The sequence below is a fragment of the Melanotaenia boesemani genome, chromosome 1, assembly GCF_017639745.1.
Source record: "Melanotaenia boesemani isolate fMelBoe1 chromosome 1, fMelBoe1.pri, whole genome shotgun sequence".
Taxonomy (NCBI): domain Eukaryota; kingdom Metazoa; phylum Chordata; class Actinopteri; order Atheriniformes; family Melanotaeniidae; genus Melanotaenia; species Melanotaenia boesemani.
Genome location: NC_055682.1, coordinates 23588108 through 23660196, shown reverse-complemented (window position 1 = coordinate 23660196; position 72089 = coordinate 23588108). Strand labels below are relative to the sequence as shown.

Below are 72089 nucleotides of genomic sequence, written 5' to 3'. Positions count from 1 at the left end.
TACACAGTCATAACTCTACATGCAGTGTCTCTGTAGTTTATTTCTGAGACTCGGTCTGAGGTGAGTTGAACTCTGTAATGCAGAGTGAATTAGGAGATTAAATCTTCCTATAAGACTGGACAGTTTCTGCTGAGATGGTTCAAGAACATATGGTACACTGACACTTAGCCCCACTTGTTATTGAAACCATTCTGTCTATGTACTACTGATTGATATTAATGTTTTCCACTCTTCATGAAAAAAGAGAGAACAACATTTTATGGATCAGTACCTAACAGAAAAATCATAAGGTCCTCATTAGGTCTTAAAATTAAATAAAAGCAATCTCATTTGAGCTACATGATATACTTAACTGTGTCGTCAATTTAGCAAAAACTAAATCAAAATGTGGAAGCAGTGTATGAAAAACTAAGTACATCCCTTGATCACTTTTACCAGCAATAACTTGAATTGTTTCCTGTATGATACATCAACCTCTCACATTGTTATTGTGAAATTTAGCCTACTCATCTTTAAAATGCTGCCTTAGTTCATTGATTCTTTTATTCACAATAATTTACAGCAAACATTGGCAAAGTACTAACATTTTCTCAAATTCTGTTACATAATTTCAGTCAGGTTGAGGTCCTAAACATTAACTGGATCACTGCAACATATTGGTTTATTCTTTTATATTTTAGCATTCTTCTTTTTTTCTCTTCAGCCATTCTGACTCAGATTTTATAGTATGTGGGATCACTGGACTCTCATATGATGCAATTTCTTCCAACTTTTAGCTGTGGGACAGATGTCCTCACATTTGCTTCTAAAATAGTATGTTATACAGAGGAGTTCATGGCCAGTGTAATGAGTGTAGGGAGTGGCTGCAAAACAAACGCAAATTATCATTCCTCCACCACTGTGTTTGGCAGTTTAGATGAGGCGTTAGTACTGATATACTGTGCATGGTTTGAAACTAAATCAAATAACATTTTATTTATGAAGCACTTTTTATACAACAAGTAACAAATTGTTTTTCACGCCAAAAAATATTTTTGAAAGTTAAAAACATAAGCTACTACACACTTAAGTTTATTACAGAACAATTTAGAAACACACACACACACACCAAGCACACACACAGAGCTCATTTCATACCCTCAACCCCAACCCCATTCTAAACAGACTCTCTCTAACACAATATGTCTATAATTGTATTTCACCAGCTTCATGACTTTTTAAATGAAAGTGGAAATCTTGATAAATTTCAGTCCAGCTTCCGACCTCATCACAGCACTGAAACAGCTCTGGTCAAAGTGTTAAATGACATTAGGTTGAATACCGATTCTGGTCAAGTATCAGTCCTGGTTCTGTTGGATCTCAGTGCTGCGTTTGATACTGTAGATCACAGAATCCTGTTGCATAGGCTGGAAAACTGGGTTGGACTTTCTGGAGCGGTCCTTAACTGGTTCAGGTCCTATTTAGAAGGCCGGAGTTATTTTGTTACGATCAGCAGCTATGAATCCGAGCGAGTGGCCATGACTTGTGGAGTCCCCCAGGGGTCAGTCCTTGGACCTCTTCTGTTCAACTTGTATATGCTCCCTTTGGGTAAAATATTACAGAACTATAGCATTAGTTATCAAAGTTATGCAGATGATACACAACTTTATGTGTCTCTGTCACCAGATGACTGCAGTCCAATAGACTTAATGTGTCAGTGTCTGGAGCAAATAAACACCTGGATGAGGGAGAATTTTCTACAATTAAATGAAGACAAAACTGAGATTATTCTGTTTGGTAGCAAAGAGAAGAGGGACAGCATTGGCAAACACCTGGAGACTCGGGCTTTTAAAATCACCAACCAAGTTCGTAACCTGGGAGTGTTGATAGACTCAGATCTGACTTTCAGCAGCCACATCAAAGCTTCACTAAGACAGCTTTTTACCAGCTCAGAAACATCAACAGAATTAAAAGTTTAGTCTCCCAGAAAGACCAAGAGAAACTCATCCATGCGTTCATCTCCAGTAGACTGGATTACTGTAATGGTCTTTTAACAGGACTTCCTAAAAAGAGCATTAAACATCTGCAGCTCATCCAGAACGCTGCTGCTAGAGTTTTAACCAGGACTAAGAGATCTGAACACATCACACCAGTTTTGAAATCTTTACACTGGCTTCCAGTCAGTCACAGAATAGATTTTAAAACCCTTCTGCTTGTTTACAAATCCCAGAATGGTTTAGGCCCAGAATACATCTGTGATATGTTCAGAGAATATAAACCTAGCAGAGCTCTTAGATCCAAAGACTCTGGTCAACTAGTCCAGGCCAGAGTCCAGACTAAACATGGAGAAGCAGCATTTAGCTGTTATACTGCAAACAAATGGAACAAACTGCCAGTGGAGATTAAACTTTCCCCAAATGTAGACATTTTTAAATCCAGGTTAAAAACATTTCTTTTTTCATGTGCCTATACATGAAATCTGCACGGTAACTTTTTTTTTAACTTATCTTGCTTTTAATCATTTTAATGTAATTTATTATTTTATTGTGATTATGTGTTGATTATGTGTTGATGCCTTTCACTATTCTAAATATCTGTAATATCTTTGTTTAATGTAAAGCACTTTGAATTGTCCTGTACATGAAATGTGCTATATAAATAAACTGCCTTGCCTTGCCTTGCCTATAAAAACAACAACATAAACTGGTATATGTCCTGGCACTGATGAACCGGGTGAAAAAAAACATAGTGATCCTTAGTGATTCATCCACATCAAGAGCTACCCCACCCATGACCACAGTGATCATTGCCACAGAATATGTTTAGATCATAGCAGACAAGGCCCCAAACCACAACCATAAGGCTGTAACGCAGGGCTTCATGCCACCCAAACAAGGATAATAAAGGACCCACATGAGGAAAATAAATAAATAAATAAACATTAACAACTAAAATAACAATGGATAAAATCATATACATTAGAGTTCAGACCATAGTTTAAAAAATAAAAACAATAGAAAAAGCTAAGTAAATATGTAATAATTAAAATAAATAATTAAATAAGAACAAATTAGTTTGGGAAAAATAACTAAATATGAAAAGAAAAAAAACGTCAAAGTTAAGCTAAAAAGTGAGATATTGAGCGTCTAAAACACCAATAGTCTTTATTGCCGTGAGGTCCTGTGGAAGGCTGTTCCACAGGCAGGGCCCACAATGGTAAAAATAAAGTGTCACCATTGGTTTTTGTACAAACTTTTGGGGGGAACTACAAGGCTGGTACCAGAAGACCTCAACATCCACAAGGGCTCATTATTTGAAAGCAGTTCAGATAATTAAGAAGACCCAAGACAATTAAAACATTTATAAACTACTAAAAGAACCTTAAAATCCGTCCTGAAATGAATGTGATGCACTGATTTAAAAACTGGTTCTTGTCAGGACATGTGCCGCTGAGTTCTGGTGTAACTGTAAACTTGAAATACTAATTTTAGGAAGACCAGAGATTAGGGCATCACAGTAATCTATTCCAATGTTTGAAATAAAATCCATCTCAGAGTAAAAAAAAAAAAAAAACACCCAGGCTTTTTACACACACACAGGTGAGGTTTACAGCTCTGCAATTATGGTAAAATGATTAAAACCTCAGTTTTGTCAAAGTAAGACATTCTCTGCATCCATGACTTTATGTCTAAAATACAATATAAAAAAACATGTTCACTTGTCCTACGTCATCAGGAGACATAGTGATGTAAATCTGCATATCATATCCATATTTGCAAAAATTAATTGATCTGTGAGGTAGGAGTAAGACCATTTAAAAACAGTACTTGAGAGGCCCAAAGGGCTGTTTCAGAACTGTGGTTTCTTTTAAAAAACATAATATTTTCCAGGACACTGTTTTTATTCAAAAGCTAATTTAACTGAAAAAAAACAACTTTTCTATAATTTCACTTAAAATGTTAAGTTGGGTAAAGGTCAGTAATTATTAAAAAGGGTAGGGTTTAAATTACTCTTCTTCAGAAAGGTCCCCACCACTGCCGATTTAAAGGCAGTGGGGAAAACACCTGTCTGAAGAGAGTAGTTAACAATATTTAAAAGCTCATACTGAAAGGAACCATATAGATTTTAAGTGATGTGGAAATTGGATCTAAAAGGCAGGTTGTTAGGTTTAATTGGGAGAAAATCTGACCTAGCGTCTTTGCATCAAACAGGACAAAACCTCCAATGTTTCCTTAGGTAGAAACAATCGTTCAAATCTGTTAAATCAACAGTTTGTTGATATAAAAGACTGGATCTAATAGTATTGATTTCATTTCTAAATAGGTTTGCAAAGTCCTCACACGCACTATCTGATGACAGCATGGAGGACTTGTTAAAATCAATATTTATTAAGAAATCACTGGTTATAAAAATGACATTTGAGACATGTTGAAGTTCACAGATTTCTTATCTGTGATGACGTTTAAGAAGTGAAGTGTTCTGACCTGTTTAACTATATTATTGTATTCACAGTTCTTACCGGGGCTTCAACATATGTAAAACATACGGTCTACAAAAAAAAAAGTAACAGAAGTAAAACAGTGAGTTTAGTTGAGCTTTATTCTACTATTTAACAATACACTCACATTTTTTTTTATAAATTTTCCCCTATAAATCCATCAAAGTCCTCATCTTCTGTGTTTGAATTGAACAGCTGGGCAATTTTGATGTGTGAAAAAAAAAAAAAAAACATCCGGTCTCTTTACATACACCTCTCTTAGCCATTCTCTCATTTTCTCCTTGTCTATCCAGCCCTTTTCATTGGCCCATGTCCCATGGTGCGTATTGATACCATACTGGTCCCCTTTTTCTCCACAGTATGGTTCACAGGGATATCAAAAGTAAGGGGGACCTAGTCCATGTTTGGGATGTGGTTGGGCTGGATCATTTTGTCGGTAATCTTCTTACTGCAGTAGGTGTGGAAAATAGCCAGCTTTTCTTAGTAATCCGCTGGCAGTTGCTGCGCCACTGTAGTCCTTGGATGGAGAGATGACGCTGTTGCATAAAACGAAAGCACCAAGACGGACCTCCTTGAAAGTGTTCGATCTTCAATTCTTGTGCTATCTTTGTTGCCTTCAGTCGAATGGTGACTGTAGAGACGCTTCTCCCGGCTGTTCTTTGTTCAATAATCCACTGTTCAAGTCGGTCTTCTAACTGTGGCCACCTCGCTTTGTTACCGCAGAAACTCTGTTTCATCTTCTTAACTTGGCGCAGTTCATTTTCTTGCTTCCTCCATTTCTGAACCATAGATTAATTGATGTTGAATTTTTTTGCAGCTGCTCTATTCCCATGTACAACCACGTAACTGATAGCCTGTAGTTTGAATTGTGCCTCATATCAAATCAAATCAAATCAAACTTTATTTATATAGCCCTTTTCATGCAGGATTGCAGCACAAAGCGCTTCACATAATAAAAATGCAACAGTTTTTGCATCTTAAAAACCTAAGTCACAACAAAGTTTCAATGAAAGCACACACACGAAGATGAAAAAAAAAAAAAAAAAGCACAATTCAATTCATGTATATTAAAACCAAATAAGCCGTTACACATCAAAAAATACATATATATATATATATATATATGTATGTATTAGGGCTGTCGAGGGTTGTCAAGTGATTAAAATTTTTAAGCTGATTAACCGCAGCTTACAAAGTAATTAATCATGATTAATCATCTTTTGCGACTATGCCGGAAAAAAACCCAGCAAATAATAACTTAGGTTTTTCTCAGTTTTTTTTTTTTTTTTTTTAAATTAGAAGGTCACTTTAGTTGTAATAACCAGTTCAATATTACATTAAATCAAGACCTTAAAAAAATTTCAATAATTTTTGCCCCCCTTTTCCCAGTCTGTGCCGCTGCCTGGAACCCATCAAAACTTTTCCAGACACGCGCCTGCATAGGTGAAACACAGACTCGTTCTGCCATCTGTCAACTACTTTGTTGAAGAGGAAAGCTCCCCTAATTTGTATCTCAGAGCCTGTTCATAATTTCCCTCTTAACAATCATGGCCTCTAAATGATCAGACCTGTGTCTCCAACCTCTGCACAGCGCCAGTGGTTTAGAGAAGACATCCTCTTGCTTCATTTTGCTGTTTTACTCTCACTAGGTATCTGAACCTGAGCTTCATAGATGTGTACATGGCTGTCTGAAGAATACTAGATTTTACAGCTTTGTCACTACCAAACCTCATTAATACTGACAAGTTATATAAAATGAAGGCAAACAATATCCGATTAAAATAGGGTGTTATTAACATTTGTAATTCTTCATTTTCACATGACAGTGACATGGGTCTGATTGACATGAAACTGATAAATTTAGCTTACTATTGCTAGCACGTCCACAAACAATACTTTTGAGTCAATCTGTCCCTGTGTGAACCACAAACCGCTACTTTCCTCCTTCTCAGCTGAACGATAAACAAATGCAACAAGAGAGATGGTACTAATGACAGTAAAGATGATCAGCTGATCCCACACAGCCTTCATGACTTACGACAGAAGAGGGAGAGAAGGAGAAGGAGGAGGCTTTCACAATATGCTGCAGCACACAGAAACAACTGAAACAGTGTCGTTTGTGCAACAACACATAAAATGTTTTTTTTTTTTTATAATTTTTTTTTTTATGTGGGAAAAGTGCAGGGGTTAAACCTTCTTCCCACGAAAAGTGTGGGTGTTAAAGGATCCTCATCCCTATGTGTGTATACATACACACATATATATATATATATATATATATATATATATATATATATATGTATATATAAGAGGCCTGGGAGCTTGAGGGTTCTGTGCAGTATCTTTGCTGTTCCTAGGACTGCATTCTTCTGGACCGAGATGTCTGAGATTTGTCCAGGGATCTGCTGTAGCCACTCTTCCAGTTTGGGGGTTACTACCCTGAGTGCTTCGATGACCACGGGCACCACTGTCGCCTTCACTTTCCAGGCCTTCTCAAGTTCTTCTTTCAGGCCTTGGTATTTCTCCAGTTTCTCATGTTCCTTTTTCCTGATGTTGCAATTGCTTGGTATTGCAATATCAACCACAAAGGCTTTCCTCTGCTGTTTGTCCATCACCACAATGTCCAGCTGGTTTGCCATTACCATTTTGTTGGTCTGGATCTGGAAGTCCCACAGGATCTTAGCTGGGTTATTCTCTACCACCTTCGGAGGTGTTTCCCACCTTGACCTTGGGGCATCCAGTCTGTACTCCATACAGATGTTCCTGTACACTATACCAGCCACTTGGTTATGACGCTCCTTGTAAGCTTTCCCTGCCAGCATCTTACACCCTGAAGTTATGCGCTGGATTGTTTCAGGGGCCTCTTTGCACAGCCTACACCTGGGGTCTTGTCTTGTATGGTAGATCTGGGCCTCTATTGCTCTGGTGCTCAAGGCCTGCTCCTGTGCAGCTATGATCAGTGCCTCTGTGCTGTCTTTCAAACCAGCCCTTTCTAGCCATTGGTAGGATTTCTTGATATCAGCCACTTCAGTTATCTGTCGGTGGTACATCCCATGGAGGGGCTTTTCCTTCCATGATGGTTCCTCCATCACCACATGATCTGTTTTCCACTGCCTGAGCCATTCACTGAGCACTTCGTCCGTTGAGGCCATCTTCCTGATGTATTCAAGGATGTTGGATGTTTCATTCTGGATAGTGGTTCTGACATTCACTAGTCCTCTGCCTCCTTCCTTGCACTTAGTGTACAGTCTCAGGGTGCTGAATTCCGATGTCATTGCTGTAGATCCTGGTTGTGTGGATCAGTGAGTCAATATCTCGCTCGCTCTTGGCATACAGCTTGATGTCATCCATGTAGAGGAGGTGACTGATGGCCCATTCCTGAGTCGGTATCCATAGCCAGTCTTGGTGATTATTTGGCTGAGGGGGTTCAGACCTATACAGAACAGCACAGGAAACAGGGCATCTCCTTGGTATATGCCACATTTGATGGACACTTGTGCAATTTGCTTGCAGTTGGCCTCAAGGGTGGTCTTCCATTGCTGCATTGAGTTTGCAATGAAGGCTCTTAGAGTCCTGTTGATGTTATACATATCCAAGCATTCCATGATCCATGTGTGTGGCATTGAGTCATAGGCTTTCTTGTAATCAATCCAGGCAGTGCACAGATTGGTATTCCTGGTTCTGCAGTACAGAGTGACTGTTCTACATACCAGCAGCTGGTATTGTGCTCCTCTGGTATTTTTAACAATGCCTTTCTGTGCTGTGCTCATGTATTGCTCCATATGCCCACTTATCTAAGCCACTATGATGCCTGACATGAGCTTCCTTGTGGTGGGGAGACAGGTTATTGGCCGATAGTTGGATGGAACGGTTCCCTTCAGGGGATCCTTCTGGATCAGGATTGTCCAGCCTTCAGTTAGCCATTCAGGGTGGGTCCCAGCCTTTACCAGCTGGGTCATTTGTGCTGCCAGGCTGATGTTCATTTTTGCCATGATCTTATCCCTAAGGTCAGTCGCTGCCTCGCTCAGCGTGATTGTGCTTATTGGGGCTTCGTACCCAACCTCTGGATGGGGAGTTGATGTTAACTCCCCCCTGACCTGGCGTCCTGGCTCCCCCTTGCCATAGCATTTGTGTTGTACCTTGTAAATCTCAAGCTGTGATAGCTACAGCTATATATATATATCCTGATAAACTGGGCATTATAACTGAAAACAGATGTCTTCTTTTTCACATAACTGTAAAAACAAATATGAGACATCTACACAAAAAATGATTAATCCAAAATAGTCATAACATTCTCTTACAGGTCACCTTGTCATTTTAAAAGTTATAGTATTTGAAATGAAGAATGAGTCATACGACTGTATACATTGTTCTGGTGAACATTTTTTCTCTTCCCTTGGTAATGGGACTGTAGATATCAGACAAAGATGCATTTCAACAAGCCCAATAACTCACATGTATATTACCTTCATCCGCTTTCTCCCAACAGACACCCTGAACAAGGGAAAAAAGAGGGAAACACAAGCGAGCTCAAGACCTGGTATGTCCAGCCCCTGGAGGCCCTGATAATACCCACTCTTAGTCCATGTATTTTACATGAACAATCCTCAGAGGGCACAAAGAATAGGAATCTTACACTATTTAAATACAGGATTTGGGACATCAAAGCCAGGCTGATATTGGAATAACAGAAATAATTAGGAATATGGAAGTTGCAGAAATAGCCACATTTCCATAAGATGATAATTAGTCCCAGGGCTAGCTAGGTCAGGAGAAAGCCTGTTTGTTGAAGCTTTGTATTAAAGTTTGTGCCAGTCCTACGGCTGGCATCCCAGGTAATTACAGAAGACTTGAATGCTTAAGCTGAAACACTGATTGAAAATCAGCCCTCATTTCATTTTATTTTAGTGCCAGTCACCATTAACAGAATTGAAAACAAAGATTGTTTCAATTTAAATAATGTGTTCAGGCTGAATGAGAAGTGGTACACACAAGAAACACAGCCTTCAGTTAAGTAGGTTAACATACTTTCATTATAGGTGGTTTTCAGTTAGTCAAGTGGAAAATATGATAAGGACATTTGAAACACCACTTCACAATAAGAAAGATCACAGACCATTCTTTTCATGATGCTTAGCAACTACAAAGCCCCACAAAACATGCATACTAAATGATTATGTGACTGTGAATCATTTACAAGATGAAAAAACTGAAACCTCAATTAGCCGGAATCGTGAATCGGATGAGATCAGGCCAGGTCTGCAGCTGCACTACACTGTGTGTAGTCATTTGGTTTGTCTTGTTCCATTTCCACTTATGGGTAAACAGGGAGGGAGTAAAATCATTTTATTTTCTCCTGCTGAGAGCGATGTTAAGAGGGGCCAGAGAGTCTGTCTCTTTATCTAATAACCCTGCCACAAGCTTGCCAACACAGGAGAATCCTGGCAATGAGCAGGGAGGGAGTCACAGAGCCATTTAGAATCCAAGCTTGGCTCAGTCAATGAAATCCACACGCACAGCTACTGGAAGAGTGATGCTGTGAGCTACAAGTCTCTCTTCACTTCTTCAATAGAAACAGGTCTGATACATCTGGCAGCGTCTATATGCCTTTGGATATTCAGTTTCTAAGTATAGTTTAAAATCACAGTGCTGTGATTTTATAAACAGATACCATGAAATCTGATTCACTTGCACACATTTGGATGCATCTGCAGGGACATGTTCCTGTCCCAAAGAAAATCAAAATAGATGTTGGGTGAAGGGAGAATAGAAAGGTGACATTTTTCTTCACTGTTGAATTTGGACTTCTTCTTCTGGTTACTCATGTCTTTCTAAATGCTGAAGAAATTTAGAACTAATTGAACAAACAATTTGGTTTTAATTAAACTGATTTTGATGAAAATTATTTCACATAAATACTTGAATTTTATACCTGTAAAAATGTGTTTCAATTTTTTAAATGAGTTTTTTTATTTCCCCTTCCAGTTATTTCATCCAGTATTTTTCTGCAAAACTTTGAGTACTCTATGTAAAACTATGTACAGTAAACTGACATACATTTCCCTGAACTAACACTTTCATATCTAGACTTTAAGGTGTTATGGAGCAACTAAACGTTGTATTTTTTTAGTCTGGTTACCAATTCAAACTCATTGAATACTTCTTTCACCACCGGCAAAATGAGTCTTTAACGTACATATTAGCTGTAGTAAACAGCTGAGCACTCTGTTTGAAAAAGCAAGGACTTTGAGGCAGATCTTCACTTTGGTATTAGGACTGGGCGATACTACAAATTTTGTTATTGATCCAATACCAAGTAAATCCAGGGCAATTATTGCCGATACAGATACAGATACCAATATGTTTTGCTTGAAATTTCACTTTTCTTATTTTGCCTTTAATTATTGATAATTATTATTATCAAACACACAGTCAGTTTTAATGTTTAATGTTTTGAAATCCAAATGTGATTTTCCTGCTTTGGCATGACAAACCAAAATGTTAAGAATGAATTAATTTATTTAATGTTTAATAAAATCTCATATATTTGAATGTCTCATTAATCTTATGAGATATTCTCTCCTATGTCCCACTGTCTCTGACCCTGCAAATGATCTCAGAAACATATGTTGATATATTTCAAGTATAACTGGACTAGGTGAGACTTTCTGGAGAAGCTAAAAGATACATTTTTGTGTATCTTTTGTGAACATCTTTTTTGGCTTCTTCAAGGTGTGAAAGGGGTGTGATGTCAATTTCATATTGTAATTACATTAGAAGTAAATGTTTTTTCACAAACACCTTTAGACCTCATTTGAGGAAAAAAAATATGTATAAAGTACTGTTGTAGGCTGCAACAAAATAATCATGAGATTATACAGCTGTGTCACACGTCATATTTAATTGAGGATGGTTTAAAATGGCAGCTTTAAAGCGAATGCGTCTCACAACTGTTGCTTCACTTTCTCGCTACTTGTCTCCTCTGCATCTTTGGCTGAAAGGCATATGATGAAAAGAGATTAAATGAGTATAGAAATCAATGATTTAGAAACTGGGAAATAAGATAACAGAATGGAGCAACATCTGCTTGTTAGTAAAACAAAACTATAAAAGACCAAAGAAACAAAGTGCAATGTGGTAGGGCTACTTTGTCATAATAATGGAAGGTGGAAGACTAAAGTCATATATTGATGATGATTCAACCACTCGAGTCCACAGTGATCCATTTATGCTAAGCTGATTCTATGTGTCATTTCAGCCACTTTTTTAGCAAAAATATTATATACAAGTGACATGAAAGTATGACAAAAACTGACATTTGAATTTGCCTAGTGAGAAATGCTGAGACCATTAAGATGTAATCATTAGGCCATTAGCCTGGATGACCAAATATTTATTTTTTTATTTTTTTTAAATCTTGTACATACTACATACAATTTTGTTGCAATTCCTGTATAATGAAGAGATTCTTTTTCCGATTCTGGTAAGTAAAACATAATTTCATGGGATCATTTTGCATATGCAGTATAATTGTCCATTTGTTATATTCTCCTAAATAAATTTGATATTCATAAAGATTACCCACACACATTTCATCTTAATATCAAAAGAAGAGAGCAGCTGACAGAGTGAATGAGAGACACTTATGATACCGTCAGCTCTGAGGATGGCCCCAGCAACCTGGGAGACAGTGTCCCCTGGTGTCAATAATGTCTCATCTGTATTAGAGCTTCCAAGTAGTTTAAAACCCAAATAGTTTGCTTCCTCAAACCAAACTAATAAACATATGATTTAAGGATCATTTTTATTCCAGTGGCTGCCAGTCATTTGTGGATAACTGTTTTATAAAAGCCTCATGTCGTAATGTTCAACAAGTTTGTTAAAGGATGTCTTTGTTTTCAGTCCAAATATCGTGAAGAAATTAGATTCTCTGGTCAAAATTAAGTTGGACCAGAAAATTTGGACCTACTTGTTGGCAAGGGAGAACACTTTCAGCACCATAAACCATTGTGGTAGTGAAGAGAGGTAATAAAGATCCATCTTAAATCAAAGGATAAGAGAAAAAAATGGAAAGAAAAAAAGAAAGAAAATTGCTCCTCTTATCGCCAATCTGAATGCCTTACACCAGTTTCACTTTAAAAGATGAGCTATAGGAACATTTTTAAGCTTGGATAAAAGAAAATATATTTCCAGAACTGATTTGGAACTAACTAAACTAATTTAAGTGAAGTGTGCATTTATCTTAATGGAGATTTTCCAGCTAATTTTTCCAGAGGTCTACATTTGCATTCCTGTGTTTCCTTACAGAAGGCTGAGGCAAAGATCTGCAGCAGGCCACTGGGCATTTGGGCCATTTGTGGATGGAGGAGCAGGGCAAGCCCTGAGCATAACAATCTGCTGACTTAACACAACCTTTGTTACAGTGTGGGTGCATGTGACATCACGTTATCCCCTGGGCCTGTCTGGGATCTAGGGCAGGCTCAAACTCTTTGTGTGTCCAGAGCCAGAGTACCCTGTACACGCGCTTTGGATCATCCTGCCATGTCACCTCTATTGTCCACTGGTCTGGACATTCTGGCATTCTCACACTATGAGGTAGTGTGAAAGAAACATTCTCCACGTCATGGTGCACAGGTTTACTTAAAGCGGACACTTGGCCTGAGTCACAACAGAAACTTGCAGATTTTTTTGCTCTTTTTTAAAACTGACTGACAGATAAAATGTTTATTACATGTATTAATGACATTTGCAGAGTATCAAATATATTAAAGTTCTATATGCAGATGACAAATATTTTTGTTCAGGTGTGGAACTGCAGCAGCCTTTGAAGGTTATCACAGAAGAACTTAATAGACTGAAAAAGTGGTTTAATATAATTTCCCTTTAAATTTGAATAAAACAATTTTTATGTTGTTTGGGAGTCATAAGAGAAATGTAAAAGTAAAATGAATCATTGAAATTATAAATACAGAAAGAATAAATTTAAATTAATTCCTCGGTGTGATCTTGGACCACAAAATCTGTAGGAAACCACACATTAATTATATTCGGTGAAAGATGACACCAAGCATTGCCTTCCTGGGGAAAACATGGCACACACTAAACCAGAAATTATATTTCACATTCATTTTACCATACATGAGTTACTGTGTAAAAGAACAGGGAAATGCTTATGAAAGTCATATGCAAACAATACAATGGAGAAAAGAGCCAGTAAATTCAATATAGATTCAATATAGATTTGATTCAGTTTAAAATATTCAGAGCAAGAGATAATTTTGTTCCAGATTTGTTTTCAGAAAAGAAGGGGTGGTATGATTTAAGAGGCAACTTTAAAATGCAGCATGTCAGAACAACTTTAAAAAGTATGTGTGTTTCTACATACTGGGTTAAATGTTCCATAAAATTATGGAACATTTTAACAGATAAACTGAAATAAAAAAAAAAAAAAAAAAATTAAATTAAAGAAAGTACAACCTGCATTATGCCTGTTTGTTTTTTTTTTTGTTTGTTTTTTTTTTTGTTTTTTTTTTTTTTTCAACTTGCTCGTCTCTTTTAGGTGCTCATGATCATTGTCAGTTTTTTTGTAAAAGCCGTAGGAAATTCTCTGTTGTGTTTCTGTACAAGTTTAGCAGCTGATTGGTGTTTGTTTGGATTGAAGGGCCATTGTCTTCTATCTGGTGTATCTCTGTCTCCTCTGTCTTTTCTATACTCTCCTTTTCTTTTCTGCTTCTCCTTCTTCCTGTCCCCTCTGGGCAGGTCCAGCAATCCATCCATCCATTCTCTTCCGCTTATCCGGAGTCGGGTCGCGGGGGCAGCTGCCTAAGCAGGGAAACCCAGACTTCCCTCTCCCCGGCCACATTCACCAGCTCATCCGAAGGGATCCCGAGGCGTTCCCAGGCCAGCCGAGAGATGTAGTCTGTCCAGCGTGTCCTGGGTCTGCCCCGGGGCCTCCTTCCGGTGGGACGTGCCCGGAACACCTCACCAGGGAGGCGTCCAGGAGGCATCCTAACCAGATGCCCGAGCCACCTCATCTGGCTCCTCTCGATGTGGAGGAGAAGCGGCTCTACTCTGAGCCCCTCCCGGATCACCGAGCTTCTCACCCTATCTCTAAGGGAGAGCCCGGCCACCCTGCGGAGGAAACTCATTTCGGCCGCTTGTATTCAAGATCTCGTTCTTTCGGTCATTACCCACAGCTCATGACCATAGGTGAGGGTAGGAACGTAGATCGACCGGTAAATCGAGAGCTTTGCCTTTCGGCTCAGCTCTCTCTTCACCACGACAGACCGATGCAGAGCCCGCATCACTGCGGACGCCGCACCGATCCGCCTGTCGATCTCTCGCTCCATCCTTCCCTCACTCGTGAACAAGACCCCGAGATATGTAAACTCCTCCACTTGGGGCAGGACCCCATCGCAGACCCGGAGAGAGCACTCCACCCTTTTCCGGCTGAGGACCATGGTCTCGGATTTGGAGGTGCTGATTCTCATCCCAGCCGCTTCACACTCGGCTCCGAATCGCTCCAGTGCGAGCTGAAGATCACGTTCCGATGAAGCCAACAGAACCACGTCATCTGCAAAGAGCAGAGACCCAATCCTGAGGCCACCGAACCGGATCCCCTCGACACCTCGGCTGCGCCTAGAAATTCTATCCATAAAAGTTATGAACAGAATCGGTGACAAAGGACAGCCTTGGCGGAGTCCAACCCGCACTGGAAACGATTCTGATTTACTGCCGGCAATGCGGACCAAGCTCTGACACCGGTCGTACAGGGACCGGACAGCTCTTACAAGCGAGTCCGGCACTCCATACTCCCGGAGTACCACGACCGGGACGAAAACCACACTGCTCCTCCTCAATTCGAGGTTCGACTATCCGACGGACCCTCCTCTGCAGCACCCCTGAATAGACCTTACCGGGGAGGCTGAGGAGTGTGATCCCCCTGTAGTTGGAGCACACCCTCCGGTCCCCCTTTTTGAAGAGGGGTACCACCACCCCAGTCTGCCAGTCCAGGGGGACTGCCCCCGATGTCCACGCGATGCCGCAAAGGCTTGTCAACCAAGACAGCCCTACGGAATCCAGAGCCTTAAGGAACTCTGGGCGGACCTCATCCACCCCCGGGGCCTTGCCACCAAGGAGATTTTTAACCACCTCAGCGACCTCAGCCCCAGAGATAGGCGAGCCAGCACCAGCTACCCCAGACTCTGCTTCCTCATCAGAAGACGTGTTGGTGGGATTGAGGAGGTCTTCGAAGTATTCCCTCCACCGCCTCACAACGTCTCGAGTCGAGGTCAGCAGCCCCCCATCCCCACTGTACACAGTGTTGACGGAGCACTGCTTTCCCCTCCTGAGCCGCCGGATGGTGGACCAGAATCTCCTCGAAGCCGTCCGGAAGTCATTCTCCATGGCCTCTCCAAACTCCTCCCACGCCCGAGCTTTTGCCTTAGCGACCGCCGAAGCCGCGCTCCGCTTAGCCCGCCGATACCCATCAGCTGCCTCTGGAGTCCCACAGGCCAAAAAGGCCCGATAGGACTCCTTCTTCAGCTTGACGGCATCCCTTACTGTCGGTGTCCACCAACGAGTTCGGGGGTTACCGCCACGACAGGCACCGACGACCTTACGGCCACAGCTGCGGCTGGCCGCCTCGACAATAGAGGCACGGAACACAGCCCATTCAGACTCAATGTCCCCCGCCTCACCCGGGACTTGGTTGAAGCTCTGCCGGAGATGGGAGTTGAAACTCCTTCTGACAGGGGACTCTGCCAGACGTTCCCAGCAGACCCTCACAACACGCTTGGGCCTGCCAGGCCTGACCGGCATCCTCCCCCACCATCTGAGCCAACTCACCACCAGGTGGTGATCAGTTGACAGCTCCGCCCCTCTCTTCACCCGAGTGTCCAGGACATGCGGCCGCAAGTCCGACGACACGACTACAAAGTCGATCATCGAACTGCGGCCTAGAGTGTCCTGGTGCCAAGTGCACATGTGGACACTCTTATGTCTGAACAAGGTGTTCGTTATGGACAATCCATGACGAGCACAGAAGTCCAACAACAAAACACCACTCGGATTCAGATCAGGGGGGCCGTTCCTCCCAATCACGCCCCTCCAGGTCTCGCTGTCATTGCCCACGTGAGCATTGAAGTCCCCCAGCAGAACGAGGGAGTCCCCAGAAGGAGTGCTCTCCAACACCCCCCCCAAGGACTCCAAAAAGGGTGGGTACTCTGAACTGCTATTTGGTGCATAGGCACAAACAACAGTCAGGACCCGTCCCCCCACCCGAAGGCGGAGGGAGGCTACCCTTTCGTCCACCGGGGTAAACCCCAACGTACAGGCGCCAAGTTGGGGGGCAATGAGCAGGCCTACACCTGCTCGGCGCCTCTCACCGGGAGCAACTCCAGAATGGAAGAGGGTCCAGCCCCTCTCGAGGGCAGTTGTTCCAGAGCCCAAGCTATGCGTCGAGGTGAGTCCAACTATATCTAGCCGGAACCGCTCAACCTCGCGCACCAGCTCAGGCTCCTTACCCGCCAGAGAGGTGACATTCCACGTCCCTAGAGCTAGCTTTTGCAGCCGAGGATCAGACCGCCAGGGTCCCCGCCTCTGGCAGCCGCCCAGCTCACAATGCACCCGACCCCTATGGCCCCTCCCGTAGGTGGTGAGCCCACGGGAGGAGAGGCCCATGTCTCCCTTTCGGGCTGAGCCCGATCGGGCCCCATGGGCAAAGGCCCGGCCACCAGGCGCTCGCCTTCGTGCCCCACCTCCAGGCCTGGCTCCAGAGGGGGGCCCCGGTGACCCACGTCCGGGCAAGGGAAACCTTGGTCCTTGTTTTTTCATCATCATAAGGGTTTTGTGAGCCACACTTAGTCTGGTCCCTCCCCTAGACACCTGTTTGCCATGGGTGACCCTACCAGGGGCATACGCCCCCGACAACATAGCTGCTAGGATCGTCAGGACACACAAACTCCTCCACCACGATAAGGTGGTGGCTCATGGAGGAGAGGTCCAGCAATATAATGGAAATTCTGTAATTCAAAATAAATAAATAAATAAGAATTTAAATAGAAATCTGATTATCAAGAGGAACCTTATACCCATAAAGCTCTCCTTGGCAAAACAAAGTTTTTTGGCACAACACAGCAGCCAGACAATTCTTCTGCTAGCTATGATGCTGGACAGGAAAGTTAAAAAAAAAAAAAAAAAAGGCACAAAATGCAAATATTAATAAATATGAGGTTGAGGAACAACAGTCTATTACAGGTTGGTAATGATGGTGTGACAGTGTTTAAAGCTGTGAAGTAGAAGATTTGATGTGTGATGTATGAAGTATCATAGTGTATTGCAGACATGAGGTAGGACCATATAGGTTTAAACTTCTACCTCACTTTTCAGACATGGAATGTGAGCATATAAATATTGTAAATATTGTTAATGGCAGAAAATGTTTGAAATAAACTATCTAAACCTGGTAATTTGATAGAAATCAGTGCTACTTTTAAAAAATTTATTAAATTATTTAAAATCCAGTAGAATCTATCTCATCTTCTGAGGTTTTGTGAAACTGGTTAATCTGGTGAAATAGGACAGTAATCAAAATTTGTGGCTGAGGACTGATTACTGCCCATAAACTCACTTCTGCTATGTTCTTCCACACTGTCTCATGTCTGCCGAAGTTTTTGACTGTTGGAAAAAAAAAAAAAAAAAAACAAGTCATGCTGAACCTTTCTGAATAACATTGACTTCATTCAGTGACGCATAACGTGCAGACCACAGTCAGCGTACTCTATTAGTGGTGGGTAGGAATGCAATAAGTGGGACCATAACATCTGGCACGGGTCCCCCCTGATGCAACCCACAGTTCTACCAGTGCAACAGCACCTTGATGAATCTTCAGAGAAATAAAAAATCACCACATCCCGTCATATGCCATCACAAGCATTTGTGACACTCTCCTGACACCAATCATTTCCACATGGATGGCCTATCAGTGTCCAATTTTCCCAAAACTGTTATTTCCATAATCCGGCGGGTGCCATCGCCTTGGATTAATAGATGAGTCTGAGTGTGCGAGATGGCAGAGCATTGTAGCCCCCAATGAACAGTGTGCGGTCTGATGAATGACATTTGGGCTGCAACCACGTCACTTCTTCCATTAGCAAATCCTGTCCCAACTCTGCTGTATTGAACCATGGCTTTCAGCTATTAGCCTGATGCATGACACAGTCAATTCCAGTTACGCTTTAATAAGTGAATATTTATCTTACCCACACTCAAAGGGAAAAAAAGAAACAGGTAAAGGAAAAATGAGGGCAGAAATACCAGAATTGTTCTTATCCCTCATGTGTGCATGCATCTGTGTGGGTGTGTGTACACGTGTGTTCTAGTGCAGTTTACTTGTTCATTTTCATCTTTAGTACTAAGGGGTCTACATTGAGGTTTATTACTACCAAGAAAGCTGGTGTGTTCATGCAAGGAGCTTCCATTGAAGTCTTAAACTAATATGCAACAAAATGCCTTCCATTTATGTCACATTTGCAAAAATTTGATTAGTTTAATTTAAGTGATCTCACTGTCTATAATGGGACTGTCTATTTTAAACCTTTTTGTGTCTTATTTCTTGACCTTAATGACTGTTAAAATGGTTAGAGTAAGTTCATGGTAAGAAGACATTCAATGACAGCTATTTTATATTGGGAGTTCAATGTGCATATAATAAACAGAACTCACTATTTAAAAAAAACTTAACTCCAGAATTTAAAAGATCCGGGGTTCAGTTGCATTTTAGTAAAAATTGTTTCAGAGTCATGACAGAGGCTTAAAAAATGTCTGCCTTAATTTTACTATTAATTAGATCCTGCAGCATTCCCTAAAGCAAAGTCATCTTTCACACATCTGTAGACCTTTTTGTTGTCTTTTCTCTGGAATATAGACACTTTCATATATTGTGAGAATCTGTGTGCATGTGTGTTTCAGAAAAAGGAAAAAATAGGTTCATCTGTGTGACCAAGTAGAGCTGAGTGCCACCCTGACAGGCTATTAGTCATAAGGCTTTAGCCACTCAACCCCAATCACTATAGTAATCCATACCTCTGACAACAACCCCACGCATCTCAATACATTTATAGTATGGACACACATTAACTCATATGCACATCATACTCAGAGGAAAATATCACTCTCGATGATATGACACAGGACTTACAACAAGGTCGATTGAAGCTGACAGGTAAAAATATAAGTGAATGTTTGAATTGATCATTGAAGATATCAATCATGGTGAGCCCGTCAGACCACTCCTGTGTCCTCTCAGCTGTCACCTCTTTAGCTGGAAGACACTCACCCCTAGTTCACCTCAGCTTCACAGAACCAAGATATTTGATTTGATGTGTTTGTGTTGCTGGTCTATGTCACTCAACATGTCAGGCAGCATTTCTTCCAAGAAACACATATTCACAAAAAAGAGGGAACACTATTTAAAAAAAGATTATCACAGGATGTTGCAGAGCTCTCAGAGTTGCTTAGAAACTGAGAGCCTATCAGTTTCTCTCTCTCTCTCTCTCTCTCTCTTTCTCTTTCAGCCACAGGGGACTAGTTTGGAGTTAATTGCAGTGAATCCAATTTTTTAATTAAAATGAACATCATGACGATCTGACTGGATTGGGATTTGTTATTGCTATTTCTTTCTCTCAACCCGTCTCATTTTCTCTACCCTGCAGGACAGCATGAAAGAGTCCTGTTGTTTTATTTTAATTGGGACAGTGATGTAATTGGCCTACTCCATGCTGGTCTCTTCAATTTAGATCCTGGTATGTCCATGTATGTGTATGTGTGGAGGTTTTGTGTGTGCACATGACTAAATGTGCAGAGAGGAAGTGTGTTTGAAGACTTCAAAAGTAATAAATGTACCAGTGTCATAAAAATGATAGTTAAACAAATGCACCAGACTATCGCACTACTATGGCTCAATACTTTTAGATAGATCAAAAAGTGGAAATATAAGTACAATGAAATGTTCACTTGCAGCGAGTTTGCCACTTAGATTGTTCAGCTTTTGGCTCATATGAGGTTGCTTTGTGGTTTCTCAACTTTGATATAGGCTAAATGACATGTACACAAAACGCAACAAAACTAAATGAAGAACATCCAAAAAGAGAAAAAACATTAATTAAAGAGACATGATAGAACAAGAAAAATAAATAAGGAAGAAATTGTTTCTAGGTATCTCACATCCTCTGTGTTGTTAGTTGTATAGTCCCACTCCGCTAACTTCTGAGCACCCTGTGAACATGTATAAGCCACAAATTATTTCTATGCAAATTTACTGATGGAGAAAACAAAGCAAAGGGATGGTGTTACAGTGAAAGAGATGAAGCATACTTGGAGAACAGAAAACTGCAACCTGCAAATGAAATCTAAAATACTCTTTGAAAATCAATTGTTCATGCGTTGGCTCACTGTGCGTACCTCGCAGAGTTGGCACGATGATAAATTTTAACATATATTTTTCCCCTAAAATGACTTTTTAAAAAGCACAGGCCAGGAGACGTGATGGCAGGGAGACAGGATCCCAATCATTTCATAACTGTTTTATTTAGTTTGATCTTTTCTCTCTTTCTCTCTCTCTCTTTAAACAGTATAGAATGTGGAAGACACATAATAGAGACAGGTGACATTTATCAGCCCACCTTCCCAGTGGTCATCTGCCTGATTTGTGAATTCTATGCAGGCAGAGATGCCATGGCTTTGGGCTCAGACTCCCACTAATCCATTAAAATCACTCTAATTAGCATATGCTTTGATTATAAAGGTCACAAACTCGGCCTAACAGAGCATCATATGAAGTGTACCATGGGAGGTGTGTTTGATGGCCAACTTCTGTCATTTCAGTTTGAACTGAACTTGGTAATAGATAGATAGCTAAGCTATATTCATCCCATAAAGTGAAATTTTTTTTGCCACCAAACATCTCATACATACAGAATCATGTATTATGTCAGAGATTGTATTGTAAAAAAAATCGTTGTATTGCACTTTCTGGGTCATGTTTGATCAAATATGTTTCATAGCAATGCTACAGCTACACTTATCAATGACTATCTAGTCATCAGATCATGGGTGAAACTGAAATTAAAGAAAAAGTAACTTGTTTTTATCTGTTTTAAATAAACTGTAAATAAATAAATAAATAAATGTTTTTGTCTTTTTTTCCCAAGGTATCAATGGGACTAACTTGTGATTAAACTAATGCATGCAAATGTTTAGGTCTTGATGTTATATTGAAACCCATCTAAATATTATTTTTGTGTTTTGTAAAAGGCTGGTGTGTTTTGTTTAGCTTTGTGTGTGTGTGTGTGTGTGCTTGTCTAAAATATAGTTGCATTTCATGAAGAAGACCCCGAGGTACTTGAGCTGCTCCACTTGGGGTAGGATCTAATTTCCAACACGGAGAGGACATGCACCTTTTTCTGGCTGAGGACAATGGTCTCGGATTTGGAGGCCCTGATTCTCATTCCAATCGCTGCACATCCAGCTACGAATCCCTTCAGCGAGAGCTGGAGATCACGGCTTAATGAAGCCAACAGAACCATATCATCCACAAAAAGCAGATATCCACTGGTCCACTGTTCCATAATCAGAATCAAAACCACAATCCCACTATCCGACAGACCCTCTGCCCAATAATGCTAAAAAGGGAGAGTACTCTAAGCTGCTGTTTGGTGCATAGATAGAAACAACAGTCAAGACCACTTCTGCCATCTAAAGGCAGAGTGAGGCTATTCTCTCATCCTCTGTGGTAAACCCAAATATCCCAATCTACAGGCACCAAGTTGGGGGAAAATGAGTATGCCCACATTTACTCAACACTTTTCACTGGGAGCAACTTCAGAATGGAAGCGGTTCCAGCCCTTCTCCTGGACACTGGTTCCAGAGACAAAGCCATGCATCAAGATGAGTTCAACTGTATCTAGCCAGAACCACTCAACCTCATGCACCAGGTCAGGTACTAGAGAGGAGATGTTCCACAGCCTTAGAGTTGGCTTCTGCAGCTGGGAATTGTACTGCCAGGGTCCCACCATGGTCCCCACATTTGGTCAGCACCCAGCTCACACTACACCTGACCCATACAGCCCCTCCCACAGGTGGTGAATCCATAGAAGGGGGACCCCTGATACCCTTTTGGGCAAAGACCCAGCCACCAGGCGCTCAGCTCCGTGCCCCAACCACAGGCCTGGCTCCAGAGGGAGGCCTCATTCACCAGCGTCAAGGAATACCTTGAACCAAAGTTGTTCTGCACTGTAGGGGTTGCAAAGCCGTGTTTGGTCTGGTCCCTCCCCTAGAGACCTGTTTACCATGGGTGACCCTTCCAGGGGCATAAAGCCTAACAACATAGCTCCTAGGATCTTCAGGATGTGCATAACCCTCCACTGCAAAAAGGTGGTACCTCAGAGAGGGTTTTGTTTTTTTTTTTTGTTTTGTTTTGTTTTTTGTAAAATGTAATGTTTTACTTTTCCATCTCCAATTAAATGTTCTTTGATTTTTTTTTTTTTTTTTTTTTTTTTGCTTTGATTATTTATTGTTGTCTGCTTGGTTTCATTGTTAACTTTTTCCATCATTGTTAATTTTTGCACCTCCGGATCAATGTCTGATTCAGAAAAGAAGCACAACAGATTGATTTAAATGGTGACTGACACTTCTTCACTGGGAGTGACTATTCATGTTCCAGTAAATCCAGTAAATGCACACGTGCATGTCTGTACAGGAGGACATTTAATGTTATATCAAAGCTGATGCAACAGATTCAACACATAAGAATGAAATGCTCTGAATAAAGCTTTTGCTGTTTACTGACAAATAAAGTACTGTTGGCTGCTGTAAATGCCATGCACAGTCTGCCTATAGATGGTGCTCTGATTGAGCTTGTGGGCTATTTTAAGTCTCCTCTTGCAAATATACAAATAGAGAGGGGAGGTCCCACAGGAATACACTGTAAACAAGTGGGTACGATGCACCAAGTCCAATCCCACTTTTTGTTTCACAAAAGACAAAAAAAAAAAAAAACTCCTTTCATCTGAGACAAACAAGTAGATAAACCACTGCCTACACTCGCTCTCACACACACCACTTAATTACCACATTCATTTACAATGTTTAATCTGTGTGCAATCTGAAAATATAACAAACAAACAAAAGAAAACACAACAAACAAAAGGCAGACGAGGATTTTTTTGTTTGTTTATACGGTGCAACATTTAGTAGTGAATTCTTGTCTGCAGAAAATTGGTCTGCACAACAATGTCCTGGTTTTGTCTCCCTCCATCAGTTCCACATAAGATATTTCTGGCTTAATGATCTAGGTTACATACAATAAAAAGAATTTATTAAACTATCTAGGTTAGACACATATATATAATTACAACACTGAAGAAAAGCTTTGTTTCCTTTAGTCATTTTCTGATTTTAGATCAATAAAGATTAAAGATAAGATAAACAGAGCCCTGTTACTGATCAAAAATGTAAAAGTCTATCAGGGTCAGCAGACTGAAGATATGTAGCAGTAAATTATTCATTTAATTTAGATAAAGGTCATCATTGGACCACATTATTTTCAGTCAATAAGCTGATATACACTGCAGAGATCCAAACTTGGAACAAAATCCAAGAATTGCTGATTTTATTTTGGGGACTTTATGGAGGGGACTCTACAAACTTGTAAGCCTGGTCAACTGAGTGCTAACCATTTATTATCAAAGCACACAGCACATTTGAACCTAAGGGAAATATGATGCCTGACAGCTCCCGTGTCCAGCCAGAAAAGAAAATAGCTGAAGTTTCAAAATTACTGGTGACCAGGCAAAATTAAATAAATAAAAATTAAATAATTAAATAAGCAACCTTACTCCTGCTAGACACTATAGATTGCTTTGCGGTTACAGTCAGCAAAGTAGTTCAAGGCATGGGATGGTCTGACTAAATGAAACCTATTTGATATTCTAAAGGACTTAAGTGAATGAGGGAAAGCTGTATAAGAATATGTGTGTATTTTGCTTATTTTTAAGAACTGTCTTAGTACTATCTAAAATAAAGTTTTAAAGGTTTTAACCTATAATCCTATACAACACAACAACTAGTGGGAATATGTAGGGAAAAATTTATGCTTCAGTGGAAATGATACTTTATCAAAGTTCCCTTTTTTCTTAAGCCAACTTAAAAACATGTGACTGAGTATTTTTATTACTCCTCTGACAGGGTCATGGACATACAAGTTTGTGATCTATATTCTCAAGCTTTGATTAAACTGCTGGTCCAGAGGATTTAAGAGGTTCAAAAAGAAGAGCTCAACATCTGGAGGGAAGTCCTTTTTAGCCAGCACAAAGACACAGGAAGCAGGAAACGTACAGCCGGGGGCGAGGGGGTCACAGACACAAATGACAAAACATTTCAAAGAAAGTTATATAAGTTTACCTCTTTCTTGTTTAGAAAACGACCAGAGTGGGACTGAAATAACCCATTAAGTGCTATTTTGTCTGAGTGACAATGTACAACAATGTTGCGATTAGGATATTTGCAGGGTTGCTGAACTGAACTTCAATAACCCACTTCAGTGTTTATTCCCACAGGTTGTCACTCAGAAGGAATAGAAGTGAAACTTTGTGCCACATCCACATTTTGTCCATCTAATAGAATTTAATTCAATCTATTTCAATAGCAGAACTTTTTTTTTTAGGGGTGGGGTGGGGGAGGGGGGGGGGGGGTATAGTGTCACAATATGTAAAACCTCATCAGGTGTCCAGCAATAGAAATATACAGTTTCCACAAACAAGCTGTATTAGTGCTTCTAATTTAACACCAGCATCTCTGACGCATCTTGCACACTGCAGCACAAGCATTAACAGGTATTTACATTTTAGTTAAAATATGAACATTTCCATTAACCCAGTACAATGCAATGTGATATCTGTGCACGAAGACTTGACAGCAATGCCTTTGTACAGCAAACCCAAAACATGAGAAAGTGTGCTCACACATGCTTGTGAACAGACATACACACAAACAGGGCTTCATTATCATAACTAACCCCCTCTTGTGATAGTTTAGACAGCGAGAGAGGAGTCTCTGATACATCTGACAACTACACTCTAAATTTAACAGATATTAGAGATGACCCCTGGCCTGTCTTTCTCAATTCACAGTACTTTTTTGCTGATTTTAAAGGAAGAACCTTTCTTTTGTAGTCTTGAAGAAAAAAGGAAACATGCTCCACCCAAATATGTGCAGTTCTCCCCTTTGTTCACCCACACTTGAATAGCAATTAAATTAATTCCCCCTCTTTTCGTTACTGGGTTTTGTGAGGACTTTTGTATTACAGTGGATGGGGGAGGAGTGACACATCTAATCTAGCGCAGGTTCGTATCTAGTGGGAGACTTATGAAATGAGAGGAAAAGGGATCTTTATCAGTATGGAATTAGTGCATCTCTGTGCTCCGTCCAGGAAGTGTATGGAGTGATTCCATTATAGTAGAGGAGCCTTCAAAGAGGCCAGCGCAGCCAGAGGACACCTTGGGAGGAAAGACAGGACCATGTTGAGGAACGGTATGGAACCTTGCTGAACCAGCACTCTGCAAAGCAAGATCACAATCAGGCATTTGCAAAGGGTCTGCACAATTACCTTCCAAATAAAGGTCATTTTAACATCACTTCAACACTGGTATGGGAGAGAAAATTGTAGTTATTATAAAAGTAAATTGAAAGTGGAGTGTTTTTTTTAGATCTGCTTATGAATTTATGAGCAGAAATTGCATTATATCACATGGTGCAGTGAACTATGCATTCAGGTGAGAGGTGGTGCTTGTTCGAGAATACAACTCAGGCCTGTATGGCACTGTTCCTAAACATACTATTAGTTCTCATCAATAAAAAATGCATATTCCTGTATACAAATAGTAAATAGCACATTTTCGTGCTTAGAAGAATAACAAAGAGGGGGTTATGAAAAGTAAAAAAAAAAATTCAAATGCATGTGCTTTATTTTGTTTACTAGTAATTCCAGTGTTGAGGGGCAGCAACTGGAAGTGAATGGCTCTGGGGAGGCCGTTCAGTGAACTGTTCCAGAGGCTCAGCCTATACTTGGGGACTACCAAGAGGCTTTGGCCAGACGATCTCGGGGATCTATTTGTAGTTTAATGACATAAAAGATCTGCTAGGTAAGAAGGGGGCTAAACCAAGAAGTGATATAAAAATTAACAATAAAATCCAATCCTCAGCTTGATGGGGAGCCAGTGTAGAGAAGTAAGGATTGGGGTGATGTGCTTAATTTTACATGCCTGTTAAAAGAAGTGTGGCCACATTTTGGACCCACTGGAGGTGGTTAGGATAAGCTTACTGCACCCTTCTGTAGTGCTCCAATGTTTTATGTAAAGTACTTTGAACTGTCTTGTACATGAAATATGCTATACAAAAAGAAATTTGCCTTGCCTTGCCAAGTAATATCTAATTGAAATAGGCTGTTTTTATCAATATCTTTAATTCTTCAGCTTTACGTGATAGTAACACGGGTCTGCTTGACATTAGACTGCTAAATTTATGTTTACTATTGCTAGCGCATCCAAAAACAATACTTTGGGTTAAATATGTGCTGGTGTGAACCATGAACTATTAGTTTCCTCCATCGCAGCTGAACGATAAACAAACGCAACACAACAAGAGAGACAATAATTGCGACATACTAGCCAATCAGCTGATCACCGACAGGTGGTGTGCATAGACTGTATATAAAAGATGGACGGAGCCTCTGTGATGTCACCCGTAGGTTTCTGAAGAGCAAAAGTGAAACCATGTTTGTGCCACACTCTCCCTTCTTACCGCAGATATTGGATACATGTCAATCAAAAGGACACGCTCCTAGTTATATCGAATTTCAAGATTAAATAACGCCCAAATGGATGAGTTAGAAAAAAATTCACCCCCCTCACAGTTATCATGAAGGTAAACTTGACCTACTAATCCTAAAATGGATTTTTGTGCTGTGAAGTTGGCCTTTTTAACATGGGAGTCTATGGGGATTTGGTCCGTTTTGGAGCCAGCCCCTAGTGGATGAGGGGTGAACTGCAGTTTTATGCACTTCCGCATAGGCTTCACATTTCGCCACCGGAGGTTGCCACTTGGTGGTGTGATGATTCACTTAACAACAGCAGAGGAGAAAAAGAGGAAGAGACAGAACAGACGTAGAGATGACTAGAGTGGCGACGCTTGTATGAAACGGCAGGAAAAGTTTTTTTTTTTTTTTTTCTCTTTTTTTAATGCCAAAAGTGCAAGTGTATGTGTTGAATTCTCTCACTGTGAAAGTGCAGAAATGATGTGTTTGCATTAAAAATATTAATGCAATTAATAACAGATAAGTTACCACTGTTACTGCATTCTAACTGACAGATCAATTTATATAATAAATATATAATAGATGTTATAATCCCAAATATTACAGAATCATTGTTCCTTTCCACGACAACAGCAACTACCACAGATATCGCAGTGGAGTCAGGTAATGTTTCCAAGACAGGGATCCAGGAATCCAAACAGAAAAATATTCATATGGTGCACCAAGCAGTAGCATTTCTTTTGTTTATTTTTTTTATTTGGATCCCCATAAGCTGCATCCAACAACTGCTGCTTTTCTTCCTGGAGTCCATTAAATTTAAAATGATTTGATCCATAATTATCAAAAATTGTCTCCAAATTGTAATGGGTTCAGTATTGGTTAACAACAAAGAATCAAAAGGACAGACGGTGCTGCTTTCAGTGAATATATAATGTAATGAGTGTCGCTGGAGGTAGAGAGGGCAATGCATGTGTACATTCATCTGTGGATGAAGAGGGAGGGAGTGGGTGTGGCACCCTGTCTTGCTTACCTCAGTAGAATCACCTGTTAACAGAGATGAGCCAGGGTTCCGCGGGTTCCTGCGGAGTGGAGCTCGGCAAACATCAAAGGCCTGAAACCATTAGCGCTTGGGGGAATCAGTATTTTCAGGAAGGTGCAGATTGCAGCTGGGTGGGGCTGCTGGCGGCGAAAATAGCCAGCAGGGCTGGAGGGTTAGATTTGGTGGACAAGCATGCAAAGTGTGGGTTAGCTACACATCAGAGACATCAGACCATGAAAGTTTTAGGCCTATTTTGGGGGGCTGGAGCTACCCTAAAATGTCCTTAAGCCACCCCAAAATAATAAAAGATTTATTGATTTCATTATTGTCTTTGATAATTATGGTGTTGTCTATCGATTGATGTATAAAATGAAATCATAGCTAACTATAATAAAAAGCCAAAATTTGTTAATATCATTGAGACACTCCCTGTTTTGACAAATTAAACACTTGCTAGCCCTATTAAATTTTTATTATTAAGTGAAGTTTTGTAAAATTTTGGACAGAGCAGAAAAGTAGTTTGAGCAGAAAATGAAAAAGGCCATTTATGTCAAAGCAGAAAAACCTTGACTAAAGGACTGTGTCATTACTTCTTTCCCACCTACAGCAGCAATTTAGCTATCCCAAGAAGACTGACAGCACCTATTCACACTTAGCTTTAAGTGAAATGATGGACAACGGTCACTTTGAGGCCTCAGAGAATCATGTCTTTCAAGAGCAGTTATAGACTCTAGAATATTAGTTCTACAGGCTACTTAACTGAAATCTCCTACTATCTCCCAGAGGACTAAAGCTCTTATTAATGAGAACGAAACGTCTTTAGGAAAATAAACCTAGTCCAAATGATTTGACTTAACTGACGTTAAGCACTTTGTGAGGCTGTGAACCACTGTTGTTATTTATCTTAATTTGTCTAATATTTAACCAGAATAGCTTCTGGTGATCCATGGTATTCTGCTGCCATAGCTACATATGCATCCTCAACCTCTGGCAAAGTAAGGAATATAGACTAATCCTGGCAAACACCAGAAGTAGACATTCTATCACTGCTATGGGGGGCATTCTGTGCATGTCAGAGCAGAACAGATAAGAATTATACTATTTTCTTAGCAATGTCTAGGAAATCTGGAAGGACTTGCACATTTCTTAGCAGTTCAAACAGCAGTGGAAAACTTTAATGTGAAGAACACAAAGCTTTACTCCATGAAGATGGCCACTGTCTGTGTCTGTCTGTGTGATATTGAGGGGGAAAGTGGTTGACGATGTTTGTCCGCTAATGGTGGTGTGTTTACATCAGGGAGAAACATCAGACAAATGAAGAGTAAAGGAGAAATGACATGCCGCCATGGCAGAGGAAACAAAGACATGAAAACAGGTCAGGGGTAAAAAACTTGAAAAGAATACAAACCCTCTAGGGGCGTTTAGGGCAAAAAATTTTGGACATTTTATATTTAAAAGCATCAATCTGGTACACTTTGAGAATAAAATCAAGCAGAGTTACAGGCCAGTATGAATGTATAATAAAGTATCTAACACGTCTGACAGATGAATTGACAGTTCTTGTCCTTTCTCTGTGACTTAGATTAGTTCCAGAGGCACCACAGCAGTTTTCACAGGTCTGCCATCAATGATTATATTCACGATTTGGTTTCCTTATTTGTTAAATAGGATGAACCCAGGGTTGTCTTTTTCTTTTGTACAATAGAGTCAACAGCAAGATTTCTATCAATTCAAGCAAAAACATCTGACTCTTCATCCGTCATGCTTTTTCTGTCATGGACTGCTTTGAAAATGTCAAAATTCCCTCCAATATCATAACCAATCAAATTTCTTGGAAAAAAAGCAATCGCAGCATGCTATGCATGGCACTGTCTCCGGCATTTTGTTGTGCGCTGTCATTGTTCACCTCCCGTGTGTCGAGCCCATTAGGTTTAACTTAGAGATTGATAGAACAGTGGTTAACATTTAGTTCAGACATTTATGTTATAAGATATCCGTTCACTTGAAAAATCTGACTTCAAAAAACACATTCATGCCAAGTATTTAACAAGTTCAGAGAAATAAAGCACAGGCCTACCCTAACCCATAGAGAAAAACTGTAAATGGTTTTACCCATAACATTATTCCTACATACATAGTTGGATTTCAGCTTGAAAGGCAAATGTATTTACAGTTACAATATGGTAGGTGAATAAATATAAAAAAAGTACCATAATAATTTGAATGCCCAGCATGCACACCGATTTTGTACCTTCCACTGGCTAACATTACTTATTTGATATAAATAGCATGTCCTGTGACACATGACAGCGAAATTACAAAAGTTCTCTAACATAACATAACGTTAAATTGTTGACTTAGATCCTACAATGTAGCTAGCTAGTGTAGTAACGGAAAGCTAATGTTAGCTTGCTTCAGTCAACATTACCTTTTGCATCTCAAGCAAGTGTAGGTACTAGATGTGCTCGGGCCCAGGCACCTGCTGATGACGTCACATTAGGACAGTGGCTCCTAAACGTTTTCTGCAGGGTTACCTTTTCATCGACAAAAATAATGTCAAGCCACCATGATCCCACTATCACACGACTGAAGAAATGTGCCACAAAATAATCTTTAGGTTGTTGTTATTTCAAGCGTAATCAACAGGCTTTTTGTGTTCTGTATGAGTATTTAATTATTGTAACTTGTTTGGCTCCATACTGTCAGATGCTGATATTTTGACACTGTGGTCTCTTCATTTAGTCAGGTCTTTCAAAATTGATTAGTCATGATATCATCATGACATCATCAATAATGAAAAAAAAAAAAAAATACTATCTCCAAAAGGAAATTATAAAACATGTGTGAGATGCCATTTGTATAATCTGTGTGGTCCATACATGCGTGTTCTTCTGCTTTGTTATATTTTTAACATTCCGTGGGCTCTAGTGTCCCTTACCCCTGTTTCACACCGGGTGCGTGTGCAGCATGTTATGGCTGCAATGCGGCCTCCGCTGCTATTCACAGCCGTTTTAGTCAATGGTTCGTTTTACACTGGGTGTGACACAGCACGTATTAGAAGCGTCCCAGAGGCGCATTGTCGGGGCGGCCCACAAAATTTATGTGCCGAGTCTATTTTTGACGCTTCACACACTCAGAATGCGTCAATTTCCGCAGTTCAGATAGGGGCAGACAGGAAATCAGACACAGGAGCAGTGTAAAAGCTTCCAGTATTCTTCAAAATAAAAGCCCCCATGCAGATTTGCACTGCTGAACCATGAAAATATTACGTGTTTAACTGGTCAAGTGATCTCACGGTTTTGTTTTTTTTTATTTTGTTTTTTTTTTTTTGTCATCATTGACAATGAGATGTTTATCTTGGAAGTGGATAATCACAATAAAAACCCCTTGTAATATGCATCAATCCATTCACGAACGTGAAGCATGGCAGATTTACTTACAAAGCATCTTGAAGGCTCACAACAGGCAGATGACACAGATTTAGCAGAGGCCCAGCTGAAGCCTCTTGCTGTGCCAGACATTGGTTCAATATGGCAGGTGTGTGATCTAAGCTAAGCAATAGGGAAAATGAGAACAATTTAAATAAGCTGTCTGCTTTCTCCACACAGTCAGTGGGTGGTGCTAAAACAGTCTACACAAACATGAAACCTGTAACATCACACAACCTTCAGGTGAAATCTATAAAAACTAAAGAGTGCTGCATGCTCACTGAGCTGTTTTACAAAGCTTTGTCTTTATTGTTTGATTCCATTTATCAAAATCGCATTTACCTTCACCTCCAGAAACATCATGCCATTTGTGAGTGTTTGGATGCACTGTCATTTCAAGAAATGGTTTTACATTCCTTTTATAGGGGCATCATTTGCTACACATCACCGTTAGTGGTGCATTATCTTGAGAATTTCACAGTCACCAAAGTCATAGTGTGCTTCTGAAGAAGTTACCAGGTTCACACCAGAGACTGGTGGGTCTACTGAAGTGGGCCTACTGGGGCTCTAAAGTTACTGAGGACTGGCATTGCGGTTTAACTGATCTGGCCCTGCGGAAATGTAGAATTTTACTCATGGCAGTAATTGTACCTCACAGCTGGAATGAGGGCAGAGGTAGAAGAGTGCATTAAAGGGAAGAACATTAATCACTTATCATTTAACTAACTGCTTTATGAATGGATCAGTATGTAGGCAATAAAAATGCTTTATTGTTTCCTTAAGTAACAACAAATATTCTTTATTTTGCACAACAAATTAAAACAAAGCTATATGTACAGAAATACCCTATGTTATATATCAATTTAATGTGATCAAAATACATTGTTAGTCACAATTAGTAGCAGTCTTTAATTTTAAATTAGGTTATTTCTTCCTAACTCCACTTTTGGGTAGTTGAAAGTATACCTAAAGTTGGGGAATATGCTGGAAGACCCAAAATGTTTGCTTCAATCCTTGTGTTATTGCACCGGGAGAAACATTTTACTTTAAACAGCTCTTACAATCTTCAGAGTTATTTATTTTTGGCATGTAGGGCCTCCAAGACAATACACAGTAAAGCAGCTTCACAGCATGATAGAACCCTCACCATGTTTTAGTGTAAGAAGGGTCAAACAAAGCGATGGAACACATTCATACAGAACTTTGCTTTGGTTTCCCCAAATCCATTTAAGCTATATCCCAGAGTGAGCATAGTTTATCTATAAAAAACTTTAGCAAACATTAGTTTTTTCTTCCAATAATGACATCTTTCATGGTTCTAATTTATGGAGGACTGTTTGGCTACATATGTGAACATTTTTTTTTTATTATTTTTAGCTTTGACTTTTAGGTTCAATCACTAACACTGACCACTACTGACACAAGACAAGTTATTGAGATATTGACATTTTTACGTTTTACATGTATACCCACCACAGTTGTTAGCTTTTGTTTCATTAAATTGTTTGAAATGAAGGAATTAAGAATAATATTGGTGTAGCATAATCTTAAGTAATTTCATTTTTTTTAATCTTCCTTTTAAGACATAGGGACTAAAGACCTGAATAACACTCTGGACAACTTTGGGCTGACTCAGCATGTTAACAGAGCCCACACACAATAAAGGAAACACTAGATTTACTGATTCTGAAGGGTTTGGACATTTCTAGGGTTACTGTGTGTGACGTGGGCCTGTCTGATCATTACTGTGTTTTCTTTGAGAGCATGATTACTGTTCACACAAATGTCTCAATGGAGGTGATCACAAAAGTGTATAACTGAAAACACGAGTGGGATGTTTAAGCAGGTCTTCTCTTTAACACCTGACCTGTCAGGGGGTTCAGTCAGTGAGCTTGTCACTATAATGTTAAAATGTCAAATGTTCTCGATGCTATTGCTCCCATTAAGATGAAGATTGTCTCTGGAAGGAAAAAGTGTCCGTGGAGAAACTCCACACTGTGTTTATAGCTGAGCACAAATGGAGAAAAACAAATCTACAGGTTCATTATGACATGTATAAAGAGAAACTTCACTCTTATAATTTACAAGCAAGGAATGCAAGGAAGCTCTATTTCTCTGTTTCTCTGTTCTCAGTTGGTTTATCAACAGACGGCTCAAGAGACATACTGTGTCCATGACACAAGACACACATGAACAACTACAGGCCGATCTCAAATCTTCCGTTTTATAAATAAAATAATTGAAAAAGCCATCTTTCATCAACTAAATGACTTTTTAACTAAAAACAACTTTAAACAAGAATATAAGGAGTTCCAGCATGATCAAAACCAAACCAACACAGAAAAATGCAACCAAATCCAAGCAAAAATTATCAGGCCATGACAAGACAGGAAAATGTTTCTTTTTGTTTATATATATATATATTTATATATATAAATTTTTATTTCTTTTTTTATTATTATTATTGTTCCTGAAGACTTTTTTCCCCCCAACAGCTTTCTGTCTTCATAGCGAACTTTTTGTACATGCTTAATTTGCTAATCATAATAAAAATTTCCTGAAAAATCTGACAAGAACTTGGTGTAACTAAAAAAAAATCATAGCATGTAGTTAGTTCAGACAATCCAATCTCCCATTACATTACATCTAAAGTGGTGAGTCATTAAGATGAACACATTCAAATAAAAAAAAAAGTCAGCAAAGGAAGTCATGAAATCTGTCAAAGACATATACTTCAGAGACTGAGCCAAATATGAAACATTTTAAAAATCAATACAAGAGATTTCAGTAAAAACTCTCATGTAACACATTCACGATATTATTACAGTTTTACTGTAAGAAAGATCTTTGATACCATTTTCTTTTTTTATTATTTGTGATGAACTATCATTATTATGCTCTGACAAGATTTCTTTGAATCTATTCAGTGGATGGAGAGCAATATCAGACGCTGTTTCAGCACCAATATCCATTTAGAGTGGAAATGGAGACATAGACAAATTGAAGTGATTATGAAAACCAATAATTATGAAAGTAGTAATTCTATATCTATAATCTGAACATTTAAGAATGAAATATATTCTCTCTCTGTGGTTCTCTCTTTAAACTTAAACTATCATGATTGTGATAATAATCTGGAGGATGTACAGCTTTTTCTATTTCAAAGTATAATGGAAAGTCACTGTAACAGCATCAATAAAAACTAAGGCTGTTTCGTTTGAGCAAGTGCACAAAGGCAGATGACTGACTGTTGATTCTGGATGAAACAGACTGCTTATTGATGGAAGAAGGAAAAGTTTTCCTTACAGAAACCACACGACCCTCTTTCAACGAAGGCATCAGCACAAGAGCACAGCACAAGTTTGAATTCAATTCAGTAACAGACAGACATTAAAAGATGTGTACACAAAAGACACGTGTATAGATATGCATGCTTACGTATGTGAATACACACAAACTGCCAAACATAATTTCCATATTTACTGTTGGGTGAGAAAAGGAAAAGGAGGGGAGGGCACAGAAACTCATAAATAAATGACAATGTACAGCTTGCCCTGGAAATAGAAGCATAATTTTGTGTTTGTATTATATTCAGGCAGCTAAAATTTAATCTCCCTTTTAATACCCTCCATTGTATAAACAGGAGAGAGGTTGCTGAAATATAAATATAAGGAATGTAACCTTATGAAAATCGATTTGGCATTGAAAAATATTATCTTTGCCTGTTTGTTTATTAATGCAACTCCAGGCATGTAGCCACTATCAATGAGAAAATCCCACTATTTTATTTTCACACTGTATAGTGGAAAATCTATAAAAAATAAAATAAAAAAGTGGTAAAATGTATTACAAAGTTACTTTAGATAAATCTAGCAAAAACAGCTTCAACACTCCTGCCAAATAGATTGTAATCAAATTGCATAAATAAAAACTCCTTATCACAATATATAGAAATAATGCAAACATTTGCAGAAAAAAAAAATATATATGAATGTTCAGTACTTCTTATTGCTGGAAATTGGGAAGTCTAGTGGAATGAATAGTTTGTATTATGTTTTGTTATCTTTGACCTTTGATTAATATATATATTAGCTTTTGTGTGTGACAGAATAGCCTGGAATACAATTTAAAGAATCATGCATTATGCTTCAAATCTGAAGTAGCAGTTGGGAAACACTGAGCAGATTTTGATTTATTTATTTTTCTTTTAACATTTGGTTGGATTTCAGTAGCTCTATAGAGGGGTCTGCTATAAAACTACATCTGATCTGCTGTTATGTCATTCTGTAAATGGTTGAGCCACAGAAACCAAACAATTCTGCCAGCAGACTAATCACTTGGGCTGGTAAACCAATCCTCTACGGACATGCACCGCAAGTATGAAAGTGTGTCTGCAGCCCCGATTATTTATTCATTTTGTTTGATTCAGGATGATGTTCCTCCCTTGGATTGCCGTTTTTCCTATCTGGCGGGAGCGCTGGCACTTTGCCCTCTGTTTAAGATATCAAAGATTTGCGGCATCTCGTTGCCTCGTGTTGGCTCGCCAAGGGAGTTTCACTAAACATGAAATGGATAAAGCCACAGTGATGTACTGTTGGGGGAAAAAAAAGAAGGGGAAAGAAACAGAGATGAAGGCAAGGGGGGAGGAGGGATTGAAAAATGAAAAGATGTAATGGGGTTCTTCTGTTTCAGGGAGAGAAGAGCTGTTGCTGCCTCCGGAAGCGGCTGCCTTTCCTGGGCTGCAAGAGCGCTCTGGTCTCAGGAGAGCAAGCCTGTGGGAACGATGACTTTAAATATCACTGGAGAGGACTGGCTGGGCCTGCATGTTTCTGTAGTCTATGTACATTAGATACTGGAGATTAATTGATTTTCCTCTCAACATTATGAAGGGTAACACAAACAGAGCTGCTAAATTTCAGAAAATACATGTCATTAATTATGGATAGGTTTTTTTGGACTTTGTTCTCTTTTTATTCACTCTGTCTGTCTAAGGAAGGTGTAAGCATGCAGTAAAGATATCTTAGCAGGTAGATAACAGTCTGTGAACAATTGCCCTGTTTGTGACAGCCATATTTTCAGATTTGCAATCTCTTAACTAAATCTAGTGAAGTTTTAAGTTAAGAGTAGCCACTGATTATTGAAAAGCTATGTGGCATCACTGAGACTGTGTAAAGACCCTTTTTTAATATCAAGATATGAGCAGCTCTTAAAGACATGAAGACCATATCCACACAAATGGAATTTCCACTGCATAGACTTGAAGTAGCCAGACAGTCTGCCTGACCGGCTTTTAAGACAACTAATTCCAGAAAAAGGCCTCAGTAAAAAAGAGAAATAACAATATAGATCAATTACTTTTTAAATATAACTTTACTATTTCCCAGTATTTACTTAGACAATAAAACATTTTTTAAATGGTGTGAAAGCTCATTAGTACTTTGCTGGGCAGGTGATGACGTCTTCAAGTGGTTTACATTTTATAAAATGATGTAGGAATTTCCAGAAAAAAGGGCACAAAAAATTGCTTTAATACTAAACAGATGACTAGATGAAGCAATCACAGATGAATTTCAATTCTGTTTTTTCAGAATTATTAGCTATACAATTTATGATAATTTCCCAGTCCTATAATCACTTCCGCTCAAAACTAAAAGAATTAGAAAAAAGAGTCAGAGTAAAATGTAGTGATGTAATCTGAGCCATTCTTTACAAACCGTATTACATTAATAGAACATTGCATTGAACTAATAATGCAACTTGTTGCTTTTTTCTGCCATGTACTGTCTGTAATATAATAAAATGTTTCAAATGATTAACCTGAAAGTGTGTGAGTAAAATTTTGTTTGACTGCCACTAATAAGCACTTTAATTTCAGAGATGAGGATCGTTTCCGTCATAAGATAGGGTGTTATTTAAAGTTTCTTTTTCAACACTCGATTGGAAATAGATCCATGTATCTGATGTTTATTCTTAGTGGAACATGTGAATCAAGGTGCTCTTCACTGAGAAAGCCACTGATTATCCCAAGAGCCAGAGCTGTTTCCTCCAACATAAAATCACCTCTGCATAATGGGCTAGGATAACAGGAGGAGACATGAGGGCTAACAACCACGCTCGGTTTCTGATTTCCTGTCTAAATCAGCATAAAGCATCTTGCCTTCAGATGGATTACCTGTCGGTGCATTAAGTACAATTTAGACCACATCTGAAGCCACAAGAGACGCCAGCATGCTCTTCCTGGGGCGCTTTAACCATGGCCTCTTTAAAACCACAGAGCTTTTACATCTGCCTGTTAAAAGCTTTGAGGGAGAGGGCCAGTCAAAGTCAGAGCTTAGTGGGAGCTTGTACCAAGGTGACTAAACGCATCCCTTTTTGTCCAGGTCAAAATAATTCCTGATAAAACTAAGTAACTCCCTTTGCCTTTGAACTGCATACTCAGCTGCATAACTTTCCCTTCTATCCTTGTAGTTTCATTGACTGAAAGACAACAGGAAAACACAAATATGCTGTAGAGAAAGTTTAAAACCATAGCACCAGGCAACAAAATCAAACATGCAGCAGGCGCTTTTGATCAATGGTCTCAATTGAGAAGCAATGGATTTCGAATTATAACCACCCTGTTCATTATTGGCTGAGTTAGCGTCTACTCGCTGACGCCCCCTCCGTCCTTTCCTGTTGAGAAGTAGTGATCAATTTGATGTGCTCCTCATCATGCACACACATCTACTTAATAAGACACACATAACATTGTAGCCCATCTCTCCAGAAGCATAAGGCAGTGCAGGCTGCAGAGATCAGGGCCAACAGAAAATAACACTGCTTACATGAACAATGGTTCAATTAGAGAGGGTTGTTCATGTTATGAGATTGCTTTTCTTATGCTAATCTGTATACTTAACTAAATGCTCTGCAGTAAGGCGTTTGTGCTCTCCCAGGTTGGCTCTCCATTTCATTATGTGGTCATGTGTAAGCAGCGCTATGCACTGACTGCCTTTGTAAATCACGCTTAAAGAGGAAAAGCGAGGAAATATAAAAGTGCCTCGCTGATATTTAGGTGAATTTTGGAGATCCTTCCTTACCTTCATGCCAATAAAAGCATGATTAATCATTCATGCATTTCTTGCCATCATTGTTAATTTACTGTGATTTAATATTTTCACAAAAAAACAGTCAATTATTATTAACAATCTGGTTTTAGAATTATTTGTATTTCTGAGAACATATAATTAAAAATCAGATTTTCACAAAACTTAAATAACTATTAGTTTTCTATCAAGAATAATTGTGTATAGCTGATTTGATCTTCTGTGCCTACTTTTTATGTTGACTTAATCTACATTTAACACTTAAATCAGGAGTGAAAGAAAACTAACAGACTTATAGACACAGATTAAACTCAGCAGCAATAAACCTGTGATATTTGTTTAATCTTTTTTTATGAATATTTACATTCTTTCTCACAATGTGCAAAAAATTAACAATGTTTAAGCCAATCATGACTGAATTTTACACTTCATACCAAATATTCAAGATCCTATATTATTTTTTATATTTAGAGATTATGTTCCAGTGTTATTTTTAAGGTTAGGATGTCTTAATTAAACAACATGAGTATTTAATTATAATTTCATCCCCTCTTACAATAAGACAAAGAGGGATTATCTTATATCATTGGATCTGTCTGGAGTTAAACTTCCATTCTATGAATTTTTTTTGAGAACTTTTTTTTTGTTTTATTTATTTATTTGTGTGTGTGTGTGTGTGATGAACTTATGAGACGAGCTTATTTCTCAATCTAGCAATTCAATAATAAACTGAGGCTGTCAGGATTATTCTGACAGCTGGCTTTCACAAATACATACTGTGGATGAACAAAAAAAACAACTCAGCTGTAGTTTTACTTCCTCTACCTTTATGAATAACTTCTGAACTTTTTTTTTTTAAAGTCCCCCCACTACATTAAGTTCTTCATTATGTTAACATGTCTGAGATATTTCTTTGTGTGGTACAGCTATATATTTCTCAAACAACTTCACTGGCTCCCAATAAAATTCAGAATCAACTACAAGATCCTGCTTTTCACCTTCAAATGTCTCCATAATCTGGCCCCTCCATATCTGTCTGACCTACTCCATATAGCTACTCCCTCCCGCACTCTCAGATCATCTTCCTCCATTCACCTTTCTGTGCCCCGTGCCCGTCTCACCACCACAGCTCTGGAACACACTCCCACCTGAACTCCGTAACATCGACTCACTTCCATCATTCAAATCACAACTTAAAACTCATCTGTTTAAACTGGCCTTCTCACCTTAATATTTTTAACTGTCTGCTGCATGATGTTTGTTTTGATGTTTTGTCTTATGTTTTAACTGATTTTAATTGTCTTTTGTGAGGTGACCTTGGGTCTTGAAAGGCGCCTTGAAATAAAATTTATTATTATTATTATTATTATTACTGAGGATTTCCACTCTGAATCTGCAATGCACCACCTTCAGCTTCAGACAAGTGAGGTCAAAAAGTCCATTGCATCAATTTAGTAATGCTTTGCACCTGTTGCAGCAGAAATTTAGCAGTTTTGTATGTCTAGGCTCACAGCTTAATTTGATCAACTAAGCGCCCATTTATGCTCGACACAGAAGACGGATACGCAGACGTCTAAGCTATTCGTTGTTTGACTCTATACTGGAGCAATACCACTGGAAATATTTGACACATTTTTTTTTTTTTTTTTGAGAGTTATTATTTGCATATTAAAGTCATAGGTATGGTATTCTTTCATATTTTTATTGGCATTGTCAGAATACAGTATGCCACCAAATGCTGAGGCTTCTGTTTTTTGTAATCATTTGCCTGTTGATGACTGCAGATGTGAGCTATTAGCTCAAAAGCATGATCAACCTACAACCTCATGACTTACCAAGTGTTGGCCCAAGTTTATTTAAAACAGGATGAACAATATTTATTCATTCATTCAGTCATTCATTCATTCATTCATTCTCATGCATGAGAGTTGGCAGCCCTGTAAACAAATGCAGCATACCGGCTCACACAGGTGGTCCAACCACGGTCTCGTGCTGCAACATGCTGATGTCAAATATGACAAAAATTACACGAGAGAGATCACTCCGCAAGAGCGTTCAGTCGAGATACTCCATAGTGAAACATGTTGTCAAACAATGAAAAATGGGATTGGGCCAAAGTCTATAGTAAAGTATGACAGAAAAAAAAAAAAAAAAAAACTAATAAAAACTATCGCGACCGGCAATTTTTTTCCTTACCGTGCAATTATTTGATTTATTACTTATCGCCACAGGCCTATATAGGACGTCATGTAGAACTTTTGCGTGCAATTAAAATTCATTGTGTTTACGGGCATTATCTCTTTTTCTCTGTGGCTTTTTTGTGAGTGTGTGTTGCCCTGAACCTCAAGAAAGCGTGATGTGCGTAGAAACACTTGCTTTCTCATATAGGATGGAATATTTTTCATATAAAAGAAATTGGGACACCCCTACACGTGAACGCGCAAAAAGGAGGGGTAGGGCTAAGTGGTAGGGCCAAGGTTTGAAATGGGATTTAGCCTTACTGCCATCTAAGGGAATCATGTATCACATTGTAACATAGAGTGCATTCTAGCGTGTCTCAAAGACATATTGCAGTGACGGTAGCGACTTCTCAAAAACCTTGACAACACCAGTGAAGGCATGTCATTCAATAGTTTAGACAGTGTTAACTCAGGTGAAGAAGTTCCCTGTGGATCATAATTGGCCAGATGGAAAACATCTGGTGGATGGAAATTCAGTGTCAGGTATTGTTCCTCTGTGTTTAGAAGGAAGATTGGGTCTCACAGAGGGAATAGATCTTAACAGGGAAACTAGCCTCAACACAAAACCAGCTTTTTGTCACAGTAAAAGCCAGCATACAGCCTTCTAGGTTTTAGTCCGGATTTACCGCGACTGAAAGCCGGCATTTATTGTGATTATGAAAGCAACTGAAACCATGTAAACATACACTTTACCAACAAGGCTGGTGTATTTTAGCAGGAACTGCTGTTATGCTGCCCATTTTCACGAACAACACTGTCTATAAAAGCCAAACAAAAAAAATTAATTTTAGGCTCATTTAGGCAGTACTGTAGACTTACATGTTAAGGAGAAAAACGAAAACTTTAGCATCCCTCTTAAAATCTTTCTTCTTCTTGAATTCGTTTCACCTGAGAAAGGCTATCTAGCGCAATGTTGATCATTCTTTGTGTATCGTCTGGTTACGCTCGTTTCTTTTCACTTTCTTGTCGAAGGTAAAATGTCTCCTGGGCTGCTGCTGCATATGCATGGTCCTGCATTTTTGTGAATAATAATTTAAGAGATTTTCCAACTTGACAGGGTAGTCAGACACTCTTTTATCTTCTCCTTCCAAGTTTAAATCACTGTGCGCTGGCTCCCAGGGCAAAGGAGTAGTTGGAGCTATTTGTCCCTTGCCAGCGGCTGTAGTTTGAAGATGACAGACCATCATGGCACTGCCCTCCCGGCTTACTCATCATATATATGAACAAATCTAAAATTCTTTGCTCACGAGAATATGCCAGATCATTAGCGGAGGTCATAATACACCAATGAAAACATATATACATGCAGACATCGATTTTGGCCAGTTAACATCAGAAAATGTTACACAATGTCCCTTTAAGGTACACTGGAAAGACCTAGATATGGAACACGTTAAGTTTTACACTACCTCAAGGTAGTCTTCATCTTCAGATATATCCTCATCCATTTCACTGTCATGATCAAAGATGAGTACCAGATCCTCCAGGGCTGTCATCTGTTTACTTCTGCTGCTCATTTTGAAAATCTCGGGAAGAGAGTATATCATATTATGTAGTTGCAGAATGTGAAGTTGGTAGGACTCCCTTTGCAGAGAATCTTTACATGTTTAGCCCCTCCCCTGATGATTGTCCACTCAATGAGGGAGAAGCTTATGCAAGGGAACATAAAAGGTTCCCATCAAAAGTCATAACAACACCTGCATTCTCACACCTCACAGATGAGCTGAAGACAATTAGAAGAGTCTGGAGTTGCTTCCACACTCTTTTCCCAAAAAAATCTGGAAGATATTTGCAGTAAAAGTTTCCCATTACCTTCTGCAAATGGCCAATGCTAAGAAAACAGATTAACTGAGCATGCATTTAAGGCTATAGAAAATGGACATGTCCACAGATTTATTGGCATTTATTATGGTTGTTCTTGTTTTAAGTGTAAAACACCCTCTTAACTGCATCACTGAATAGGCTGTTGCTTTACTGTGCACAAACCATTAGTAGGAGAATTTATGCATTTAATATATTAGAATAGAAAATGAATCCAAAAGGAAAATGCCAAGAGAGAACACATTATCTTTCCTGCTGGCAGTTTTCTGGTTCAACATTTGGCAGCCTCGTCAGTAAATGAAAGAATTATTTCAATTATTGTAGAGCATTAAATTACAGTTTGTGGAAAAAGTGGTGACAGGTCTGCAGAGCTATAACACTTCCCCTGCCTCTGGCTTCTCTGTCAGTTTTAATGAAGAAACCTCTCTACACCACACAAAAGTGAGACAGACAGAGAATGAAGACATTTTGCTCACTGATTCTTGATTTTGTTGTATTGTATGTGAAACCTTTTTACAATAAATAAATAAAATACTATTGAAGGTCAGCTGGAACTGCAAGGACAATAAACTGTTCCAAAATCCTGATAATTAAATTAGAAAACAGTACAAAAATACTGTCTGAGCAGCTATAATTGAACCATTTCCTAAACTTACAGCATGTCATTCCAATAATATCGCCAATATCCTACTGTGCATTGGCTTGCCACAGGTTTTGAAGCTCAAACCCAACTTGCTCTTGCGGAAATTCTCTAAATAAACATTAAAGAATGTCATGTGAGGAAATATATTGCTGTTATACCTTCAGGGCAGGTGTATCCTCCTTATGCTTATATTAGCTCCCTGCTAGCAGCTTTGTCCTTCTGCACATAATGCTTCCTATAAATAGCCAGTAAAGAACGGGCCTTTCTAAGCCAGTGGTTCACATCCTCCACTGTAATGTCATCCCATCCATACAGATATCAAATGCCTGATCCCTCCAGCATTTAACCAAATTAAACACCTCCTTCATTAGCAAGCCAGCACCTAGTGAAGGCATACAAAATACCCCCAGCCCCAAGGACACTTCCACTGAATGAGCTGGCAGAGCTTAAAATAAGTCCATGCACTGCAAAGACTAGCCTTCATTTGTATGTTTCTAATGTGCCAGCTTCACTCACTGTACATGGCCTGCTGCTCCAAACACATGGTGAGTAATTGCCAACAGTCGACCTCCATGCTGCACTTCATCAACACAGCAACACCATGGGGATAAATTCACAAACAATACAGCTAGAATAATTCACATATTGGCCAACAGTAAATGTGTAAAATGTTATATGATGTCAAGGTGTCACATGGTTTAGTATCAAGGTTACGGCATGTTATCTGGAAGAAATACCAATGATGTCAATAGCAGAAAAGAAAATTCATAAAATTCAATGTTTAATTAATCAGCTAATCTTTTCTTTTGAGCAAATCTCAACCCAAACTTTTAGCATTGTGTTAAGATTTCTTTCTTTATCTCTATTCAAGCATCTACGTTATATGCAAAGCTGTTAAATGTATAATAGTATGTGTATGTATTTTTAGAGCTTTTTAAAATGAATTTAAATACATTGATTGGCATTAGCTATACAACCTTGCAATATCTATTTATCCTCTTGAAAAGGCTTTCGGGATTGTCTCCGGTGACAGAAAAATGGATTGTTGGTATCAGTGAACTGAATGTATGTTTCTTGGTTTAAACACACAGTTCATCATAGTACAGTTGGCCCATTTGTCTCCATTGTCACCTTTGACCTGCAGGCAAATGGTGATAAAAGCACCCTTCATTGCATTCAACAATAAAAGCAATAGGCAGTTCTTGAGTCAAGCAGCACTGTAAACAAACATAAATAAAAGAGAGTGGGAATCAATGAAAGAGGAAGCATTGTAAAGCTGCACACAAACCTAGAAGCTCATACCACTGTTACAACAGAGAATAAGCAACACAGTATATCTATGCAGGTATAACACTGTACACAATCTGCAATCTGATCCATCTATTAATAAGATATATAGCTTCCCATATATGTATCACTTAACAGCAACTATGTTGTCTTTCAAAGAGTACATATTTTTGTTGTTGTTTTGTGCACATGTTATGTAGCTTTTTGTGCAAATAAAGGAAAATGCAAAGTTACAGCTACTGGAGTTTACGTCAGAGGGAATTCTTCTTCATTATGCACTCCCATGTTTTAGCTAATCAGCTGGCAAATCAGAGCAGTGCGCATCTTGGATGTAAGGGGTCTTAAAAAGTGAAGGAATAAAAACAGTGAAGGTGACAAGAGGTGCCATGAAAATGTTTAGTAAGATGCATGTAAACTTCTTGTAAACATTAAATGGGCTCTGTTGTTTTGTTTTTGCTTTTTTTTATTATTTTTTTAAGTGAGACTTAAAGTGATAAGTAGTTGATATCTTACCTGCAGTAGACAGTGTTTAGAGAATCTTAAGGTTTCCTGACTGATGATGTAAAGCTAATAGCTACTCAGTGTTGAATGAGCAAATTTTTGACCATCTTAAAAAAAGATGAATGCTCACAAATTCCATAGAAATACAAGCAAACTGCATTTTGTGAAACTGTGTAGCTGCAAGGACATTCTGTAGTTTGTGAAATCGTGGTGACAAAATAAAATGCTTTTGCTTGAAAAGCTTTGATATTTTAGATGGTGACATTAACTTCTGGTGGTTCCCTTCTGAGTAACTTCGAGCTTTAACACCCCCATCAGGAAATTATATGATTCTCCAAACTGAAACAGCTCTGACCCTAGACAAGAACTTTTAACTTAAATATCTATTTAAGCAAATTTTATGGTGCTGCATCTTCAACAAAATAATCTGATCCAAAACAATCTTTCTGTACTGGAGTACCCAAACTGAAGCAGAAAGTTAAATTTCCTAATAAAAATTATCAGGAAATTTGTCAGTTAGACAAAGGATGGGTAAGCACTGCAAGTTCCAGCACAACCGTCCTGCCTAGATGTGCCTTTTGTCTACACCTTGTCAGGTGTGGACAACATGGCAATAGCCTTGTTGCTTGTGTCTTGTTTTGCTCCTCAGTCTTTTCCTGAGAGTTTAACAAAGCAAATATAGCCTTGGCCCCACTGAAGGGTCACCCATTTCCATGGCCTTCTGCTGGTGAGAAATAACAATTAATCTGGCAGAGTTCTACAACATGTCATTTACCCACAGTTTTCATTGGTCCTTTGTTTAGCATCCTGTGGCTTTCCAGGAGAGCCAATAAACTACTGAGTGACAGTATAGAATATGTTTTTAATCAAAAGACTTGAAGATAACTGCAGGTACCAGGCCTGTGTTGAAGTATGTGGTTGTTGTAGACACATTTTTTATTAAAATTGGATTCTGGCATTTGATGTTTGCTAACAGAAACGGCAGCAAAACTGGTCTCAAGTGGTCACTGGAGATAAATGTAAGACATGGGCTTTGTAATATCTCATATCATTACAGCTGTCTACTCGTGATCAGATCACCCAAGATGCAGGTTCATGTTTAAGGAACGGTGGATGACAACCTATACTGCACTTAGACAGCAGTGGAGCAGCTGAACTAAAAACATGTGCAGGAAATGTCTCTCCCTAATGATATAACTCCCATAAAGGATACTAGAAAATGTTTGGCATTTCTACAATCAAAGGTTGAATCTGCAACTAATATATGTGTAAACATAATCTGACATATTAGAAGCCTAACAAACTAAGTTTTTGATGACATACTGAAGGGAAAAAACTGACTATGCCTTATTTCAGTTGGGTTTGGGGACTTGTTGTGGTGTTTCAAACACTTTTCTTTACATAATTTGGGGACTTTGAAACTTAATCTGCATTGTAAATAGTTAGCTTCGGCATCTCCCCTGAACTTTGCAGTGAAACATCATTTATATTTTAGAAGAATTTGCTTTGCCCTGGATGTCTTTACAATTTCTGAAATACAAAAAAAAAAAAAAGCCATTGAGCTTGACCTTCCTCTTCTATCATTTTCCCTTTCCTTTGCTCCAATCACCCACTCCATAACGGATTAGCTCAGAGGAAGACCCATTTCCTCCCTGAGGCTGCTAAAATATTAATCAAAACACATAGGAGTGTGCAGCAGCTCCCAAGATGCATGTCTTCTAATGGTAATACATGGGGAAGGTAAAGAGGGAGGAGTGCTGCCTGTAATAGCCTCACGGAGGGGGAGGAGAGGAGGAGGGCCAGAGGTGACAGGGGGCTTTCTCAAGGGACAAAGAAAATGAGAGAGGGACAGATAAGCAGGAAGAGAGGTAGAGGGAAGACATGAGGTGTGTGGAGAATCGGCTGACAAAACGAAGTGTTATGGAGCACTTCAGAGAGATTGGGAAGATCAAAGAAATATCATTGCATCTTTTAACTCACTTTATACCCTTTCAAGAGTTGAATATAGCCTTATATGAAACTTCAGGGCCCATATTTGTTTTGGTTCTGGTGCCTGTGGTTGTGTTAGTGCAATAGATGTAGTAAGGATAAAAATGTTGTATTTTCAATAGCAAATTTGCTTTGAAAAAGACAAAGTATATGATGCCAGGTGTTCTGTAGATGGAGTATAGGGCATTTCTCTCATGAGCCAAATCTAAACCTGTCTTTGGCACTGAGCCACTGCCAGTAGGGAAAGAGATTAGAGTATACATGCTGGCGACACGGTACTCATGTAACTAAGCTTTGTTGCAGTGGGGGGAGACTAAATGGGTTATTTTGGCTCATTTTACACACTTGTCTGCTTCTCTTTATTTTCTGCAGATGATTTGAGCTCACTGACAGTTGTCATGTTTTATGGAACATTCGGGAAGCATGTTAAATAGATGAAAACTGTGAAATTAAGGTATACACATGGCAGACAACATTCTGTTAGTACTCAAGAAACAGTGACAGTTTAAAGCTGACAACTACTTAGAAAGCCTGATCTGTAAAGAACAACAAGCTGGTGTTTTTGAGGAATGCAACACACTATATCATCTTAGGTCATCTTCATGCTCATCTTCCTGATAATTAAGTAAACATAAAGCCACCATGGATTACACACAGCAAGCAAGCTACCACACTCATCTTCCTTCATGCAACAATCTCCCAGGAGGTATGGTCGTTTTCTGAAAGGTGACACAAAGTAGTAGTCGCTCCCTGCCTGACCGTGTCAATAATGAGATGCAACTGGATCCTTGCTGTATTCAAATAAGGGTGTATGTGACAATAATGTTGACAAGAATCCAGTCAAGCCTAAAGAACATCAACTTCTATGACAATAATAAATGAAAAAGCAAAGAGAGGGTGTATGCTTGAGAAAAGAGAAAGCGATTACTTACCCACACTGGCCAATCCATGGTCTTTTTTTCTCATAAGGATGCATGGGTAGGGGTTACAACTGGCCTGTCCCAGTAATGGGCCTTTTGTCTCTTGTGTTGCTTTGTTTAATGTAAACCGATAAAGCTGGCTAACCTTGTGGGCCTAATCAATACTTATTTAGAATACCATTGATTAACAGTTCTGATTATTGATTATGTCATCCCACTCAAGATTTGCCAGTGGCTCTGATAAGGGCTTGTCCTGGAGTAGATATGCTTGTTCACCAGGCCAGTGGACACGTACAATATATATATATATATATTCTCTACTTGAGAGAATATATTTGGGTATTTAATGTGATGCCAACTTCAATTTCACACTGTCACAGGGTCACAGCTACAAACAACCACAACAATAGAACTTAGCGTTACACAAAAAAATAAATAACACTTGAAAATGCTGCCTTCATAAAAATTAGTTCTTAATGTTAGTGTGGTGGGAAAGGCTTTCACCATTGTCCTCCTACTCCTCAGTTTGCACTCATCAGGTGTGACCCATCAGTGGTAATTGCAGGGCAGAGCAAACAACCTTGTATTTGGGCAGGTGTCTGCTCCTCAGCGTGCGGCCTTGATCCAGTCTGCTGCACATAGGCAGTTAGCTTGGCTGGTTCTGCCCAGTAACTCTGATCATCTGATTGTGGGGGTGTGCTGGCCATGGCCTGCATTGTACGACTTCCCTTAGTGAAACGGTTCCCCTGATCCAAGTAGGGGTAACCTGGCATCACACCAAATGTATCCTTCCTGTTAATGTAGTATCTGACTGTGGCTCTTTACCCTCCATCTATGCGGGAGAGGCTGTGTTTCGCTTGCCGGCAACCAGATTGGCTGTGCACCGCGGTGTGTTCTGTTTCAGTGCCCCTGGATATGCTGCTATCTTGTCTTGCTTACTTTGTATATGTAGAACCCAGTCTTTCTGGGGGATGATCACTCCTCGCTTCATCCCACTCGGTCAGGTAATCACAGCAGCCGCTGCTGTTCCACTCAGGGTGGCTGACATCTTACCTGACACCAACTCTGGCTCCATTGTGGCCTGGTGCATGGCTGGGCTCATGTCAGTGGTCCCACAGATGCAGTCTGTGTTTTAACAGACTTGTATGGTTTGCTTTATTTATTTATTTTTTATTTACTATGCATCTGTGTGGCTCTTTTGTTGTGCTTTGTTTTTGGGTTTCCATTTATTTATTTATTTATTTATTTGGACTGTCAGAAATTGCACTTTAATGAGGGTAATTAATTAATGTAATTCATTTCATTAAAATTATTACCGTATGCTCGGCATGCCAAAGCCATACATCCGTCATTTCTCTGTTAAGATGGCAGGAAATGGAAAAGCACAATGGAAAAGATCAGTCAGTTGGTTCTATGGATGGACTTGAGACTAAACACAACATTAATGTAGCAACCCATGGATGTCGCCTGTTTTTGGCAGGACCTTCTCTAACACAGTGGCTGATGAAAGGATGTAGCTAAACAAAGGATTTATATTTCAACTGTAGGGGCGGGTCTAGAAAAGTTCTGATGGGTGCCAGGTAGAATCACTGACCAGGAAAAACGTGTACAAAAGTGAAAAAAAAATCTTTAAAACAAACAGCCAATGATCTATTTTATCAACAGGTGTATACTTTGGGTGATGCTGCTGTAGGACTTTTATCACTGCTGCGCAAACACTCACACTTTAATGATAAAAAGAAAAATGTGGGTTTAGCCAGAACATTATTTTTATCAGTTTCTTCATTAATGTTGGCTGTTTAACTTCAGTCATCACATCTGCTGGTTTTATGACAGAAGTTATCACCATAGAGACGGTTGGTGAGATGATATATGGATTCTGAATTATGATCTAGATCATGGTAGAGATGATTTAGAACAACATATAGAAGTACATTACATGCTGCATTTTCTGACGCTTGTACATCTGACGTTTACTCAAGGGAAGGTCAGTTAACAATATTTGTAGCATTGGCTCTTTTGGTTGATACAATACAGTAAAAACGGGCAAATTTCAGGCATATGAAAACTCATGAATGGTGATTATTCATTTTTAAATTATTTGAAATTTGAGAGTAATTTGAAAGCTTTGATTAATCATAATTAATCAATTTGAAAGCTGGGATAATATAATATTTCATATATATATATATATATATATATATAGGATGTATTAACCTACCTTTTTCTTAGAGTTGGCAGGTTGTTCTGTTTCAGTTGACTTGTTACCTTCTACAAAAAAAAGTTATCTGTTGACAGAGGTAATATCTACAAATCTGAGACCTAAACATAGAAAACTAACTCCTGTTGTGTTCTTGCAGTATGTGCAGTGGTCTTATTTATATATATATATATATATATATATATATATATATATATATATATATATATATATATATATTTATATATATATATTTTGCGGTCAGTTGTCTTGGTGTTAGTTCTCAGATTTTAGAACTTGTGTATGTTTCACATATCCAGACTGTTTTAACATTTCATCCTTTCATCCTGGTAGGCTCGTATTTGGTTTGGTCACTTAAGCTGTAAATGTAAAAACAAATCAAACAGGGCTGTATCTATGGCAAAGTTTTGGGAAAACCCCAACTGCCTATAGAGAATATTTATACTAAAAGGACAAAAAGGAAAGCTGAGAGAATCCTGGCAGATAGCCATCACCCTCTGTCCTGTCAGTTTGAGCTTCTGAGGTCAAGAAGGCAACTAGAGTACTTCTGGCTAAAGGTCCCTTCCAAATGTCATTCTGAACCCAACAACGTGACCAATCTACAGAGATTGATTTTAGGGGCAAAAAATCCCATTTCATATTTGTGGGGACAATTAACAGTACATTTCAGAGAGTAATTCACAGGCAGGGAGACATGAAAAATTGCTCTTCCTCTCTCTCACCTGCTCATTTGCAACTTGCCTTGTAGGATTGAGCCCCCAGCATGTTAATGATGTTATTAAAACTAGTAATAGCAGGTTTAGCATTGTTCGGTATTTGTCCATATTTTATTATATTCTGTATACAGCTTTTTTTGTGTTCAACCAGTAGTATCAACAATGTATTAGGTGGAAGGTGGCATCTAAAGACATGTATGTTAGGTTTGTGAACAAGTCTCTTATATAAATTAGACTGCATGTCTAAATGGGACTGCCTGTATAAATAAAGCTTAATAATAAATAATGATGATACACCTTATGTCATGCTCCGTGGTATGATGCTCAGATTTTCCAGCTGATGCGCTCCACCTGTTCTGAGCGCTTTATATACCGGTCTGTGACAATTCTTCTCTGCCAGATCGTCTTGGTTCTTCCCTGCACATATCCAGCCTTTATTATCCTGCCTGTCTGCCCACCTGCCTTCGACCTTGTATTTTGGACCTGGATTCCGTCTCTGCCCCTCGTCTGGTACTCTGCTTTGGTTGTGTTTGGATTACCTGGCTCTTTGACCTCTGGATTTGTTAACAGGATTGGAAATTGGATCACAGACTAAACCTTTCCTACCTGTAATGGAAAATTTTATACACATGTCTGCACTTTGTATTGTTACAAAACCTTGTCTTGTGTTTTACTGAGGAAGGAGAATGACTTGTACCCAGATAAGAATTGAGTGAGCTTCATTTACCTCCCCTTCCAATCTTCTTGTAACATTCCTTTAAAACAGAGTACTAATGATTTACCTTGATGTGATCAGCTCATGCTGGCCTTTATAAACCAAACCCAAATGCATCTTTTCAGACTTGTGCAGCCAAAACTTCTTGACTGTGGGACTCTCATTGCTGATCAGCTCTTATTAAAAATACTTTGTTTGATTCTCACTTAGTGTGTGATCTTTGATAAATAAAATTCCACTACATACCCCATCGGGAACCCATGGATACCCCACTGCTGTCAACCCCATATGGTACCCCCACCTGCAGTCTGTACTCCTCTACTAACATCTTCTTTGTTCAGCAGTTTTCTCCCGCACCCCAGCGGTCTCCCTCCCGGCTGCCTCTCCCCAGTCTCCGGATACCTCACTCAGTCACACGTTGGAATTACCTCCGCTGGTATGTGAATCTTTACACCCACTCATTACCATCTTCTTCTACCTGCTTCCTAACCCCTGTCTCATGTGTCCACAGACATCTGATCGGAGAGAGACCGGATTGCACATTCATAATATTCGCTGTGTACAATAAAGATCTTATACCTATCCCTGGGATTCTGAGTTTTACTGAGTCCAATCACCTGAATCACCAGAATGATCTGGCCAAACAATGGAGTCCTCAGACCCCAGGGATTGGCGAATCAGGGTAGAAAGTGCTATCTGTCAACAGGAAGCAGGTTTGAACGAACTCATCATGCAGGTAAAAACTAAAGGGATCTCCATTCTGACGACGTCTGACGCCACGGAAACTAATACACCTGTTAATTCCCCAACAGTTAACACAGGCTTCGAGCCTCGTATGGCACCCCTGGAAAGGTACGCTGGAGACCCAGGTCAGTGCCGGGCTTTTCTGACGCAATGTTCCCTACATTTTGAGTTGCAACCATCTTCATTCCCCACTGAAAAAGCCAAGGTGGCTTTTGTTTTGTCCCTGTTATCAGGATGGGCCAAGTTATGGGGAACCGCTTAATGGGAAAGAAATTCGTCTGTCATTAGGTCTTTTCAGAGTTTCTCAGAGGAACTGTGCCGGGTTTTTGACCTAATTCGCCCTGAACGAGAAGCGTCGAGGAATTTGTTTTCCATCTGCCAGGCTAACAGAGCTGTGACTGACTTACGCCATCGATTTCTGTACTTTGGCGGCTGATAGTACCTGGAACACTTCAGTTTTATTTGATGCGTCTATATTGGCCGAGGAATTTGTTTTCCATCTGCCAGGCTAACAGAGCTGTGACTGACTACGCCATCGATTTCTGTACTTTGGCGGCTGATAGTACCTGGAACACTTCAGTTTTATTTGATGCGTCTATATTGGCCTGTCCGATCAGATCAAAGACGAGCTAGCTGCCAGGGATCCACCAAAGGATCTAAACGCCCTCATAGACATCTTAGTCTGCATCGACCAGCGGCTCCGGGAAAGAAGGAGAGAAAGAGGAAGGATTCAAAACCCGATCAACCATCGTGCTCTCCCTGGACCTGCTCCACCATCACCCTCTGAGAGGTCCGCCTCCACTTCTTCACCTGACCCTTAACCCATGCAAATTGGTCAATTTAAGTTATCAAGCAGAGAGAGACTGGGGAATTACAAATAGACTTTGTTTATACTGCGGCTAGTCTGGCTCATTGTCTGCTCCTGTCCAGTAAAAGGAAGGGCTCAGCAGGGGTCGGGAGGACCCTGCTGAGCCGAACTCTTTCAGATCCATCTGTCTCCCATCCCGTTTTCCACATACAGGTCACTGCAGCAGGTCACGAACATGAACTCTCCGTATTTATGGAGTTCATGGATAAGAAACTGGCTGAACAGCTGGGCCTCCACTTCTCCCCCCTGCCTAAACCAGTACAGGTCCGAGCTTTAGATGATCATCTTTTACATAAAGTGACTTTAAGAACTGAACCTGTCCCGGTGCTAATTGACAGTTGTCATCACGAGACCATCCGATTCCTCGTCATTGACTCACCACAGGTCCCGGTCATATTCGGCATCACCTGGCTGCAACTACATAATCCTCAGATCGATTGGCGGGATGGCAGGATAATTGATTGGGGCACCAACTGTTTAACCACTTGTCTCCGTTCTTTTCCCCCTTCAGTTAACACGCCAGCTGAAACCACGGAGGCCAGTTACCCCTGTCTCTCGCAGGTACCAGACCAGTATCAAGACCTCAAAGAGGTATTCAGTAAGAGCAGAGCAACCTCCTTACCACCACACCGTCCCTATGATTGTGCCATAGAGATCTCCTGCTTGGCACCACCTGTTCTCCCTGTCTGCCCCAGAGAAAAAAGCTATGAAACAGTACATCTCGGAATCACTCACTGCCAAACTCATCCGTCCATCCTCTTCTCCAGCTGGGGCAGGATTCTTCTTTGTGGAGAAAAAGGACGGCTCGCTTCGGCCGTGTGTTGATTACCAGGGACTTAATGACATAACTATAAGAACCGTTATCCACTACCTCTCATGTCCACTGCTCTAGATCTCTTACAGCAGGCAACCATATTTACCAAACTGGATCTACGCAACGCCTATCACCTGGTTCACATCCGCGAAGGCGACGAATGAAAGACAGTTTTCAACACACCTAACGGGCATTACGAGTATTTGGTAATGCCTTTTGGTCTGACCAATGCTCTTGCTGTATTCCAGGCCCTTGTCAGCGATGTCCTACGAGATATGTTGAACAAATTTGTTTTTGTTTACTTAGATGACATCCTCATCTTCTCCCGCAACCCCGAAGAACACACATTCCACGTCCGAACTGTCTTGAAATGCCTCCTGCAGCACCATCTGTTTGTTAAGGCAGAGAAGTGTGAGTTTCACCGCCCATCCGTCTTGTTCCTGGGAAGTATCATCTCGGCGGGCGGCGTGAAAATGGATCCTGCCAAGGTCTCCGCTGTGCATGAGTGGCTGACACCTGTCAACCGTAAGCAACTCCAGAGGTTTCTGGGGTTCGCTAATTTCTACCGCAAGTTTATTTAAAATTACAGTGTCATAACCTCCCCTCTTCACCAGTTGACTTCAGTTAAAAAGCCCTACACCTGGACTGATGATGCTGAGTCCGCCTTCCTCCAGCTTAAGCAGAAATTTACCACGGCTCCCATTCTGCTCACTCCTGATCCCTCTTGGCAGTTCATCATGGAGGTTGACGCCTCCGATTCTGGTGTAGGAGTTGTTCTCTCCCAGCGGAGCGCTGATGACTCGAAAGTGCACCCCTGCGCTTATTTCTCAAAGACCCTGACACCTTCTGAGCGGAACTACGACTTAGGTAATCGGGAACTGCTGGCGGTCAAGTTGGCACTGCAGGAGTGGCGTCACGGGCTGGAGGGCGCTGCTGAACCATTCCTCGTCTGGACTGATCATAAAAATCTGGAGTATCTGCAGACAGCCAAGAGACTCACACCCCGCCAGGCCAGCTGGGCTTTGTTCTTCAACAGGTTCGATTTCTCTCTAGCTTACCGTCCTGGATCCAAAAATGTTAAACCTGATGCTCTCTCCCGTCAGGCCGTTTCTCCCGAGGAAGAGGCAGAGGAGGTTGGGGACTTCATCCTCCCTGCTCGCATCCGTCTGGGCATCAACCGTGTGCAGCTGGAGGAGGAGATCAGCCGGGTCCAAGCAGGTGCAGTCATACCTGGCGGATGTCCCGCTGGACGTTTGTTTGTGCCTCTCTGCCTGTGTTCCAAGGCCCTATTACTCTGTCATTCTTCCCGCCTGGCCTGTCATCCTGGAGCTACGCACGCGTATCATCTATTGTCTCAGAGGTTTTGGTGGCCCTCCTGACGTCGGGATGTATGAGACTTCGTTGCTGGTTGTCTTGTCTGTGCCCGTTCCAAGTCTTCCCGACTGTGCCCGGCAGGTCTTCTGCATCCTCTATCTATTCCACATCGACCCTGGTCTCACATCGCCATGGATTTTGTGATGGGTCTTCCTCCCTCCAATGGCATGACCGTTATCCTGACCATCATAGACAGGTTTTCCAAAATGGCCCACTTCATTGCCCTCCCCAAGTTGCCCACAGCCAAGCAAACTGCTGACCTCCTCACTACCCATGTGTTCCGCTTACATGGCATTCTGGTGGACGTGGTTTTGGATCGGGGTCCCCAGTTCATTTCTAAATTCTGGGCCGAGTTCTGCCGTCTGCTGGGGATACAAGTCAGTCTGTCCTCTGGGTTCTATCCCCAGTCCGAGAGTCAGTCTGAGAGGGCCAATCAGATGCTAGAAACCTGTCTCTGGTGTTTGTGCTCTGAGAACCCCTCTGCCTGGTCCCACAACCTGTCCTGGGAGGAATACGCGCACAATTCATTACCCTCCTCTGCCACGGGATTTTCCCCTTTTCAGGTGGTTAATGGTTTCCAACCTCCGTTGTTCTCTCAACAGGAGGAAGAGGTGAGGGTCCCATCTTCACAAGCGGCGGTCCGCCGCTGTCACCAGATCTGGAGGCGTGCGCGAGCTGCGCTCCTGCTGGCTTCCCAGCATTACCAGACGGCGGCCAACCGCCATCGTTGGGCAGCTCCTCCTTACCGGGTGGGTCAACGGGTTTGGCTGGCCACCAAGGACCTGCCGTTACATTTGGAGTGTCGGAAGTTGGCTCCTAGATTCGTGGGACCGTTTCCCATTGTAGCGTTAAGCGTCATTAAACATTAAAGATGTTTAATAAAATTATTAATTTTCATAATTTCTTGGAATTACTTTTAATTTCCTCGTGGGGCACCACCACACAGATAGCTTGATTCTAATCTAATGGCTGTGTGGACACCATTAGAGAACTAAATTAATTAATTTAATAAATTAATTAATTCAAGCTAGAAATCAATCAGTTATCAATCAATCAGTCTCGGGACGCTAATAACGTGAATTCTTACGTCGAAGGGACCCATAACATGGTTCAAAGGAGAAGTTCACAATAACCAGACCAGTTTAGGATAAATATGGAATATTTATTACTAAACTAATAATGCATAAATGAAAAGGAAATATGTACAAAGGACTTCGCATGGGAAAATGAATCAAACATTGTAAAATGCAGCATATGGAGTTCAAACTAGAATCTTATTTCAATGTGTCAGAATGAATGAAATGTATGCAAGAAATGAACAAAAGTTAATTAACCTGTGGTGTTAATTAAACTAAGGTTCAGGACTGAAAAATATCTCTAAATCCTAAAGGGAAAAAGGGAAACCTGAATCTCATCTGTTAAACTGGAAGTTTAACTAGGATGTAGAACTACTAGATCACTGTCAGACAACCAACCATTCTTGAGCAGAAAAGCAGACAATTGATCCGAGCAGGACTCGTTCGGTTCTGTTTGGATCGAGCCGACTTACGACCATTGTGGTGACTCTGATGGCAAGTGAGGAAGTTGGCGCAGGTGGTTTGGATCCCGAGCGACTTCCAGAAGGCCAGAAGATGCGTCACGTGGTGGTCCAAAGGTTTGGATCAGGCAGCTCTGCAGATGCGGACTCTCCCGCGGCTCGGCTGGTGGTATCGATGATGGACAGTGAATGACTTGTGGTGATATGGCAAAAGATGAAAATTGTCCAGCTTTAGGTCAGTCCAAAAAGATTCTGTAGCACTGGTTCTGGAGCTTTGATCAGCTTGCGTTAACCAGTTATCCAAGGTAAAGATCAAAATTTAGGATCAATATTAAAAGTCCAAAAGATTAAAAAACATAGCTAAAGAAAAGAGAAGTATTAGCTGGAAAAAAGGAATGAACTACGGAGTCCAAAAAGAGCCAAAAATTGTCAATCATGCATCTGGTATGCAGGCACAAACTTTAGTAACGGTAGTGATGTTCTTCACATAACTGCAAACTTAATTCTCTGGCAGCATCTCTCTCTGTCTTGCGTTCAGACGAAGTCCTAACTCTGAAAGAGAGCCATGTCTGGAGAGAAGGGAACTTGAAGTCCACTTGAAGCGGCGAGGGCCACGGAGGAGGAGAGGAGCCAAAAGGAAGGGAGAAGAGGCACTAAACTCTTTGTTCTGAGTTTAAAAGTGTTAGTTTTGAAGACCCACCCCGTGGAGGGATGTGTGACCATTATCTTGACCAATAACAGTCTTGTGGGCTGGTTTTGGGTCAGATAGCAGATACAGAGGGGCTGGTCTGATCATGTTGTAAAGAGTTATCAAATTAAACATTTTGTGAATATATCCATATATCCAAGTTATTAAAGCCTTAAATGAGACATCATTTAACCCTCAGTGAATCATTGCAAAGACAAGAAAAATAGTAAAAAGGTTATATCTCACACAAACACAGTAATAAAGTTTCAGGTCACCAATTAATCAAGCTTGTTGATTAAACCTTGTACAAAATGATAATGATCATATGCATGTGCATGGTATCAAGATAAAACACACATATATATATATATGTATCTATTTAAATGAACATTGTTGACTAGTAAAAGTATGATCTTTTACTCTTCACACAAAGTCTTTGTCTCCTCTTGCTGGGACACAAAAACATTAAAACACTTTATTACCCTCTGGAATGTTAAGATAAACGTTTCTTGGTGTGTCCAGGTGTTCTGTTAAAGGGGGTTTCCGCTTATCAGTTGAAGAAAAACACAAGTTTAGTAAGAAACAGTTTCAAAGTGGACATTGGGATGAAAAGTTGCATCTGGGATCCTTTGGTTGTTAACCAAAAAGCAAATTTATGTTGCAGAAGATTAAAGTTCAGAAATTTCCCAGGTCTCGTAAATAACCTAATGAAGTCCTTTCAGTCCATGTTGGGGAGAGTTGACCTTTGTTGACCTGTGGAGCTGGAAACCAAGTCATAAATTTGAGTCAGACCCCCACTTTGGGAGTGAGACCGTTAGTCTGTAAGGAGAGAAAATCCTCAAAGATTGTTTAGTTCAGTCACAATTAAACAAAGGTTCCAATCTTTATTTTGAAGACGCTGGAATCTGCTACACCATTTCCAACATTATCAATCTGGCGGCTGTGCGTCTTCGCCTCCCTAGGGCCATGAGGGTCCACCCTACTTTCCACGTGTCTCGGATCAAGCCCGTCTTCTCCTGTCCATTGGTGCCCGCCTCCAGACCCCCTCCGCCCGCCCGGGTTGTGGGTGGTGGGCCGGTTTATACTGTGCACCGCCTCCTGCGCTCCCGTCGTTCTGGTCGCTCCCTCCAGTGCCTGGTGGATTGGGCGGGTTATGGTGTTGGGGAGCGCTCTTGGATTCCGGCTCGTTTTGTGGTGGATCCTGCGCTTCGGGCCCGCTTCCATCGGCGCTTTCTTGCTCAGCCTGGTGGGTCGTCGTGAGCTGACCCTTGTGTGGGGGGTACTGTCATGGTGCTCAGATTTTCCAGCTGCCCTGAATGCCTCATCTCCTCCCATTCATCATTGTGGCTGATGTGCTCCACCTGTTCTGCGCACTTTATATACCGGGTTGTGACAATTCTTCTCTGCCAGATCGTCTTGGTTCTTCTCTGCACGTATCCAGCCTTTATTATCCTGCCTGTCTGCCTTCGACCTTGTATTTTGGACCTGGATTCCGTCTCTGCTTGCCCCTCGTCTGGTACCCTGCTTTGGTTGTGTTTGGATTACCTGGCTCTTTGACCTCTGGATTTGTTAACAGGATTGGAAATTGGATCACGGACTAAACCTTTCCTTCCCCATTGGGAACCCATGGATACCCCACTGCTGTCAACCCCATATGGTACCCCCACCTGCAGTCTGTACTCCTCTACTAACATCTTCTTTGTTCAGCAGTTTTCTCCCGCACCCCAGCGGTCTCCCTCCCGGCTGCCTCTCCCCAGTCTCCGGATACCTCACTCAGTCACACGTTGGAATTACCTCAGCTGGTACGTGAATCTTTACACCCACTCATTACCATCTTCCTCTACCTGCTTCCTAACCCCTGTCTCGTGTGTCCACAGACATCTGATCGGAGAGAGACCGGATTGCACATTCATAATATTTGCTGTGTACAATAAAGATCTTATACCTATCCCTGGGATTCTGAGTTTCACTGAGTCCAATCACCTTAGTTATGACACCTTAATGACCATATCTAACAGAATTTCTTTGCACCCTGCTCAAATATTCACCTTAATCCATCAAAGCAACTTTACATGAAAGTAAAACTCAAGTTAAAAATAGATAGAATAATCCAAAAACATAAAAAAAAAATACATTTATTGTAGTACTGAGTCAACAAACAAAAATACAATATGTTACAACTATGCCACAATATAGGGTAACTTAAAAATGCACATGTATAAATTGTAACAGTAGACCTTTAAATTAAATGCTTTGACCATCCATTTATCAACTTTTCCACTGTATCCTAACTTATCCATCTGTCTATCTATGAAAAACTGACAAGCTGACTTGACTTTGCTTAATGAAACCATTATAAAACAATTTCATAAGCGTTTCTTATCTTTCTTATGGACATCTCTATCACAATGCTTTGATTTTACTGGCAGTTTTCTCCTTACTTGATGTTTTGGGGCACTAAAAAAGGAAAAATCTTTGACTTTAAATGGATTCTAAAATCTGCGTAGCTTTGCGCTGATATATGGTACATTACATACCATAATGTGCCACTAGTATACAACCATTTAACCGGCATCTTGATTTAAAAACATTAAGAAGCTTATTTTGGACAAAGCAGGAGAAATGTCACTTTTCATGTTACAACCTTGTGATTGTGTTTGTGGTATGATAAATGATGTCCTGGCTTTTATACATTGCTGTGGTTTCCCCCCTCATCCTGTGAGACTGTGGTGGACCTGAAACACGGAACTGCCGATAGCACTGCCCGTTGGAAAACAGCAAGTGGACCAAACGACTTTGAGAAATAGGGTTTCGTGTTCTTTTAACAATTCAAAAGCACGTTGTTTAATGTTTATAATTTGCACTGCTTGTGTTGTCTTATATTGATAGTCAGTATATTAATATTAAGATAATTATTTGTATTTACAATGATTTTTTTTAAGGGGGGGGGCAAAGACAATTCTATTCTATAAGCTTAGTCATATGCAACTTTTTTTAAACTCAATTTGGATTTTGTCTGGATGGCAACAGTAGACAAACAATATCCATCACATTGTCAAGCACTGACACATCACATTGTCTGAAGTAATTATTTAAGTTTTTTTGTAGGTATAGTATGGATGAAGTTTTGAGAGGATAAAATCACTATTTTTGTCAGGTCGCCCTACTTATCCAATTCCGAAGAACATGATAACATGAAAAAATAAATAATATGTTTACTTTTACAATACCACATGCAGAATGAAAAAATACAAAAATGTTTCAGGATGACCTCTATCCTCAAAAAATGATCTTGAGCCCATAAGATCACTGAATAGCGCTGCAGCGTCTGATGATAAAAAGCGTTTACAGCAGAGCTGCTATAAAAGAGAGAGTGAGTCAATCAAAACTGTCAATAACACAGAATCCATGATTCACAGTTACCAGAGCTATTACTTGCACACTGGGGAATGCAATTAGATTTTTACAGTCAGCAAAGGAAAGATGTAAATAGATATATAGGCTTGTGTGGTTATTGTATGCAGTAGTTAAAACTGCTTGGTTTTAATTTCCTCAGAGGAGTAGTTTTGCACTTTGGGGAATGTACAATTTCTCCTTTTAGAGAAGGAGATTAATGGAGATATCACACCTTTAATAATATCACACCATCGCCAATGATTAGATAACTAAACTCAACACAAAGACTGCAAACAAGAAGAGACAAACAACTTAACTCTGGAACAGACTCGAGGTCCACACGTTTCCCGTAAGCTTTTCCTCAATCCATTTGCTTCACTACTTTCACCTTTCTTTCCTACCTCACTCTCTCACAAATACTTATGGTTACTGTTATGCTACCAGCAAGAAAAGCAACAAATACAACTCAAAAGCCTTTTATTACAAATACCATGAGTGAACAGTCTTATGTAATGATAACGCATGCAGAATATCAGCATTCACTGATGTATCGTTCTGTTTGATAAGGGGCAAGAGTCAATACAAACATATTTCAGCAGTGGTGTCATTGATGAAGGCTTATTGATCAGTAAGCATTAGTGTTTAGTATTTGTTTGGAAATCTTCAAACCAATTAATTAGTTTACAATAAAACATAGAAAACATATCAAATGCTGATGGTGAGACATTTTACAATTTTATAAATAATAGAAACTCCTCTTGAATTTTATAACAGCAACATTTGATTACCACACCATGATTACTACTGTGTAACATTCCCTCTTCTTTTAACAGTAGTAGGAACTGATGGGATCAATTGCTCTAAATCATGTACTTTCAGCATTGATGGTCCTTATCCAGCTGTGCAAGTTTGAAGTTCCTTCAGCAATTATGCACCATACCATCAGAGATGCATGATTTTCAACTGAATTCTGTTAGTTCACTTCGATAGAAAGCTGTAATCTCTCTCCTCTTAGTTCTAAAGGATGCAACATCTATCACTTCTAAAAACTATTTAAAATTTTGAATAATCTGACCTCAGGATAGTTTTTAAATTTGGCCTCTGTCTATTTTAAATGAGCAGGCATTTCTTTATCATGTGGGGTTCTGAGTCACTTTAAAGCAGCATTTCACTTTACAGCACCAACATCACACGACAGTAACTGGATGTGAATGTAACAACCGTGGCTGAGCCATCAAAGAAATGCAAGAAGACATTGTCTGAGGAAGGGAGGAAAAGAAGGAGAGAAAGGGACAACCCAGGAGATAAGATAAAAATGAACACTGGAATGACTTTTACTGGCTGAAAAGAGCCAAGAGTAGAGGTAGGATGCAATATGGATGCTGAATTAGCCATCATTGGGGGCGCCAAACTGAGAAAATTCACTTCTTTTTTGTATGTTAGAAGTGCAACTCAATAAGTGAATGGCATGGTGAACTAAGTTCATGAACAGTGATTTCTAAGACACACCTGTTTTCAAAGATCACATGTTTTTTGTATGTTTCCCCTGATCACAGAGATATAACCAGGGATTATTTTGATGATATTATGAACTGTAGATGATGGAATATTCAAATTATTGCTAAATTTTCAATGAGGAACTTTATTATAAAATTGTTCCACAATATATTGATACAGATTTTTTTATATATATATATAAACTGCTGAGCCTCTGCTAATATTTACTTCTGACAAACACCTTTGTTCTTTTAATTCAATCTTGTTACTGACCTGTTTAGTTGCAATATGTTATTTCAGATGTTTCTCTTAAGTACCACTTTTTTTCCAGCCTTTTGTTGCCCCCATCCTTGCTTTTTTTCAGATGTGTTGCTGCAATAAAGTTAAAGAGGAGCTAATTTTTTCACATAAATATTTAAAGAGGCACTAAAGAACTTTGGCAGATATTCTGTGACACATCCCTAAAAACAGCTAATTCGGTATTCATTCTGCATCATATCTGTACTCTGAGCTCTTTCCAGAGAGTTAAAGTCAGTTCTATGTTGACTGTAATCTTATTTCTTGCTGTCACTTACTCTCTTTTTTTTCCTCTCTTCCTCTAATAATGTCTTATTGGGTTTCTTTGTGAAATCAGCCACTGTGGGAAACCCCACAGTGACCAGTGTGTTGATATCCAGTTGTTACGTCACACGGTTTAAAATTTGCTAATTTCTTAACCTCGGGACACTGCTGGGCAGCGACGGCTCCAGAAATGTAATAGATGTGACTGTACCATCACACAAGTCAGGAATGCAGAGTTTTAAGATTGGAAAGTTACTCAGTGCAACTTTAAGTCTCTCATATTCAGCATTTTATGTTTTCTATATTTTATTGTAAATAAAATATTGGTTTATGAGATTTACAGATATTTGCATTCGGTTTTACTTACATTTCATATGTCGAGGGATTTTTGTTATCAGGATTCTGTTCTTTATAATTTTTTACCTTGCTTATCGGGTAATACTAACCGATGGATTATTTAAATTTCTGAAGAGGTGAGCAGAATCTGAATATTTCGGTTCATCCTGGATTTGTGCAACATCCTGGATAATAATTCATTGTCTAAGTAGAAATATAAAAAAATAAAGGGGTTGCTTTTCACTACCACTGACTGCAAGGTGAAGCCTTCCTAAAACTTGTGATTTGGGAAACAATTCTGACAACAATAATTAGAGCTGTGTTATGAGATCATATTACTAGTATTTAGGTGATTTTTCCTTAACTGAGAACTTATAGTAGTTTTAGGTCTGTTGCTTAGCTGTCTTAAACATTAATAGTAATTGTTATTCACACACTTTTTATTTACCCTTTTAAGGTTTTTATTTATCAAGGAAAAGAATGTCTAGTGTTTCAAAATGCTGCTGAGCTACACGTTCCGCCAGTGTTTAGACTGCATGCTGAGGAAATGTTACCTGGTTTCTTGACAGTAGCTTCATATTTTTCAAATAAAATTAAACTTAGTTGTCCTCCTATCTGCATTTCCCAAAATGTTAAACTTTTTCATTAAATCTGACAAAAGCTGCCTCAGATTCTATGTGCTTTGAAAAAAAAAAAAAGGTTGCTGGCTTCTTAATTTGTACAAGATCGTGTTCACTTTAACTTCCACAGCAGCTGCTGCTGACCTGTGCTGATAAAGGAAGCAGGACACTGCTTGGGCTGTGATTTTTGGGAGGTGGGGACGGCTCCTGTTTTATTGTTCGGTCAGCAGTGCTAGGTTAGCCCCTGTCAGCCAGCCAGTGTTGAGCTCTGCACTTTGCATATGGGGGCTCTTCCGTAATGAGACTCTATGTATGGGTATCATGTGAGATATCTGAGCTAGCGCTTACCATTCCATGTTCAAGGTCAAAACTGCCCCCCCACCCCCACCAACAACTCCCCTTCCCTACCCATCACCTGAGGACACAGACCACAGCTAAGCTCACATTCCAACCACTCTGGACATCCTCACACCAACTTTGGAAGGACAGCAGTCTTGCATGGTGATCCCTGTTTATTATGTCAATATACCTCCGGGATATTTATCCAAAGAAGTGCCAACAAGTTCAAACACAAATTTCTCATTATACAATTTCTAAAATTTATGACTGAAGAAATAAAATGAACTGATGTCTTTGTCCAGCACAGAAAACTTAAAGGCCTCTAGTGTCAGTAGTTCCCCATCTAAATATATGCCTTTAAAAGACTCAAGCTAATTGTTTGTGGTGTAACACAATAGTCTATTTATCTTGTCTTGCCCACATTTGTAGTTGATGTTTGCTCATTTCCAATGAGCACTTGCTATCAACATGTCAAAAGTGGATACCTTATGTGGGTCCATATGAGTTAGACACAGGCTTAAGTGCACAGGTCTTTGGAACAGTCTGGTCATACACCACCATACTAACGCTTAAGTCCCCACAGCAATCAATAAACTGCCCTCTAAAAGATCATATATCAATTGCTTGCTGAACTCAGGGGTAGAATAAAAAAACATGTACCTATAGAATTAACGACCTCTGTGCTGCTGTATGCATGTACATGAAGCCAACACGCTTGTAACCTGCAGTTAGGACGTTTGCCCTTTTATCTGACATGAGAGGAGTACATTTATAATGAAAATAAAACAGAAGACACATAGCTGAACTTGTAGGTATTTTTCTAGAAAAATCTATTTTTTAATAATATTTTACTAGCTATTAGTTGTTGAGCTTTTTTATGTCTTAAATTGTAAAGGACATATTTTCATAAATTCTATAATTATTCGTATTTTTTCTGGCTTTTTCAACCAGGCTTTACACTGAATCTGAAATCACTTCAGACTAAAATATTCATGTTCATTATGACAGCATTAAATGTGCCACCCCAGTCCTCTCACACAACTTCCCCAAAACCAAGATTTTGCAATGTTTTGCCATGTAGTTGTGAAAAATTAATATCTTAATAAATATTAATAAACTTGTTATGATAGAAATAAAAAAAAAGCAACATGGTGAAGAGCAGGGAGAGCTCACATCCTTATTCTCATTTGGTTATCTTGTGTATCATTTTAAGCATGTCTCTGTATGATAACTGGGAGTGGAAAATCTCTAAGTGGGAGCATGGGCAAATAAAAAGGTGAAATGAGTAAGGAGAGATGGATTTCCTGTCATTTGTGATCTATGACCAATAAGCTGTCTATGTTCAGATTTGCTGTTAATGGCTATTGGCCGAGATTTAAATCCTTTCTTTTGTGTTTTCCCCTTAATCAATAAATTGGCAACCGTTTGATTGAAAGCTCATCCATTGTGTTAAAATGAGCCTGAATGAATTTTGTCCCTTTGAGCAACGGGTCCCTTCTCAGTGCAGCTTTTACAGATGTTTTTAAGAGTGGTGCAGTTTAATCGCCCATTTATAGAAAAGCTTTATTTCTTCTCTCATCAAATTTTCATCAGCAAAGAATTCATTTGAACACAAGTGTTAATAAATGTAGGATCAGTTTATATTCCTAAGCATTTCAGTTTGATCATAAATGTTATGCCCTTTCCCCAACTTTCTATATTATTTTAATTGATCAATATATAGTAAGGAATATGAATGATCTGAAACTGCAGTGACACTGAAGACACAGTGTCCTCTTTAAAGGCCAAAGAGAACAATAATATAAAACAATTTAGAAAAATGTCAAAAGGAAAGAAAGTAAAAAAAAAAAAAAAAAAAAAAAAAACAAAGGAAAATAAACCACCTAAATTAAACTAAAAGCTAAATTAAATTATATATTTTAACTTTAATTAGATGAGGTGGCTTTCTTATTTATTTATTTTTTTTTTTTTCATTTGTTTTTTTTGTCAAACAATTATTTGGTGTCTTCATATTTCTATGTGCATGCCTACATACATTTGTAAGTGACTGCAGACATATAGACTGTAAGTTCAAGTCAGTTCATCATTATTCCTACAGCTCAAGTGAGTGCACATAAGGAGACACCCCTCTGTAAAAATATCTTACCAACAATGTCTCACAAGTCCAAGACTTATTTAACCCTCAAAATGAGGCTGGTATAGTTGGCACGAGGTCAGACCTTTATCATTCCTAGAGAAATATGTTTTGTGCTCCCCAAAGTGATGTAAGCAGGTCCATTTTTATGTGAGGTGCATGTCTGTAATGTACCTTGCTTTAAACGAGACAATTCTTGTTTGTTTTATTTATTTATGAAAAAACGCACACATTGCAATGTAACTAACAAAAAGGAAAAGGAAAAGAAAATAGATATCTAACAGTATGTGTGCCCAAAACTGGGATTTTTGTTTTGATCTACATATTTACAGAAGAAAAAAAAAAGTTAAAAAATATATATGGCCCAGGAACAATGTTAAGAATAATATTTTTGTCATTCTCTTTACAGCATAATTGGCTGGAACTTGATGAAATGGAACCTTTTAAATAACATCTCATAAAAAAATATGGGGTAAAGAAACAAAAGATTGAGTGTGTTTAATCGCTGCATTACCAACAGAATATGAAGAAACAACATTGCCAAATTAGTTTTAAAACAAAACTATCAAATTCAGTCAATTTAAGTGGAGAAAAGAAAAAACAACTGCACCCACAGATACCCACATAAATGAAGAATGGGCTTTTTATACCTGTAGTTGAACAACAATGCCCTCTATTGGTGTGACACTGCATCTGTTGCTCCAACAAAGGCCATCACACTAAAAGCTCGCTGATGTATTTTCCAGCACACTCAGCACAAACATCACATTCAAGTGCAATCACCTCAGACCTCAAAGAGTATCCTTATTAGCCCACTTAAAATGCTTTGTTGTTAAATTAAAAATGTTATTCAGCTATAACAGCCATTTCTGCCATGATCAGGGGGGCTTTATTAGGGGTTTAAAACAGATCAATTAAAACCATAATGAATGAACGCGCAGTAGGTAAGTGTGAGTGTAGCCAGCATGCCTTCAGCATAAGGAGGCTGCATATTCTCACATGGCTTTTCCAGAAATAAGAACTTGTATGTGTGTACCTGTGTGAATGTGAATGAGGATGGCTTACAGGATCAGTGAAGGAGTTCTTGACAGGAATAAACATTGAGCCTCTCGTTTCCCTGTTGCGCTCTCTACTGAACCGGAACAATGGTGTAGACAAACAGGGGCGCCCCGGAGGGTGCAGCAAGCTAAGTGAGTGAGCACAGAGGTTTAATATGACAGCTACACTCCTCGACTGTTCGTTCAGGGTGAGGAAAATGTCCAACACCGTACTTGTGTGTGTTCCATCTTCACAAATCAAACTACGCTATTTTAGAAAGTCTTGACAGGACTCAAGGAAGCTAAATTAGTGTTGAATTGTGAGCGATAAGCATGATGGTGCTAACAGCAGTCACAAGGGCAGCATCAGGAATAGAGGGTCACTTTTGCACAACAGTTGATTTACACATCACCTCTATGCCCTTAATGTAATAACTGCATAAACTCTTCACAATTCAAACTGGTGCATTATGAATAGTTAATATATTAACACTCGCCTGTTAAGGCTAATAAATAATTTTGTAAATGCACACAGCCAATCATAGAAGGAAGATGTTTTTTGGTGTATTTATTTTACATTCTACTTGTTAAGAGAAAGTTTATGTAAAATGTTGTCACTAAAGGGTAATTAGCTCAGTGGGAGCATTTGTAAATGTAGAAAATTTTATTTCTTGTAAACTTCCTTATATTATAAAAACGTTTGAGCCCTTCATCACCCAGTCTTTGAATAAGCACAAACTATATCAGTTCATCAAAAAACCTTTAGAACTTTACACATGAATATGAAATAACTCTTTTTGATGGACCTTTCAGTCTGTTAAATTGTCAAGTCAATGGAATAAATGGCTTTCAAGGTTTTGTTCCCAACAAAATTTAATGTGAATAAATCTGGTCAGTTAAGGCCAAAGCCAATGAGAACAACGAGGACACACCAGATAAATACCAGTCACTGCCTCTGGTTGATCTTTTTCTGTTTTCTAGACTTGAACACTGCAAACAAGCAAAATATTGGCTTATATCAATATTAGCCTGACATATCTGCACTTCCCTCATTGTCATATGTATATCGATATATATCTAATACTTTGTTTACACCAGAATGCTGAGACAGGAAAAAGCAAAGGTTTTGGGTGGACAAAACCACAAAATTTGACAACAGCCTCCGGAGTGAAATTTTCTTTTAACACAAGGCAAGTCCTGTCAGGGTAAACTAGAAGAGAAAAGCCATGAAAAGCCACGAAAAGCATGATAACAATGGCAGACCTCTGTGTCATGTTTGTGCTGCTACGTCTTTTTCCTTTATTTGGTCTGTTGAAGAAAAACCTGTTTCTGGTAGAGTATTTATGCTGTCAGTGAAGACGCAAGGGTGTCAGTTAACAAGCAGTTGGGATGCACTGATTCTGGTGCAGTATTTTTTACTGGTCTTATGAGGATGTGGAGCATATCTGGGTATGTTGTTGCAAAGTTTCACTGCCTACTACAGGCCTGGCATGCACACTACATTGTTTCTGGTCCTAACTGTATTTTCTTCAGCATGGAGTTTTTTTTCATTTCGCTGTTGTGTAAATGATTTTATTTATTTATTTATTTTAAGTTTTTCGATTTTGCATGGAAACGTGCCAAACCTCAAAACATAATGGTGAAAAACAAATTCAGAATTCACTTTAACCGTTCACCTTTGCACTTCGAATTTCACCTATTTCTGTGGACAGAAAAATGTTTTCCCTTTGTGTGCTTACACCATTCTGTCAAACCACAACTTAACCTCTTAGCCCATAAAGCACTTGTAGTCAGGGTGTGAAGGTGGCAGAAACAAGGCAAAGCCAGGATAGAGAGAAAGAAATGCTAATAGATAAGTAATGCTAAATGGGATTATGACAAAGATTTGTGCCTGCTGCTTTTACAAATTGTTCAGCAAAGTTTAATAAATCTGTCGAATAATTTTGCCATTAGGTGAAAAGAGACCTGCTTTGCTTAAAATGTTCATGAATAATTTTGCTACACTTCATTGTCAAATTCTTTGTTGAGAGGCAACGTTCTGTATCATCTTAAAAGCCTTGAAAGGGAAGTCAAGTAATGCAACCAAAAGACGCTGTGATACATACCTGAGCAAAATAATAGCCCAAGTCCCTCCCCCCCTTTTTTTTCAATTAAACCTCTTTCTTTGATTCAGAGGCATCTGAATCTAAAGTGTCTTTGATCTCCTAACCATAGGATAGACAGGAAAATAAGAGGGGGTGGAAAGAAAAGTTGTAATTCAAGAACAGGAGACATCTTTCCCTGCTGTGATATTCTGATGCACATGGGCACTTGAAAGACCTCATGCCTGGTTTAGCACCAGTGACAATCCCCTACAAGAGAGACCGAACAACCCCCCACACACTCTCAAATGTCTGAACAGGGCTGACTTCTTTTTGTTCAGAATCGTACCTCCCTGAATGTGATTAACTGTCTAAGTGGAATAAAGCAAGGAAGGCAATTCTGATCACTTCTTGTATCTTAAAGGGGAATTCAAAGTTAAATCTAAAGGTGTTCTTATGTTGTTTTGGTTATTTATAAGTAAAATAATTAGAGCACTTTGTTGGAATGTAAATAATCTAGCTGTTTTCCCTAATTTTGACTGCTATATATTCCCTAAAAGAAAATCATATCTTTGGTCAATCTGAGAAACTTTCTTTTTACTTGCCCTAAATTATCATTTTATTTGTCAGATGCTGATTATTTTCATAGAAGTTTCAGTCATTTCATTGCTCAATTTTTGGGTTGCCACCATATACCCTCTATGACCCAACAGGACGTATAGAAACAGCAGCTGCATGACAGCCCTAGTGTGAAAGATTTTGGGTATTTGTACCCCCTCAGAGTGTTTGATTATGGACTGCTAAATGCCTTGGTAAGAAAGAAAAACATCTGAGTCCACCTTGTTGGATCCCCAGCCAACAACAAACGCTGCTGGATGCACGGGAGTTCTGTGATGTGCAGCTGAGCTGTGTGAGGGCCACACAAAGTAGATGCACACAATCATTCATCTGTTTGAGAGGAACTAGTAAGTTTCGGAGCCAGAGGAGGGTCACTCAGTGCTGGCTACAGACACAGACACAGGCAGGAGGCAGAGACAACACTAAGACCCAACATTCGCATTTAAGTCTTATGGCTCATGTCGTATCTGCCTTCACTTGCTGCTTATTCAAATCACTCCTAAGTCTCCTTTTTATCTGCATAATGGAGTAATTTCCAGATCATTTTGATAATTCTGGAGGTTGTCTGTTGTGAATAATGTTAATCAATTTAATCAGTGTTCAGTGACTCAAGCAGATCTCTAAACATTATATTCAGCTCTTTGTATGATGCATGCGGGCATATTAAAGCAAAGCAGCCAGCTGTGAAAACAGCTTAATTAGTAGTAATCACTTCTGAAGAAACGTTTCCACCATTTGCCTCCATTAAGGATTGCTTATTTCTCTTATTCTATTAGTCAACTGCTGCTGCTCTATGTCAGGTGAGGCTAGTGAAATAATGGCTTACACTTATAATGACAAACATTCTTAACAAGGTAAATTTGCAGAATGTGGGAGATACAATATTTCCATATTAACACTGACAATGCATGTAAAAACCAAGAGGTGTACTACTAGTATGAAGTTATTACTGTCCACCAATGGTCAGCCTAATTTTTATTCACTTTTGATTAGTTGTTAAAAAATTGTATGGAAAGAAAAGTGTTGATGGTCAAAAGAACAGAATTCCAAGGTCAGTGTAACAACAAGCAACCAAAAAATAGCCATTCTAGGGTGCAAACATTAAAAGAACAGTAAGTCAAGTAGATCACCTTTTAACCTCACAAATCAAACTTACTGCACTTTGAGTGACAGCCAGGAGAACTGGTGATGAACAGAAGAGCAATCGATGCTAATAACAAATTATTTATGCACTAAAACAATTAAAAACTTCAGCTCTTTTGACGCCCCTAAGTTTGATTTGTTGCACTTCATTTTCCTCATTCAGCTGAATTAATAGCAGCAGGTAGCTGTATGTTGTTTCTTTAAGATATTTAATATAAAGTCAACACTGACAAAGGCAATAAAAAATAACTGACAAGGAAAAAAGTATAGCATAATACAAGTCTTCATAATCATAGGTGCCATTATAGTTGATTTTTCTGGCCTGGATCATAAATTGAATTTTTATT

At 39.5% G+C, this 72089-nt stretch overlaps 1 long non-coding RNA gene across 1 annotated transcript; it reads right to left on the bottom strand.

The window, feature by feature from the left end:
* Positions 1 to 51752: 51752 nt before the first annotated feature.
* On the bottom strand, positions 51753 to 59976 carry LOC121638709. Its single transcript, XR_006010056.1, has 3 exons — positions 59964 to 59976; positions 52202 to 52572; positions 51753 to 51846 (listed from the first exon to the last, which is right to left on the bottom strand). It is a non-coding gene; the product is annotated as an uncharacterized LOC121638709 (long non-coding RNA).
* Between the last annotated feature and the right edge of the window lie 12113 nt (positions 59977 to 72089).